Source organism: Bos grunniens, chromosome 13, assembly GCF_055505025.1.
Source record: "Bos grunniens cultivar Pamir isolate PY7600 chromosome 13, Bosgru_T2T1.0, whole genome shotgun sequence".
Lineage (NCBI taxonomy): Eukaryota > Metazoa > Chordata > Mammalia > Artiodactyla > Bovidae > Bos > Bos grunniens.
The window spans coordinates 42,259,427-42,331,515 of NC_141177.1; the positions used below are offsets into that span (position 1 = coordinate 42,259,427).

Here is a 72,089-nt window from a genome sequence, read left to right on the forward strand (position 1 = left end):
CAAATTTCCCTCATTTATACAACAGCAAATAAATATCTGTCTGGCCGAGAAGGTGACTGTATATACAGGTGTCTACTTGGCCATCCCTTATTTTATTTGCGCACATGAAGGGGAGACTGTGTAGAAACACAGATGTGCCTCTGGGCCCCCTGGGCCACGCTCGGCATGAAAGATGTAAGACAGTAAGGGGCAGGGAGGGAGAGAGGTCTCCCTGGACCCCAGGGGTTTCTGCCACAGGCCCACAGATGGGCCCCCTAAGGATGGGTTTCTAGGCTTAGGGCACGTGGGTTGGGCTCATCTTTCTGAACCCAGTGCCTGTGAGAAATTCTGGAGTCAGTCACAGCAGAACTGTCATTTCCATTGTTTAGTCACTAAGTCGTGTCTCACTCTTTGTGACCTTATGGACTGTAGACCACCAGGTTCTTCTGTCCATGGGATTTCCCAGGCAAGTCCTGAAGTGGGTAGTCATTTCCTTCTCCAGGGCATCTTACCAACCCAGGGATCGAACCCAGGTCTCCTGAATTGACAGGGGCATTCTTTACCACTGAGCCACCAGGTGTTTCACTTTCATTTCCATAATATCCTCCAAAGTTCCCTGGGGAACTCGACTTGGGCCTACACAGAGGACAGAGGGCTCTGAGGTCAAACTCACCTGAGTGCCATCCTTCCCCTCAACCTGCTAACTGCACATAATCAGGAAAGATATGTAACTTCACCAAGCCTCTATTTCTTAATCTTTAAAATGAAGGTTACATGATCCAAGCGATTTACTATGAGGATTAAATGGGATGGTCTTTGTATGCCAGAACTTGTCACATAGTGGTTACTTGACTATGAGCAGGGCTCCTAGGATCACATTCTTACTGGGAGTCTGACAGTAGGAACTGACCAAATATGCAATCTGAAGGTTCTCCAACCCCATCCAGAATGTTTGAGAGCCCTTTGTATCAGATAGAAGAGGTCTGACTCTAGTTTACACAGACTGAAGGCCCTGCTCTGTTGTCCCATCTCAGCAGCTGGAGACTTAGGAAATGTAGTAAGTGGAGGGCCCATTGAGACTGAGATCAAATGCCCTCAAAATGCTGTAGAGGTGCCTCAGGAGGTCCCCAGTGTCTCGGGGGGAAGTCCATAGGCATGGAAGTTTTAGGATAACCAGTTTCAAATCCCTGACTTCGTGTGAACTGTTAGCTCAAAATAGATGCACCCAGGGGTATATGCTTGCAGGTAAAATAGCATATGGGTCTCCATTCCCATGTTCTTTTTCATGGCTTCCCTCTTCCACCTCATTCATTCACTCATTCATTCACTCACTCACTCATTCATTTATTCTCTCATTCAGTATTCACCGATAAGGACACCTTATGTCCCAAGCCCCGTTCTACCAACTCAGGATACAACAGCTGAACAAACAGACAAAAACCTCTGCATTTGTAACAGGACAGACAATAAACAAAGTGAAGCCGGTAGAATTGATAGCATTTCCAATGGTGACACTTGCTAAGGAGAGAAGTAAAGCAGAAAGGGGGATTGGAGGAGGTGGGGGAAGTTGTTATTTTAGGGGAAACATTTAGGAAAGAAGGTGACATTTGGGTAAAGATCCAAAAGAAATGAGGGAGCCAATCTGCACGTTTCTGGGGAAAAGATGCCCCGGAAAAGGGACAGATTCCTGTGTATTGAGGCTGAGAGAGATCTTGAGTGAGAAGCTCATGGGGATGAGGGGAACGACGGTGGGGAAGCAGCATCCGCCCTCATACAGCATCTTTTTACATTGAGATCTTGTCCGATGCAACCAGTTGGAGGGACCCCTGTGTGTTGCCCAGAGACTGCTGATGTCAGATACAGCACAGTCGGGAGTCTGTACAGCAAGTCTCCTCAGACCATGGACACTAGTTAAAGGCCATCTGGCCCTTTGCAGCTGTTTTCTCTCAACACTGAGACTTCTGAAGATACAGAGAAGCAGGTCAGGACTCATGGAGATTCCTTTGGCAATGGGCTGCTTCCTGCTCCTGGAACCTTGGCTGGGAGCAGAAAGAAAATTTTTGCAGGATGGGTGGGTGCATCTGCAGTCCTGAATAGGTGGAGGACCGTGATGTCTGCTGGACAAGTAAAGGTTCTGAGCACATGAGAGCAGGCACAACCTTTGAATGACCAAAGGCACAACCCATGACTCAGAAATGATGGTATCAAGAGGACGGACGACCTGGAGGAAAGAGAATTATTTGAATTTTATTTTGTTTCAGTGTGAACCTCAGCAAGGGGAGCAGACACCAAAATGCCTGTTGCAGGCAGAATTCTGGAATAGATTACACATTCTGCTTCCCTTGCAAAGGGAATCTGATCACAAGAAGCTAGCATGAGTTCACTGAGAAATAGCAATTTCACAGTAAACCTTCTTTCTTTTTTTTTTTTTTTTAAGGAATTCTGGATTAAACTATATGGTGGGCATGAAGTTTTAGGGAAACGTTTGGCCAAAGATCAGAGAAGAATCTTCTTTTCTTGCCAAAATCTGATTTAATCAAGAGACTCTATTTATGATGCAGTGAAAGGAAAAAGAAATACAATTCTGATAAGAAATAGATGGTAATTAAAAACTTTTTCAACAAAAGCTAAAGATAGCCTCCATAGACACTCAGTCCTCTGGTACAGAGATTTTCCTGTTTGAAGAGTCTCAAAGATGTGGGCAGAACTGAAGATCAACTTCTCGTCTCGTCCTTAGTCCTTTCCATCTTAAGAGAGGCAGAGGGACTTTGATGGCTGTCCAATGGTTAGGGCTCTGTGCCTCCACTGAAGGGGACACAAGTTTGATCTCTGGTTGGGGAGCTAAGATATTACATGCCAAGTGGTGCAGCCAAAAGAAAAAGAAAGAGTAGCGGAAAGAGACAGTGGTTCTCCAAGTGTGACCTCCAGACATGAAGCAACAGCACCACCTGGAAATGTGTGAAAAATACTAATTCCCAGGCTCTGCCCCAGGCCTGCTGAGTCAGAAACTCTGGGGCTGGAACCTTGCAATCTGTGTTAACACACAAGCCCTCAGGATTTCTTTTGCCCTGAGTTGGAGAACTCCACCTCCACAGGACAGAAAACAGACCTCTTGTGGTGTTTGTGTAAGTTACCTTGTGCAGTGAAAGGACCTGATCCTTCTGGACTCTGCACACATGGTGATGGCCCAACAATCCCCTTGGTCCACTGAAAAGGTGCCACTGTCACCTGGCAAGTGGCCAAGGGGCCCTTGTGAGCTGCTGGACTACTGTCAGATATTGGTAGGGAGTTTCATGATTCACTTTGGAAAATAAGGGGAAATGTAGAGAGACTCTTCTGACAATTTTGGAGGTCAGTAACTAGTTGCAAGGCTGCACCCCCAATATTTCCATGATGGAACAGCATCAGCCCAGAGGGAGGACCCCAGCCCTGCGACACATGACTCTGAGCTCTGTCCTACTGATGCACACATTTTATGAGTAACTTTGATGAAAATTCTCAGTGTGTCTTTTGGGTTATCTAACAATACACTAGGTTATTGATGACATTGTATAATATAAATAAGGTTCAAAATCACTAAATTTCTTCAAAAAATTGTCTAGGACAAATGACTTTTTTTTAGATATGGGACTCAAATGTCAATGCTGCTAAGTAAGTAAGTTGTAAAGAAATGATCCCGAAATGACATTTATGGAGACCTCTTGATGGTACTGTTGCCATAAGATCTTTAAAAGGAATCAAGAGACGCAGCAGCCACACATTTGGCTTCACTATTTGGTGGCCTTAAATTGACCATTGGGTCTTGAAGGAAGAAAGTCATAGATCTGTTCCACACTGTCCTGGTCAGATCACCTGCGGAATTAGCTCAGCCTTGGGTGCCATGTATAATCAGAACTGACAATGAAAGGGAAGATGCTAAAGCTGTGTCTTGGTAAGTATTGAGGAAGTCTGTGGGTATGACACTTGGAAAAGGGAAAACTCAGGACCTCGCCAGGCTTCTTGTCCTTGAAACACTGCACTGGAGCAGACCGGGTTGTTTTGGTGTGGCTGCCAGGGACAGAACCTGAGCAAGAAAGGACAAACTACAGGCACAGGTTACCACGCAATATACAAAAGATTTTCCCAAGAAACATAAAGGTTTCCCCAGGTTGCAGTAAACTCTGTTGCTCAGGTACTAAAATCTGAAAGACCACTTAGAGGGTGAGATTGAAGGGATTCAAGCAGGGTAAAAATAAACTATCCTTAAAGTCTATTTAATCTCCCTCCACTTATACATAGCAGTAAGTGTCCTGGTGGCTTTTTTTTTTTTTTTTGATGTTCACATCACAAAAATAGTTAAATCTTGCAGTTCACTTACTGTGCTAGGCGCTTCTCTGAGCATTTTTCATGTATCCACTCATTTAATCATCTTGACTGCCCTATAAAAGATGCACAATTTTTATCCCCATTTTACAGAAGAGAAATCAAGGCACAGAGGAAATGAGCTGTTTACCCGAGACTGTAAAGCGATGCTCTGCAGAGCTAGGATTCCAAACAGGCCACCTGACTCCCGGGTCACATATGCCCTCCAGCTCTCCATCACGGGGATGATCCACAATAGCACGTGTGTCAAATCACTTCAGGTGTGGCCAACTCTTCACCACCCTGTGGTATGTAGCCTGCCAGGCTCCTCTGTCCATGGGATTCTCCAGGCAAGAATACTGGAGTGGATAGCCACTCCCTTCTCCAGGAGCCTGATCCAGGGATCGAACCCTTGTCTCTTGAGTCTCCTACACTGGAGGCGGGTTCTTTACCACCAGTGCCACCAGGCAAGATCATGTAGTTAAAGGTATGGATGAATGAATGAGTGAGTTCTGAAAGTTCCAGATGATTAAAATTATTGCCTTCCCATCAGGCTCCTTGTGCGGTCTGCACAGTCACATTGTGGACTGAATGCCAAGAGTCCTTGGGCTTTGACCTTGGAACCTCCTGCCAGGTATGGATATGAGCTTTTGCTCCACACATGTTGTCGCCTGGCTTCCTGTACTTGGGGGTACACGACTGTGACAAGCTCCCTTCCCAGCTTTCCAGATCTTTCCTGGCTTCACCTTTTTCCCATCTGTCCTTCCCGCTTTTGTTGACTTGCTTTTCCGACCTCACTCCTGCCCCTGGCCCCACGAGCCGTATGCAGAAATCACTTTTTTTTTTCTCTGCTGGAGTTACTTGCCATGGATGTGTCCCCAAGGCTGCATTGTGGGGACATCTGGCACACAGCTGCTGGGCAAGGGTCTACCTCATTGGCGCTCTCCACAGGGCCCCTCAGCTCCCATCTTTAATCTGTATCACCCTCCATGTTTCTACCTGGGACACTGCTGTTGCCTAGGTCAGGAGGTATGTAAGAGTTTGGAAACGGGGCTGGTCTGTGAAGATAGCCATGTTTCTTTCAGTCTCAAACCTCTGATTTGACCTTCCTTGTGGACACGTAGGTTGGACCCCTGCCCTGACAAATTTCACCCCTCACACCTCCTCTGCAAACACCCACGGACACACTTCCATTGCTGAGGAGGTTATTGACAGCCTTGAAAATAGCAAATAACTTTGCAAATAATTTTCTTGATGTCAAAATGCTTCAGAAGGCTTCTCCATACTCTCTCCATTCTGTTTGATTTCAGAGGCAAGTGTGAGTCAAGAGCATAGATGCACGTACAGCTCTTCCACGCTGGTTTTCCTGTACTCATATCTCTATGGAAGCCTGTCATTGCTTCCCAGGGGTGCACTCACCTTTGCATCTATTTTCAGAAATGACTAGCAAAAGAGATCCTTCTAGACCCCAGCTTGGCTGGCTAGAGAGATAATACAGTGTTAGCACACTTGATTACTCTCTGTTAGTTGCTCATTCGTAGAAATGATCCTTCTCAAGTTGAAGTCTGTTTCATTGTTGGCTCACCAACAGACAACCTTCTCCAGCCTGGGATTGATACAACTAGGTGACCAAAACCATCCAGCTGGCTGTCTGGACTCGTCCACGTTCACCCAGGCTATTCCCTGGACCCTGCTGAACACATGCATAATTTCTCAAACTTGCACTCTTATGCCTTTGTTGATTAAATTTGGGAAGAGTCATAATTACTGTGACATAAATGTGTTCAACTGTGGAAATCCTGTCCTTAGAAGAATCTGGCCCAGGCTCCTGCAGTCAATCAAGGGCTTCAAAGCAAACAACCAGGGGCATCTAAAGTGACAACAGTTGCCTGACAAATTGCCATTTCGAATCTCTTTGAACTAGAAGAGTGAACTTAATAGCTTTCAGCCACTGATTGTTTTCTTTAAACTGACTTTTCTTCTTGTCTTTTGGATCATCCGCTGAGCCCCGGCTTCTGTAGCTTTGGAGGCTGTTGTTGCCCTCTGTTTAGGTTAAAATTAAGATATTTCATACCATTTAGTGGCTGCCATTTGAATTTTGTTTTCAACTGACCAAGTCAATCACGGGGCTGGAAGAGAGCCAGCCAGGAAAGTCATTGCTATCAGTGGGGATGGCTGGTCACAGCCACACTGAAATCAAACACATTTCTGTTCAAGAGCCAATTTTAAATTAGCATTGGATACAGAGACCATCAATTTTGCCACCCCACGCTGGATTGATTATGGCAAAGCAGCCTCCCAGTGCAGCTGTGGCGAGGCGCAGGTGGCCTTCTCCATGGACACCTTCGTGTGCATCCTGCAGCCGGAGCACGGGCAGGACCAGGCAGTGGCGAACCAAGCAGAGCCTCGGCTCTGGGCTGCAGGAGCTGAGCGCCTGGCGGGAGGTGCACTCACTCTGGGGAACCCGGATCGCCTGCAACGCCCAGGAGCCGCGCCAGACCCTGCCGAGGATGCCAGGTCCATCTGCTCCAGATCACCACCCAACTGGCAGATGTGTTTCTCGTCGTCGTCCTCGGAAAAGGGGTACTCCAGAGCTGACTGTCCGACCCGGGCAAAGAGGAGCCTCTCCAAAGACTCAGATCTGAGACGCAGCCCCGCCCTGCAGAGGGAACCTGGATGGAACAACCCAGCCCGTGGGCTCCAACGTCTTGCTAAGGCCTCTGAGTAGACTGCTCTTAGGAGAAGGCTTTATACCCCACTGCTCTTGGGTGTGGACGATCCTCGAGACTGCTCAACACTTACATTTCAGAGCTTTGGGTATTAGCAGGTCATTATTTGGAGGAGGAAATGGCAACCCACTCCAGTGTTCTTGCCTGGAGAATCCCAGGGGCAGGGAAGTCTGGTGGGCTGCCGTCTATGAGGTCGCACAGAGTCGGACATGACTGAAGCGACTTAGCAGCAGCACAGAGACCTGACTGATGAACCCAGGATATCACCACAGGGTGGCATGGATGGAGCACTGTTGCTTCACTTAATCCCCAGAACTATGTTTTTAATAAAGCAAGACTGTCCACTGTGGCAGCCATGGGTCACCTGTGGACATTTAAGTTTAAACTGAAATGAAATGAAAATTCAATTTCTCCACATCAGTAGACAGGTATGACATGCTCAGTGGCCACAGATGGCCAGTGACCACTGTCCTGGACAGCACAGATACAGGACATTTCCATCATTCCAGAGGTTCCTATTGGGCAGTGCTACTTTATTTTTTGTTGTTGTTGTTGGCAAAGTAATGTCTCTGCTTTTTATTTTATTTTATTTTTTTTAAATTTTCTATAGCTTTTTTTTTTTTCTTTAATATAAAATTATTTAATTAGTATACATGTGTTCCCCATCCTGAACCCTCCTCCCTCCTCCCTCCCCACACCATCCCTCTGGGTCGTCCCAGTGCACCAGCCCCAAGCATCCAGCATCGTGCATTGAACCTTGACTGGCACCTCGTTTCATACATGACGTTTCACATGTTTCAATGCCATTCTCCCAAATCTTCCCACCCTCTCCCTCTCCCACAGAGTCCATAAGACTGTTCTATACATCAGTGTCTCTTTTGCTGTCTCGTACACAGGGTTATTGTTACCATCTTTCTAAATTCCATATATATGCGTTAGTATACTGTATTGGTGTTTTTCCTTCTGGCTTACTTCACTCTGTATAATAGGCTCCAGTTTCATCCACCTCATTAGAACTGATTCAAATGTATTCTTTTTAATGGCTGAGTAATACTCCATTGTGTATATGTACCACAGCTTTCTTATCCATTCATCTGCTGATGGACATCTAGGTTGCTTCCATGTCCTGGCTATTATAAACAGTGCTGCAATGAACATTGGGGTACACGTGTCTCTTTCCCTTCTGGTTCCCTCAGTGTGTATGCCCAGCAGTGGGATTGCTGGATCATAAGGCAGTTCTATTTCCAGTTTTTTAAGGAATCTCCACACTGTTCTCCATAGTGGCTGTACTAGTTTGCATTCCCACCAACAGTGTAAGAGGGTTCCCTTTTTTCCACACCCTCTCCAGCATTTATTATTTGTAGACTTTTGGATCGCAGCCATTCTGACTGGTGTGAAATGGTATCTCATAGTGGTTTTGATTTGCATTTCTCTGATAATGAGTGATGTTGAGCATCTTTTCATGTGTTTGTTAGCCATCTGTATGTCTTCTTTGGAGAAATGTCTATTTAGATCTTTGGCCCATTTTTTGATTGGGTCATTTATTTTTCTGGAGTTGAGCTGTAGGAGTTGCTTGTATATTTTTGAGATTAGTTGTTTGTCGGTTGCTTCATTTGCTATTATTTTCTCCCATTCTGAAGGCTGTCTTTTCACCTTGCCAATAGTTTCCTTTGATGTGCAGAAGCTTTTAAGTTTAATTAGGTCCCATTTGTTTATTTTTACTTTTGATTATAGTAAAGTTACTATATATAGTATATATATATACTATATATATAGTATACTATATATAGTATAGTAAAGTATACTTTTGATTATACTTTTGATTACAATGATTATAGTAAAGTTGCAGGATATAAAATCAACACACAGAAATCCCTTGCATTCCTATACACTAATAATGAGAAAACAGAAAGAGAAATTAAGGAAACAATTCCATTCACCATTGCAACGAAAAGAATAAAATACTTAGGAATATATCTACCTAAAGAAACTAAAGACCTATATATAGAAAACTATAAAACACTGGTGAAAGAAATCAAAGAGGACACTAATAGATGGAGAAATATACCATGTTCATGGATTGGAAGAATCAATATAGTGAAAATGAGTATACTACCCAGAGCAATTTATAGATTCAATGCAATCCCTATCAAGCTACCAACAGTATTCTTCACAGAGCTAGAACAAATAATTTCACAATTTGTATGGAAATACAAAGAACCTCGAATAGCCAAAGCGATCTTGAGAAAGAAAAATGGAACTGGAGGAATCAACCTACCTGACTTCAGACTCTACTACAAAGCCACAGTTATCAAGACAGTATGGTACTGGCACAAAGACAGAAAGATAGATCAATGGAACAAAATAGAAAGCCCAGAGATAAATCCACACACGTATGGACACCTTATCTTTGACAAAGGAGGCAAGAATATACAATGGATTAAAGACAATCTCTTTAACAAGTGGTGCTGGGAAATCTGGTCAACCACTTGTAAAAGAATGAAACTAGAACACTTTCTAACACCATATACAAAAATAAACTCAAAATGGATTAAAGATCTCAACGTAAGACCAGAAACTATAAAACTCCTAGAGGAGAACATAGGCAAAACACTCTCTGACATACATCACAGCAGGATCCTCTATGATCCACCTCCCAGAATATTGGGCAGTGCTACTTTAATATAAAGTAGACATTGTTCTTTTCATTGTTCAGATGTAAACAGTGAGCTGCAGGTAAGCTAAGCCACTTGGCCAGGGTCACAGTACAAATGCATGCCCCTTTAGGACTCTGAGTCAAAACTCCCACAGTCGTGGGATCTCACTTGGTTCCCTCCATGTTCCTCCTGCTGTGGGTCTCTCTCCCCATGACCTTTCCTCCTAAGATGTCCAACATCCCCTCCCCATACCTTTCACCAATTTAACTCCCAGGCAGCCCTTGGTGCTCAGGCCAGCACTACTTCCTTCAACCATGATGCTTCACGAGGCTCAGGGCTTGTCACATCACTCTCTGTCCTCCTACTCAGCCTGTACTTATCCATTTCCTTATAATAATTTGGGGAACTCTTATGGCTTCTTGGTTAAACTTCTGCATGGAGATTTTATAATGGGCTTGTTACTGTACTACATGCACACATAAAGAAACACACAAGCGAGTGCATGTTTAAGGTTTTTTGATGTGGGCTATTGTTTTTAAATCTTTACTGAATTTTGTACAACACTGCCTCTGCTTGATGTTTCATTCCTTTGCCCTGCAACACGTGGAATCTTAGCTCCCCGACCAGGGATCAAACCCACACCCACGTCAGCGGAAAGCAAAGTCTCCACCACTGGGCCACCAGGGAAAACCCACAAATGCACTTTTGTTCTTCTATGCTGTAAAGAATCAAGCTAACTAGATGTGAAGAGATGTCCTGTAGTCAGATCTAAGTAAGATCTTTGGTGCGGGATCGAGACTTTACCCCCTCTTGTTGGTAACTCCACAGCTAACTCCATGCACCACATTGAGAAAAGGTCAATATTTACACTCAAAAATGTTGTTTTGGTGTCAGTCATTATTACATGCTTCATTTCTCAGCCAACAACACCTGTAGCAGATTCTGTCGGGGCCCAGCCATTTCCTTCAGGCGGGCTGCCTTAGTGCAGAATTTCAAGCAGCCAATGGCTACATCTCTTCATTGGGTCATTCCCTGAAACCTTGAAAGGTGACTCTGTCTGAGAGCACAGCGGTGGCCCGGGACAGCGCTTAACTTATGACTGATTTGCGGGGAGGCTGATTCCCCAGCCTCTTAGCACCTCAGGCTGGCTGACTTTGAGAGGCATGTTTTATACCTTTATCCAGAGTTTCATAGCATTAAGCTGTAATGACCCACAGTGATAACTCGCTTGGAAACTTGTTCTTAGCCTCACCTCCCCACTCTTCTCAGGCCATCCTGGGATCACCCTGTGCTTGGACACTCTACTCCTGAGTAGCTGGAAATAATGTTGGAATCCATGACACACACACTGTGGGAACAGAAATGATAATGGGTGACATGAGGACAGCAAAGACTCAGGAAGGAAAAATAAGTGTTAAAGTCTACTGGGTCGGCCTCCGAGACAGCATTTCACGTACTCATCCACACAACCCTGTGACATCAGGTCAGGCAAGAGGAAGAAATGGGAGCTGAAAGTCATACAAGGTGCTGTGCAGGTTCTGGACAAGATCCTACAAAGCTGCCCCAGCCTGTGTGTCTCCTCGAAGTAATATTATGAGATAACAGACGTGCAGGACAATTGAAGAAGGAAATGGCTACCCACTCCAGTCTTCTTGCCTGGGAAATCCCATGGACTGAGGAGCCTGGTGGACTATAGTCCATGGGGTCGTAGAGATGGGCATGACTCAGCAACTAAGTACAGCACAGTATAGCTTCCCCGGTGGCTCAAATGGTAAAGAATCTGCCTGCAAGGTGGGAGACCTGGGTTCCATCTCTGGGTCACAAAAAGTTGGACATGACGGGGTGACTAAACAACACCACCAAACGCCAGATAATTGGCTTCCCACGTGTCGCAGTGGTAAAGAATGTGCCTGTCAAAGCAAGAGACTTAGGAGATGCGGGTTCGATCCCTGGGTTGGGAAGATCCCCTGGAGGAAGAAATGGCAACCCAGTCTGGTATTCTTGCTAGGAAATTCTATGTAAGAGGAGCCTGGCAGGCTACAGTCCACAGGGTCGCACAGAGTTGGACACGACTGAGTGACTGAGCACACATGCAGACACACAAGGTAATTACTAGGTGATCAGACAAGAAGGGAGTCACGAGGGGTTAAGATGACCAGACGGTGATCCTTGGAAGACTTGACCTGAGGGACACTTTGGAGAGGAGGGTGGACAGGGCATTCAGGAAGCAAGATCAGACTCAGAGGCCAGAATGCACATTTTTGGCTTCACGTGTTTTCATTTATTTCTGAGCATATTTTGCCTTTGGCTTCTCCGATCTTAAGCATTTAAAAAGAACACACGTCAAAAAACTTATCTTTTCTGCTGTTGTTGCTGGGCATCTGAATGAAGACACATTAAAAGGAGATGGATCCTTGTGAATGTGTGGGCCAGTTTTGAATAAAACATGAAAGGAGAGAGTTATTATCTTTAGAGTCATAGAAAGAAAACAAAGCTAATTGGCATCATCCCTTCATTACTGGTTGGGCATCTTTCAGAAAATACGTGGGAGTGGAAGCCATGTTTCTATGGTAAAAGGAGATAGGCTTCTGTTACAGCTAAGGTGGCCAGTGTGGCTGATTCAACACATAAACATAGTCTCTCTCTCTTTTTTAAGATTGTTTTCATGTGGACCATTTTTAAAGTCTTTGTTGAATTTGTTGAAATATTGCTTCTGTCTTATGTTTTGGTTTCTTGGCATGTAGGATCTTATCTCCCAGACCAGGGATTGAACCTGAACCCTCTGCTTTGGAAGGTGAAGTCTTAACCACTGAACAGCTAGAGAAGTCCCATGGACTATCTCTTAAGTCAACCTCTGGATGGAGAGCAGAGACAGAAGAGGAGAAAGGATGGGGGGATGTCACAGAGGGAAGGGTAGGGATGAAATGTGCTGGGCAAGCGTCCAGGGCACTGTGAGGAAGTTCCTAAAGATTCTGAGGCATGTGGCCATGGGTAACAACTTTGATCCCCATCCCTGGTGAGATGGTAGCATAAGCTGCAACTTGGACTCCTCTGGGTCCCTGAGGGTGACTGGACTGAGGTTCTCTGGAGTTGACTTCGGGCAGAGAGTGGACCACATGGGATGAGAGGTTATTTTTGTTTGTGTGCAGGTATTTATATACACATAAATGTGAGACATGTGTGTGTGTATATGTGCATGCACACACATGTGTATGTAAACATATATGTGTATATTATATCTTATTCAATCTACACCTGACCCAATGGTCTAGACCTTTCACCTTGCAGAAAACTGGGACTTCTTGATACTTTACATCAAACTCTAGGCCTTTCTCATGTTCTTCTGGGTTGCCACCTCTCTCTTAGTTGAGGAGGAAGGTTTACTAACTGGTTTCGTTCAGGTTTTAGTTCAATTAAAACAAGCAGCATGCCCATTATGTACCCTATCTCGGGGACATGGAGGTACACCCAATCCAGTTCTGCTCCTCGAGGGACACAGACAAGTAAGCACCCTAGATGACACTGCCGGCCCCTCAGTCCATGCCAGGCACCCTGGCACATGGTTCCAGGTGTCTCTGACTGAGAACTTGCCCAGAGTTTGAGGGAAGCTGGAGATGCCAGAGAGTTGGTGTTCCTCGAGGAACCCCACAGAAGGAGGGACTGGCAGTGGCCAGTGAACACGTGTGCTTCCTTGCTCTCTGATGCGTCTGCTCTTGGAGGCTGTTCTCACCCTGAACCCATCCCCCACACCTGGGGCCACAACTCACCCTTCAAGGGTTTTCCTCTCCTCTCCACCTCTCACCAGTGGCCCCCAGGGTCACCTCCCAAATCCAGGGTTGGAATCCTGGTCTCTGGGTTTTCCTTCTTGGGGGCAGGGCGCACACTAAGACAGCATCCATGTCCTACAGCACAGGATGCTGAGCACAAGTGCTGCCCAGAACAGGGGAAGGCAACGAGAAACAGCACATCCCAGGGCACAGGGGTGAGGCGAGGGTGGGTGGGAGGAAGACATTTTCTCCAGATGGAGTCCCGATAGCCCTCATGAAGCTGGTGAACTGAGTTCATCAAAATCTGTGGCTATAAGAAGGGGTTCTGGAACACAGAGGAGGGAGGACCCGCAAAGGGAAGACCTGAGGACGCTTGCAGACCTGGGGGACAATGGGATCCTCTGGGGCATCATTCGTTTCATCTGTGCCATGGGGCTATGGGTCTGAATAACCTTATCGAGCCTGCTCATAATCAGTATTCTGCAATTTAACTCTCACTCAGGGGAAGTAACTAGATGCCAGGATTATGGACCACTGATGCTTGACAAGACCCCTTCAGCACAAGGTTGGAGTGAAGAAGAGTGTGAGGGAAGTCAGTGCCCCTCTGGGGGCTGCTTTTATTTAGAGTAGATCTTTTTTAAAAATATTTATTTATTTGTATTTATTTGGCTGTGCCAAGTCTTAGTTGCACCATGTGGGATCTTTAGTTGCAGTATGCGAACTCTTGGGCTTCCCTGGTGGTGCTAGTGGTAAAGAATCCTCCTGCCAATGCAGAAGACGTAAGAGACATGGTCTCAATCCCTGGGTCGGGAAAAAAAAAAAAAAATCCCTGGGTTGGGAAGATCCCCTGGAGGAGGGCATGGCAACCTACTCCAGTATTCTTGCCTGGAGAATCCCATGGACAGAGGAGCCTGGCAGGCTACAGTCCATAGGGGTGCATAGTCAGACATGACTGAAGCCACTTAGCATGCACACATGTGAACTCAGCTGCAGCACGTGGGACCTAGTTCCCTGACTAGGGATGGAACCCAGGCCCCCCGCATCGGAAACTCAGAGTCTTAACTTCTGGACCACCAGGGAAGTTCCCGAGGGCCTGCTTTTAATTCAAGCCACCCTAAGGGATGAGACTTGGTGGACAGGAATGCACAAGGAAGGGTGGGAGGGGTGGGGTTCTGGAGGGGAAACTGAGTCTCGAAGAGGGAGAAAAGGAGAGAAAAAGAGACGACTCATCTGCAGATGGAAAAGTTGGCTTCAAAACATGAGTGAGCCAAATGGAATTACTGGCAGAAGGAGCCTAGATGACGGCTTGGGGCGCAGCCTGGGTGGAGGCGGCGTCACGCTGCTCCTCTTGGCGTGGTCCTCGTGTGAAGGAGACACTGCCCTGCCTGCCGGAGTGCTCACCACAGTGGGTTTCAGAGCCAGGAGTCAAGGCACAGATTTGTTCAACATCTCAAAGGAAACGTCTGGGATTTGTTCAGGTGCACACCAGATGTCGTGCTGGCATTGGCCCTGCGAGCGAGCGGTGACTCTCGGAAATCTACCGCCAGCCCTGGAGCCCGTGGTTAACGCTTAGGAGATCACGGCTGCCAAGCCTGAGACTGTCCATGGTCAAGAGGGGCTGGGGGTCCCAAGTCAAGCACTCAGCCCCACCTGCTCACCGTAGCTGCAGGCACCAGGGGTAGCACGCGAGTCTCTAGATGGTAAAGGATTTCCTTAGGGCACCAGGATCCCATACAGGAGAGACAGTTGGTAACAACCTGCACATTGAAATTCCTTTAACTAATTGCAAGGTCCTCTATCAGGGAAAAAAAAAACAGAATATTAAATGTGCTGTGTGTTCTCAGAGTTTTTGTGGGTGTGGTTGGGAAACGAGCTCCCAGGAGGAAGGAACTGTTCTTACTCCTGTCCTACCTCAATGCCCCAGTGATGCACACAACAGGCATCTCATAGCTGCTGCTGGAGGTCGTTATGGATCTCGGGTCCACTGCATGCTGGCTGCACAACTCTATCATGTGACATCTCTGGGCCTTGGTTTCCTCATTTATAACACGAGAGACTTTACTGAGATGAAATCTCCCCTTTTCTCTCCATAGAAGGCACATTCGATCCAAAGCGATTCTAGGCAGGCAGCAGCCACCAACAGGAAGGGATGGAGACTGAGATGTGAGTTTGTTATTAAGGGCATGTCCCCGGTTAGTCGAAGAGGTTCTTGCAGCATTCTTTTCCATTTTGTTTGAATGTGACCCCCTTTACCACAGAGCAAGGTCCTTTGCTTTGTATACTCAAGAGCTTGACTTCCAAAACTGAGTAGAATAAAGGATTTTCATGTATTTGTTTTTCTTTTAAGCAACCCTTCATCGGTATAAGTTTAATTTTTCCCTTTAAAGCAACTGCATGATAATTGCCAGAAACGTCCAATTTTCTTTTCAGTCCTTAAATCTGCGATTGAGGGAAATTCTGAGGGAAATTCTGTCCAAGACTCTTGTGGAGACTCAACTGGAGATGGGAAGACTCATCAGCAGTAACTGACCCCTCAGCACCACTTGCTGTTTGTCCTACCACGCACCCTCCCATGGGACAGACAGACAGCAGGTTACTCAAGGATGGGAAGGAGGGACAAAGCTCACTCCTTCCCTGCCTCTGTCACCCATCTAACCGGGATTTACTGAGCCCCTCCTATGGGCCAGACCATACCGTGTATTGAGAATTTGGGGATGGGCCAGATAGTCGTGGCCTTTTCCTCCAAGGACTCAAACCAGCGTCTCTCTGGCAGAGATTTGCATAGAGACCGTCAGACATGAAAACAAACCAGAGAGCTCATTTCACTAACAGGTCTCACCCAGACTGAAAGCTGATCAGAAAAGGCAAGGCGAAGGCACATTTGGTGAGCACCAACATCAGCCAGAACCAGAACCATGTGGAATCACTGATGGATGTAGATGTCTATACGGAACTTTTCCAGCATCTTGGCCAGAGGGCTGATTCTACTGGTGAAATCCCTCTACCTGGATTTCAGGGAGACTTTTCCCTGATAAGGACCAATAGTGATTATTGCTGTGATGATTATTTCCTTTTATTCATAGTACCAGCTGACCTTAGGTGATTATATCATACAAAATTCTTAGGGCTTTTTTTGGTGGGAAATGACAGGAGTCTGGACTTCTCCCCCACAACCTGGCTCCTAGGACATGAGGAAAGCCAGTTGCAGATAAAATTCTGACACTCAGGTAGACCTTTCCAGTGAAGTAGTCATTACCAAAGCAGCACAGAAGCAGCTGAGGCCCTGCGAGCCCAGTGAAGCCCCTGCTTGGTCTTTGCAGGCGCCTTGTCCTCAACCTTGCATTGAAGTCCACATGATCCCATACACAGGCTTTGGCTCACAGGGTGGCCCTCTTCAGGCGAGGGAAACCTCTGGATTTCCCACTGTCCGTAGAAGCAGGGAAAGATCCACGCTTGAGTAGGGTCCCCCAGGACACTGAATACTCTGTCCACGCAGGGTCTCCAGGATAGGTTAGCCAACACACCCCTCTTGACTTCCTCAATTTCTCCAAATGAGAACACATTTCCACAGGTAGCAACTTATTAACAAGCCTCAAGCATCACTCCAAATACACATACTCATTAGCCAAGACCTGGTGGTTGCAACATGAATGAGAGAAGCTCCTAGAATCACAGACTCAGGAGAGGGTTGCCTGTCTGATGGGAGGCAGAGATACAGCTGGATGGCCTGGAGTGATGGATCTGTATCGGCGACTGATCTCAGAGTGTCTGGGCTGACGTACTGAAGGTACAGTGCAGATGCCTGTTCTTCATGTTTTTAATAATTTGCTCACACAACCACTGAGAATTTGGAGGAAATGAATTTTTTTTTTTAAGTGGAAGTGAAAAGGTGAAGCATAGCAATAACCAAATCCAAAAAACAAACAAACAAACTTTAAACCTCCTAAAACACACACACGCACAGATAGTAGATCAGGAGAGAGAGTTGACAGATGATGATATATAGATAAACAGACAGCCAAAGGGATAGACAGATGATAAGGAGATGATAGATGATAAAGAGATGATAGAGAAATCAGCTATGGTGAATAAGTTAGGTTCTAGGCAGAGCAGCTTGCAGTGCTCATTTCTGAAATGTGCACAGCATGGACTGTCAGCAAAGGCTTCATCTTCACAGGACTACTGTGGACCACAGTGAAATCTGGACCCAGAGTATCCGCAGGTGCTCCATCGACCGCTCTACAGCAAAACCTGAAAAAGCAGAGACAGAGCAGTGATGTGGTGGGTGCTTGTTCTGCACTAAATGCTTTCCGCCTCCTACTCCCATGAGTCCTCTCCACAAGCCTACGTGGTGAGGACTGTCGTGTCCACACCTGGCATCACAGGAGATGGGCATATACTCAGCCCTCTGGCCAATGTCCTCCAGGTGTGGATGGCTGAGCTAGATGCTAGTCCCGCCTGGATGACTCAAAGCCCACAGTCTTTCCACTCCACTCCATTGAGCTTCTTGTTGCGAGCAAAGGGACAACCAGGTCACCCGGCTCCTCTGAAGTCACGTGTGAACATTTGCCAAGATGCACGTGCTTTGACAACGTGCATTTGATTCTTGATCTTGATCTAGATGTGCCTGCGAGTCTTCACCATGTGAGCTGATTCCAGCTGAATGCTGCTCAGACAAATGGAGGTTTTAACAATAAGATTTATAAATGCTCAGTATTTTGTCAGATCATTAACAAGATCCATTAAAGTCTGCCATGGATCCTATTTTCCCCTCTCCCTGAGTCCCCATTTCTAAGCCTTTTCTCACAGAGGATGATCTCATTACTTCTAGGAAGCTTGGAGTTTTTATTAAGACCTTTTTGGACTTCGCTTATTTCCAGTTCAGATTCTGTCACCATTGATTCCTTCATTCTCTGCCACAGTCAAGGAGTAAAGATGTCTTTCCCTGTCAAAGAGAATACTTTGAACTCAGCTGGCCTTCCTCCTTAAGACCACAACCCATTCTTTATCAGTATTTATTCTTTTTTTCCTTTGAGTCTCCCCCACCAGGAAAAGGTGACACACTCTGATAGAAAGCAAAATTTCTTCTACTCTCATGACTCTTTTCTCCTGCTTTTCCTCCCTTCTAATTTTTCACTCACCTGATTTTTCACTCATTCTGGAGAAGGAAGTGACATGGGCTTTTGGAAGCATTACTACAAACAAAACTGGTGGAGGTGACAGAGTTCCAGGTGAGCTATTTAAAATCCTAAAAGATGATGCTGTTGAAGTGCTGCACTCAATATGTCAGCAGTGGCCACAGGACTGGGAAAAGTCAGTTTTCATTCCAATCCCAAAGAAGGGCAATGCCAAAGAAAATTCAAGCTACAGCACAATTGCATTCATTTCACATGCTAGCAGGGTAATGCTCAAAATTCTTCAAGCTAGACTTCAACAGTATGTGAACTGAGAGCTTCCAGATGTACAAGCTGGATTTAGAAAAGGCAGAGGAACCAGAGACCAAACTGCCAACATAGAAAAAGCAAGGGAATTCCAGAAAAATATCTACTTCTCCTTCTTTGACTACGCTAAAGCCTTTGACTGTGTGGATCATAACAAACTGTGGAAAATTCTTAGAGATGGGAATACCAGACCATCTTCCTGTCTCCTGAGAAACCTGTATGCATGTCAAGAGGAAACAGAACTGGACATGGAACAACGGACTGGTTCAAAATTGAGAAAGGAGTACATCAAGGCTGTATATGGTCATCCTGCTTGTTTAACTTCTATGCAGAGTACATCATGCTAAATGCCAGGCTGGATGAAGCACAAGCTAGAATCAAGATTGCTGGGAGAAATATCAATAACCTCAGATACGCAGATGACACCACCCTTATGGCAGAAAGAGAAGAGGAACCAAACAGCCTCTTGAAGAAGGTGAAAGAGGAGAGTAAAAAAGCTGGCTTAAAACTCAACATTCAAAAAACTAATATCATGGCATCCAGTCCCATCACTTCCTGGCAAATAGATGGGAAAACAATGGGAACCAGTGACAGACTTTATTTCTTGGGCTTCAAAATCAATGTGAATGGTGACTACAGCTGCAAAATTAAAAGATGCTTGTTCCTTGGAAGAAAAGCTATGACAAACCTAGATAACATATTAAAAAGCAGAGACATCACCTTGCAGACAACAGTCTGTACAGTCAAAGCTGTGGTTTTTCTAGTAGTCATGTATGGATGTGAGAGTTGGACCTTATTAAAGAAGGCTGAGCACCGAAGAATTGATGCTTTTGAGCTGTGGTGCAGGAGAAGACTCTTGAATGTCCCTTGGACAGCAAGGAGATCAAGCCAGTCAATCCTAAAGGAAATCAGTCCTGAATATTCATTGGAAGGATTGATGCTGAAGCTCCAATACTTTGCCCACCTGATTTGAAGAGCTGACCCATTAGAAAAGATCCTGATCCTGGGGTTGAAGATTGAAGGCAGAGGATGAGATGATTAGATAGCATCACTGATTCAATGGACATGCATTTTAGCAAACTCTGGGAGATAGTGGAGGACAGAGGGGCCTGGCTTGCTGCAGTCCATGGGGTCTCAAAGAGTTGGACATGACTTAGCAACTGATCAACAAATAGAATAACAGCCACTGTGACTCAGAGGGGCTTCCTTTGTGGCTCAGCTGATAAAGAATCCGCCTGCAATGTGGGAGACCTGAGTTTGATCCCTGGGTTGGGAAGATCAGTTGGAGAAGGGAAAGGCTACCTACTCCAGTATTCTGGCCTGGAGAATACCATGGACTGTATAGTCCATGGGGTTGCAAAGAGTAACCATGAGGAGAAGGAAATGGCATCCCACTTTGGAGAAGGAAATGGCATCCCACTCCAGTGTTCTTGCCTGGAGAATCCCAGGGATGGGGGAGCCTGGTGGGCTGTCGTCTATGGGGTTGCACAGAGTCAGACACAACTGAAGCGACTTAGCAGCAGCAGTGACTCAGAGGCATCTGGCATTTAATAGACACACACACATCACAGAGTGTGAAATCACCATAATAGACTCTGTTTTGCAATCTTGGTAATGTACTAATTAATGTGCTAGTGTACTGGTATTTATGGCAGGCTGTGAGGTACTACCATAATTTCTGGAATATAAATACCCCCTAGGTGACCTCCAAAGCCTCTGAATGTCTTTTCTGCATTCAGGAAAGGTTGTAAAAATGGTTAGAAAAGAGTCTTGCTTCTGGAGGTAAAAAGGTGTGAACCATGTAAACTCTACCCTGGGCAGCAGGTAATACCAACCTCAACACCTATGAAGGTGGCAGTGGTCGTTCCATATTCACATCCCCCTGTACTCCCCCCACTTCTCCACCCCATTCACTCAGTATCTGATGTCCAATTCCTTGGGGGTCTCTCTCCAGTTCTTATTCTACTGACCCACCACAGAGCTAGGGCAATATCTGACACTTCAGAGATTTTTGAGTTGTTGTATTTCGTACATGGATAACCCACCTTCTTGAGCTCTAAATGTTAGAGACCCTTGCCACTTAGTCCTGGGCCGCCTTCTCTCTTTCCGTTTCTCTTTCTAAGTGACTCATCCATGCTTGTGGCTTTAGTTACCAGCTCTGTGACTCTTTCCAATATTCTATGCTAACTGCAAACCTGATAGTTCCACTTTTCTCATCCTGCTTCAATTTAAAATGTTCCTTTATGGGGGCAGCTGCAGATCTTTATGCAGAGAGGTTGTAGTTTGTAACCACAGCGGACATTCTAGGAACATCTCTGAGTGCTCTTGGTCCTAAAGAAGATTAACAGGATCTTGGGGGAAATAGCATGCATGAAAATGCTCGTGGCCTTGGGGGCTCTGATGATGAACCCACCAGCCCAGAGTTAACATTTGTCTTCCAGTCAAGCTGGGTTTGGGAGCTCATGAAAACACCAGGGTATTCCAAGACACTCCCTGCCCAACATCCTCCCCTTCTATTTATCTCTTCACATAATCTAAAGAAACAGCAATAAAAGTGAGAGCATAGAGGCATAAAGAAGAAAAATCTCTGGCCAGCATTCCAGGTACCTTATGTGGAAACAGCTGAATAAGCAGTGATCTTGAGGCATTTTCCCATCTCATTTGGACAGCAGTGAGAGTTTTGAAAGAATTCATCTTTCACACTCAAAGTGGAGCCAGATACAACATAGGGTAAAGAGCAGAGTCTAGTGCAAAGTGGAGATGCACGGTATGTCGCCCAAAGTCCACGCAAGGCCATGTGTCCTCTCAACTCTCTCTTCACCAACATCTCAAGGACCGTTCCAACTTGTCTAATATGAGTGAAAGAGCATCCCTTTGTTCTGGAAACTCCTTTCTTTCCAGATAGTTGACATCGTGGAGACATAAATTTCAGATTCAAATGTCCTGATTTCATTCTACAGTGGAGTTATGATCCATATCATCACATTCATAAATCTTGACAAGCTTGATTTTTCTAGGGTACGTTTTTGAGCGTGGACTCCTTACCCAGAGCTCAGTTCTAAGGGGTCCCGTGTTTTTAGTTAGGAAGTTGTGCAGAAAGACAAAGGTGCTATTTTTCTTTGGTGCCGCCTCGGGAAAGATGCTGGTGGTTCTGGGAAGAGTGAGTGAGGGCTGGCAGGCAGAGCCAGGATGGTATTGGGAAGAATTTTATTTGGAAATGAATTGCAGCCAAGCGACAGGACGCTGAACTATTTGAAGATCTTTTTTTTTTTTTCTTCACCCTCCATGCACATTAAACAAACAACATTTTTTCTGTTCTTGTCTTTTTTTTTATGCTTTTTGTATGCAGAAAAGCTGTGCCTGGTGCCTTCCATCTTAAGTATTTTACCCAAAATAAGAATATGTTCATATTTTCTCTTTCAATGAGTGAGGTGTTTCCATCAGACCCAGAAAACAAGATGTAACTTTGGGACACAAAGGTAGCTAAAGATGTGCTATTCTTTCTTCTCTTTTTCTCAGAAGGGACAGTCCCATCCTGATCCCACTTGGGCCACCTTCTACTCACCAGGCAAAACTTTTCCCAGGAGCCAGACTTTTTTTCTCATGACTCCAGGGCACTCTGGTGACATGTGTCACATGTTTCTCAGAGAGCCAAGAATGGCTCCATCCTTGCATTCAACATTCACTGAAACCTACGAGGCAGGAACCACAAAATCATCACTTTTCAGATGTGTGGACCAAAATCAGAGGCTCCAGAAGCTGTCCCTGGTGTCAAGGCCACGCAATCAGTAAGTGACAAAACTAGGAGGTCAGCTGCTCAGCTCTCTCCAGTCCCCCATCCTCCACGCCACCTCGCTCACTCCTCCTTTCAGGCTTACTCTTTTATCTCCAACTCGACCGTGAAGCCCTCGATGACAGCTCTCATCTTGGGCTTTCTTTACATCCGGATGTTGCGTCACAAAAGGAGATGTGCAGGAATGTACCAGAAACGCCAGCTGACGGAGATGAAAGATAGTGTGGCGACAGAGAAAACCAGAGCCTAAAAACATAGGAAGATCAACTTTGAGGTAAAGGGGGTCATTTTATGTCTTGTTCATACTAGTTTATATTCATGGTCGTGAAAATCATGTGGCTTCCAAGTAAGTTATCAAAATAAGAAAAGAAAACAACTCAGAAACACACATTAGCTTTGATGAATGTACTGGGATCCTTGGTGTGTTTTTGTTGTTGTTGTTGTTGTTTGTTTGTTTGTTTATGACCGCACTGCTATAGGGCATGGGGGAATTAGGGGAGCCATTCAGACACTCCAACTCAGATAGTGTCAAAACCCAGCCTCACCTCCAAGCTGAGTGTCTGCCCTGGATGCCACCCAGCAAGGACCGCACACCCCAGCATCTGAGGATGCAGGGTGCTCTTTTCCTAGAACCCACCTGTCTCTGTGAGGCCCTTGGGTCTCCCACAGGGTCTGTTGGTCTGGACCATCCCAGGACCTGGCCAGCTCCCAGGATAGGCAACGAGGGCTTAAAGATGGGGTGGGAAACTTGGCCACTAATTGTTTATCCAGATGGCCACTGTCCATCTGGGGAACTTCTGGAATGATCTGAAAGAGCCTCTTGGACCCAACGAGTACCCCCTACTCACTCAGGCAAACTGGCCTTAGGTTAGTGTCCTGGATCAACTACGTGTCACAAAGAAAGGACCAGAGAGATGGCACAGAAGGCAAGTGGGCTTTGTCTGGGCCTGGGGCAAGTGAGCAGGCTGGTGCGAAGGAGAGTGGAGTGTGGAGTGGGGGCAGGTGGAGAGAAAAGCTGAGGGCCCAGAGGAGAGCGGAGGCCGCGCCAAAGCACACAGCCCATTCGGACCCCACCCGGGGCCAAGGCGAGCAGGAGCTGCAGGCAGAGGAGTCAGAGCCCGGCTTGTAGGAAGGCCTCCTTGACAGGTAGGGAATGTCAGCTTTCCATAGAGTAACGCTCTGGTCACCACTTGTCCAAATAGTCATAAATCACCGGTGAATTCCTGGTGCTATTGGGAAGGTTTGGACTTCAAAGCCTACAATTCACAAACAGGAACCTTTCATTAACTCTGGAAAAAGAATTTCACTTTATTTCAATTTGTGTATTTTGGTTATTTAGTGGAAGCAGGGATTTGCTGACCAATATGACACACTGTTTTGAATCAAATGCCTTTTATTATATAACCATCAGACACCGAAATGATTTGCTTACATGCTTGACCAGCTTTCATCTATACCAAATGTTTGAAGTTGCTTTTTTGAAAGATGAGAAAACTTTGCTTGTTAGTTTAAAAAAAAAAAAATCGCTGGTTTTATTCACTAGGTACCATGAGACCAAAAAATAAAAACCTCAAAGCTGTAACATTTTGATTTTCCTGGAGTTCAAAGTGCTACCTTTCTCCATTAAATAATCTAAAGCATCCTTCCTGAGAGAACGGAATACAAGCAAGAGAGAGTCTGGAGTTAAGTGCCTGCTGGCGTGTTGTTCTGCTGAGGGAATAAGTCTCCACCATCTCAGCTGTGCTTGGATGTTCAAGTCAGAATCATTTCTTTCATCAGACACATGTAATGGAATACTATTCTCTCCACTGAACATCGCTGCTGCCTGGACCTCTTAAAGTTCAGGTCAAGCACCTCTTTTTGTTTTTATTGAAAAGCACTGCATCACACAAAGAAAATATTAGACATTGATCTTGAGTAAGAGCATTAAAAAGCAAACTGAGATCCAGGCTACTTTCAGCTGGGACAACCATTTCCTTCAGGCTTGACCTGAGTGTCAGATGTTTGACTCTTCCGGGAATCAAGGTGAAGAAGGATAAACATGCAACTTTGGGGGTGGAGAGGGAGGCAATCCAACTTGCATTCTTTGTAAGCTAGCAGCAGGACATTTAACTGCCAGTTGTGGACAGAGTTTGGGAAATTCATCAGGAGTAAAGTAGCTCAAACTCGGTTCAAGCAGGGTGGTCACCAGTAGTAGGAGAGGAGGCAGAGAGAATGAAAGAGAGTCTTTGCACAAAGGCTACCTGTTTTTCCATGTGGCTAAGACAGCAGAATTGTCACCCTTCTGCCGGAAGCTCAGATGAAGATGCAGCAAGGAGGAAGCATCTCATATAAACTAAATAAAACACAGAGGACACTGTCATTGACGCAGGCTGGGTGGCTGGCAGGCACCCTGCATCCTGACTCCTACAACAAACTTGTCGAATTGCATCATATACCATCTCTGCAAAAACTCATGCTCACATGGATTTAACTATCAAGCTGGGGTAAAAGTCCCTTCCACCACTGAAGTCTGTTTTACTATTCAGTCTGGCTGCCCACTGACAGGGAGACGGGGACACTGATAAACAGTACACATGTCAATGAGCTCCCTGATGAAAATAACTCAGTCTACCGTCCTTCAGAAGCACTCACATACAGAGCAGTTTGAGACGTTCGTAAAAATACAAAGTACAGGGACTTCCCTAGTGGTCCAGAGGCTAAGACTCCACGCTCCCAACGGAGAGGCCCAGGTTCCATTCCTGATCAGGGAACTAGATCCCGCATGCCAGAACTAAGACCAGGCACAGCCAAATAATGGAATAAATTAGAATATTAAAAAAAAGAAATAAAAATACATTCTTTAGCTAAGAATTCCTGTTAAGTTAATCACGATAATAGTATTTATATACATCAGATCAGATCAGATCAGATCAGTTGCTCAGTCGTGTCCGACTCTTTGCGACCTCATGAATTGCAGCACTCCAGGCCTCCCTGTCCATCACCAACTCCCGGAGTTCACTCAGAGTCATGTCCATCGAGTCAGTGATGCCATCCAGCCATCTCATCCTCTGTGGTCCCCTTATCCTCCTTCCCCCAATCCCTCCCAGCATCAGAGTCTTTTCCAATGAGTCAACTCTTCCCATGAGGTGGCCAAAGTACTGGAGTTTCAGCTTTAGCATCATTCCTTCCAAACAAATCCCAGGGCTGATCTCCTTCAGAATGGAATGGTTGGATCTCCTTGCAGTCCAAGGGACTCTCAAGAGTCTTCTCCAACACCACAGTTCAAAAGCATCAATTCTTCAGCCCTCAGCCTTCTTCACAGTCCAACTCTCACATCCATACATGACCACAGGAAAAACCATAGCCTTGACTAGACGGACCTTTTTTGGTAAAGTAATGTCTCTGCTTATACATCAGGACTCTCTCTCTCTCTTTTTTTTTTTTTTTAGCCTACATTGCTTCCAAATACTTTGCTGTTTGTTTGGTTATTTTATTAGTGAGATGTTGTTTACCTTCCTGGGGAGAAGGCCGGATGGCCCTGGTAAGGCCTGCAGCCTCAGCGTGGCCTTAGTTTCTGACTTGCACACATAAGGTGGCCACTGTATGGCAGGCATGTCAGAAGCCCACTCTATGATGGAGTGAAAGCGTCCAAAATAAAGTTTGAAAGTCACATCCCCCCCAGTGAACATTTTCATTTGTACTGGAAAAAATAAAAAGACTACTATTTTTTGCTTTTGATTTTTGGGGGGCTGCTGCAAGGGCCATTTTTTAATGAAGTTCTCTGCTGCCTTTACCCCTTGGACCAAAAATCAAGGATTTCCTGATGAGCCCCATGCTTATAATGTTTTTGTGCCTGTTTTAAAAAACAGATTCATATGCTTGGCTGGGTCAGGTCTCAGTCGCGTAGTGCAGGAGCTTCACTGCTTGGCAGCATGAGCGTGTGTGGGCCCAGTAGCTGCAGTGCTCGGCTTTAGCTGCCCGGCAGTACATGGGATCTCTGCTCTCCTACTAGAGATTGACCCCAGGTACCCCACTTTGGAAGCAAAGTCTTAATCCCTGGATGACCAGGGAAGTCCCTCTGTTCACTCTTTAATAAGTCTGTGGTTTGGTAACCCAGCCCTCACCTCTCACTGGACCTAATGAAGCAGCCCTGGGTCCTGCCTCTCCACTTCGAGAGAGCAGGGTAACACGCAGCTTCAGGCCAAGGGCAGTGTGTCGTCCTTACACTGTGATGTCGTCCGTGATCAGCACTGGGAAGGCGCAAGACAGATTCCCTGGTGGTGCTTCTCCTGTTTCCTTTGTCTGCAAAAGCACAATATCCAACTTGAAAAGTGGCAATAGCCTGCATTTTTAGATGCTCTACAGTAACATCAGAAAAGCTACCTTGGTTGCCTTATACAATTGCTTAAAGGAGTGAATTAAATAATCCACATTAACCTTTAGCCCAGTGAAAATATTAAGTGATAGCTACTGTTAAGCAGTGTTACCTCATTATTTTGGTTGTTATAAACAGTTCTTGTTCCTGTATCTGGATGTGCCTAATTCCAAATGTACTGAAAAATCATATCTACAGGCAAACTTCTTTGGAGGGTGCTATAAGTTAGGGATTCTTTGGAAGGAAAAAAACATTAAGCCAAAATACCTTGCTTCTTGTCTTGTGGAAATTTTTATGCACCATAAAAATATGAATGAAAACCAATTATAAGTTTTCCTCAACACATCCTCTACCAAAATAATAAAATTACTCATTAAACACTTTGATAATCTTTAAATGGAGTGAGACTGATATTCTCATCAAGAAAAGCACTGTGTGTCACAGACGAAAGCACCCTGCTTAAAAACCAGAAGAACTGAGTGCAAGTCTTTTTTTCTTTGCCCTAAACTAGCTGAGTGATCCAAGGCAAATTAATTCTCCATTATTTTCCTTTATCTGTAAAATAAGGGAAAAGATGCTCTTATCTTGGAATTGCTGTGTGGGCTGAGATAAGAGTTGCACAATTACCCTTCCCATGAGATGGAGAAAAGGAATTGTTGAAATTGAAGACAATTTCAGATAGTTCATTCCAAAAGTACTTGTGTGGTGGCCTCATCTTTCAGTGAAAAACGCTGCCCTGGGCCATAACACAGAATGGACGTCAGGGTGGCTAGACTGGAGCTGAGATGCTTCTAGGGAAACCTCTCCTGATACTATTACTTTCGCAGCTTCTGCTCCTCAAATCCCAGGCCAGCTGTGAGTAATCATTAAACCTTACACTCTCTTTTTATCTTTTGGATTTCAAAAATACAAATATTTAATACTGTGATTTGTAGTCAAAGCTCTTTGGGTTACAAAACAGCAGAAGATTTAGTGGCAGGGGATGGGAGTGGAGGCTTTGGGGATTAAAAGGAAAAGGGATGGGTTATCAAGAGGCAGGGGCTCTTGGAACCTGTGAACACAGATGCCCTGGGTCTCTGGACTGTAATAAACCATAGTTCAGAGCTTTCACAAGACCCCAGGACATTCTCTGTGTGTCTCTCAGTCAAGCTTCCCTCTCTGGGGCTGCTCACTCTTATTTCTGGTGCAGTTCAGCCTTTGATTTTCCACTTCCCAATGAACAAAGCAGTTCCTAGCAACTTCTGGACTACACAGGCCAGCAGTCAAGACTGAGCCAGTTCAAGGATGTGTTCTCCTCCAGATTTTGTGACTTTCATAGGGAAGAGGCTCATTGGCCCAGCTTGGGTCATGTGCTTCTGCCTGGTCCAATCAGAGAGGCTAGAAAGGAGAGAGTCTCATTTGATAAACAGGCTGCTCTCCTTATAACCATGGTGGATGAGGATCTGGGATTTGGAGTTCAGTATTTAACCATCCCCACTTGGAGTAGAAATGTATCATGCACACTGTGGCTGTGAAAGTCCCAGAATAAACAAAAATCAAAACCCTCCTGTGATTCTTACATTTTGTCATTTCAGAGTGAAACCCCGTATTCAGCACAGAGATGGAAAAGTTTAGGTTTTAGTATTATTCCTCCCCTCTCCTCCCCCTCTTCCATCCCATCCCCTTTCTACACCCCATCGCTCTCCACTCCTGCTCCCGCTCCTTCACTCCTCCCCTTCCCCTCAAAGGTGCTGACTCCAAGGAGGCTCCACCAACATGCTACACACTAGGTCCCATCTCTGCTCTGCTCCTGGAACCCTGTCTTTGCCACGGGTCTTCATAATCCTTACCTGGCAAATAAAGACTAACAGCACCCTCCTTTCATGCTGGGAGGATGTCTGAGTTGTGGAAAGGCCCCTGACCTTATTGGGCTCCTCCCTTTCACCCAGGCTTTCCTCACAACCTCAGGCCCTCTCGGCTTCAGGACCAGCGGGGATGCAAGACATTGTCTGGGAGCAGACAGACACAGAGGCCTTGCCCACTTTCCTAAGGCCTGTCATATTGATCAGATTTGAAATGTTTTTTTTTTTTTTTGTAAAGCACTTGTAGTCTTATTCAAAGTACCTTAGGAAAGTCATTCATCACCTTTGAACTCAAACATCTTCATCTGTTGACTGAGGACCAGGGATGCCCTTTTAGCCTTTGCTTATTCAGTTATCAGAATTATTAATAAATTGTAAAATGTATAAGTAAACAAAGGAAATCTTACTAGATGTCCATTACAGCCTTATTTTCAGTAATAAAGCAATAAAACTACCTTAAGTGTTAGCCGCTGAGTCATGTCCAACTCTTTGCAACACCATGGACTGTAGCTCACCAGGCTCCTCTGTCCACGGGATTCTCCAGGCAAGAATATTGGAGTGGGTTGCCATTCCCTTCTCCAGGGGATCTTCCCAACACAGGGATCGAACCCAGGTCTGCTGCACTGCAGGCAGATTATTTACCACGTGAGCCACCAGGGAAGCCTCCCAAATAGCTTAAACACTAGGGCAATTGTGGTAGACTCATGATGGAATATTATATATCCCTTCAAGTCACATTTCATAAGAATACATAGTAAGCATTTCTATCATTTTTAACCAAAATAAACCAATTTTGCAAAACACTGTGAATGACTTGACTCCCAACTCTGTAGATACAGATATGGATAAAGAACCAGAGATGGTGAAATAAATATAAATAAAATTTTTAAAGAGTTCTAAGAACACACAATAGAATACTGGATGTTACTCTTGCTGTGTAGTAGAACCCAGTGGCTCAATTATTCCTCCCTATTTTTTATGTATTCCCTAAATTTTCTACAGTGAATATATATGCCAGCACACATATAGGTCATTTAAAAATATGGCAGTCCTAGACCATGAAGGATTTATCTTATGTATTTTCAAACATTGGCCTTAATTTTTTGTTACATCACAGCCAGGCCCTCCTTTTCCAAGGGCAGGAAAAGATGCTGTGGGGTTAAGGTAACTCATTGAAGTTGGAGAAAGAGATCGTGTCAGCCTCAGCATCTCAGCCACAGAAAGTGGAGCTTATTAAATGTCATCCTCTGGAGGCCAAATGAGACACATAGGGCTGAAAAAGTGAAACCCACCCAGTGTTCCCCCTGCTGATGATTAAAAAAAAAAAAAAAACCATGCAGGAACTCAGAATACTAATTCAGGTGGTCTCACTCTGAAGTTTTGGAGCAGAAAACATAAGTGAATTCACACATCACTAAAATGTCATCACATTTTATGAAAATGTACCATTGTTGGCCTGCTTTTCCCACCTACACAGTTTCTCTTGGCTGCATTTCAGGACAGCATCGTCTTGTTTCTCCACCTTCCTTTGGTTCCTCAGCCCCCCTCCCCCTTTCACTGAGGACCCCCGCAGTTCCAAGCTTTGCCCACCTCCTCTGGCCCAGCATCTCCAGACAAGTGTCCGAGTCCCGACTCCACAAATGGCCCACATCATCCTTGGTGTAAGATAAACACAATCCAAAGACAAACATTTGGTTGCTTTCTGGACTCACTCTTTTCCTACAAAAGTAGTCAGCAAAGGACTTTACAGCTAGGCTGAAGCCAGTAAGGTAATGACTTTAGAGTCATTTAGCATCGTGAGCTCCTTGTTGTTGGCTTCTTTGCAAGTGGATGGCCTCCACCCAATCAGGATGAGAGTTTCTTGGGCTTTTGAGCCTGGAAAAGGGCAGCCAGGATGCCCAGCTTCAGGTATCAGTTGACTAGGAGCTATCAGTTGACTAGGAGCTAAAGCTCTCCTGGGCTGGGGCCTACCCAACCAGGATGAAAATGAGTCCAGCAATAATGAGAGATCACAGGCAGTTATGGACTGAAGCCAGGAACACCTAGAAAACAGAGGGAGCATTAGCGACACAGGGGGAGCATGATGCCTGATATACAACTAGAGAGTGCGCTCGCGTGAACTTCCAGTGCTGTGTATCATGGTGCTACAAACATTACAGATCTAAGAAAATGGTCAGCATTGGCTCCAGCCAAAAGTCCGCACTGCAGTTTGAGGCGTGACTCCCTGGATCTAGGCCATCCACTCTGTTAAGTTTCCTCTAATCATGAGAAAATTGGCACCTTTTCCGAGACCCCAGGGTTTCACAACTTCCGTTGGATCAACCACAAATAACACAAGTTTCTGGGTTTCCAAGTTCTTTTTGGTGTAATACCTGGAGTTTCCATTAGAGGTCAGCAGTAGCCAATTCCCCGAGACGTGGTGCCCACTGACGGACTTCAAAGTCTAGAACATTCTTCAGGAAAGCGTTTCTCTGGCTTTCGTGTCTTCACCAACAGCACTAGTATCAGTAACTTGAGCTTTCCTGCTATTTACATTCCAGGTTTGCTTCTAAAATAATATGTACAGCAACTCAACAATCTATTAAGATGCTAGGTTTTCATTAAGACACAAATAGATGCTGATAAGCATGGGCTATAAACAGGGGACCTATGCCCCAGGAGGTGGAGTATCCAACAGGTCAGGAGCAGAGCCTAACCATAAAACCCATAATACAATACTGACCAGAAACAAGGATGTGGGCCATAGGCACCACCTGTAACATACACAACCTTACGGCCAGGAAAACAATTCTAAAAAGAGGTCATCAGTGTATGGACATGAGAAGGTGCCCAAGTCATATTGCTGAGTGGAAGAACCAGTTTAATGAAAAAAGCCTGTGAAGTATGACTTCACTCTGTACATTCATACGTACATAATTTTTAATATGCAATTTCAGAGTCCAGAACCTAATAGTAGCTATGTCAGGAGTGTGAGGCAGTGATGGGTTTCTAAGATTGTTCTGTGCTTCTCTGTGACTTAGATAACTGTGTGTTCCTTTCATAGCTAAAGAAGTTTTCCCTTGAAATAACAGAGAAAATGTCATCTTCCTGGTGATTTTCTTGTGGCCTCCAGGAGGTCCTGGCTTCTACCCTATCTCCTTCGTCTTCAGTTTTGTCTCTCCAGCTGGAATGCAAGGAACCCAAGGCTGGGACTGAGTCCCATCCCAGACTGTGGTCCCAGCACCTGGCGCAATTGGCCACCCAGGAGGGAGTTCTCAGTGTTGCTGAGTGGAAGAGAGGAAGAGGGGTGTGTAACATCAACCTGCTTGAGCCCCAAGTGGAGTGTGAGCTGTCACTCCCAGTACTCCTGGGGGTGGGGCAGCTCTCCTCCCCAACGTGGCGTCTTCCCAAGCCTTCCCCATGGAGATTCATTTGCAGACACCTGGAGAACTGTGGGAGTGGCCAGCTAGGACCATCTCTGGGCAGGGCAGGTGGGGAGGCTGCAGGACCACCCAGGTGGGCAGGGCAGGGTCCAGGTCAAGGTAGGGCACTGGTTGAGCTGGCTCCACAGCTGTTACTTGGCACTCTCATCTCAGTACCTCCAGCTGCTTCTACGTATAGCAATGACCCCATCATCCAGCAATCCCACTTCCAGCAATTTGTCCAAAGAAAACACTATTTAATGTCACACATGCTTTGATACATGTAGCATCATGAAGAAAAATGAACTTGCCCAAGTGTCTACCAGCAGGGCACTAAGTAACCCAGACTCTAGGGTAGTATGTATAACGTGACAAAGGTGATGGCTGTCAACGTGAAGTGCAGACAACAACTGTGCCAGAAGTCTTGTTAAGAACAGATTCTTCCTTCCATAACCTGCAAGATTTGGATTCAGTAGAACAAAAGGCCTAGAGATCCGCATTTGCACATGCACCTCAGGTAATTCACTGCACACCTGGTGGAGGCCCATCTTTGAGAAACACTAAAGCAGCTGTGTGTTAATTGGACTGAAAAGCAGGCATGCAAAAGCAGAGATCCACAGAATACCAACACATGGAAAATCGTCTGAAGGATTTCCGACCCAAAAGTCTTTGTGCTGAGGTATTAGTGGAGAATTTTTATGATGACTCCATTGGAAGTTTTTCTTGGTTTACCTGTATTTTCCAAATTTCTCACAAGATGTTTAGGTGACTTGTATAAAAAGGAAATGACAAAATCTAAGAAGTTGGACCATAAAGAAAACTGAGTGCTGAAGAATTGATGCTTTTGAACTGTGGTATTGGAGAAGACTCTTGAGAGTCCCTTGGACTGCAAGGAAACCCAACCAGTCCATCCTAAAGGAAATCAGTCCTGAATATTCATGGAAGGACTGATGCTGAAGCTAAACCTCCAATACTTTGGCCATCTGATGAGAAGAACTGACTCATTTGAAAAGACCCTGATGCTGGGAAAGATTAAAGGCAGGAGGGGAAGGGGCTGACAGAAGATGAGATGGTTGGATGGCATTACTGACTCGGTGGACATGAGTTTGAGCAAGCTCCGGGATTTGGTGATGGGAACCTGGGGTGGTGTCTGGTCCTGAGGGGGAGCTCCGTCACCATCCACTCCTTGTGAAGTCCATGGGGTCACAAAGAGTCGGACATGAATGAGTGACTAAACTGAACTGAAAACCAAACCAGTGTCTTGCTTCTCTGGTGGGCATTTGTAGCTTCAGGAGACCTGATGGGTGCCACGGGGAGGAGCAGGGCCGCTGGGATTCTCTGCTCCCTCTTTCTGAGAACTGCAGTCCACAGGCTGGACATGGAGCTATTTCATCCTTCAGTTTTAGAGGTGATCTTTTTTTCCTGGGTCACAGGACAATCAAATGAATCAATTTTTCTCACTTCACGCTCTTCTGTTTGTTTCCTGTAAATTTTCAAAACTCATTGAACACTTGCTAAATAGCATCTAGGTTAGGTGGACGGCATCTGATGTGATCTGGATGTATGCTTAGCTATTCTAGGGTTGACCTACCACAATTTCCAAGAGATCCACACAGTAGGAAAGAAGTAGATATACCTGAACAGTTTGAGAGGCACAGTAGGATTACAGACTTTGGAAGCCAAAAACGAACGTCAGTTTCAATCTCCATTTGTCTGGGAAATGTGGGGGCAGAGTGAATGTAACCTTTCTGAGCATCCCTTGGTATCCAAGGACAATGATGAATGAAAAGGGTGTTTATTAGCTTAGAATGGAATGATGGGAACCTGGGGTGGTGTCTGGTCCTGAGGGGGAGCTCCGTCACCATCCACTCCTTGTTGTCCTGGTCAAGTCCTCCCCCCACAAGGACAAGACTCTGCTGCACTAAAGCCTGCCTCAGCCACACATGTGCACCGGCCCCATGCTCTGCTCACCCATGTCATGGCCACACTCTTCTCCAGCCAGAGTACGCATCTTCATTATCATCCTTACCTGCTTTGTTTTCACTCCACTTCTTCCTGCTTATCCAGCCTGGATGAGCTTCCACTGCAAAGATGTAGCTCTCCACACCACCTCTCTTGAAGACTCAGAATGTTATTTATTGAACAGGGAAAGGAAAGAAGACGTCTCCATGTGGGTCTCTCTGGGGTCCTTAAGGCTAGGTGGAGGAAAGGTTCTGGGAGGAAAATCCAGCTTTCCTTGTTTCCCCAGAGAATTGGCCTGCCTGGACCTGGTGTCCCCAGCTCCATGTCCTGGACTGGGAGGCTGTGGGCCTCCTCTCGGTGGACATGAGGGTGGGCTAAGAGATGCCAGTGCACAATGGTGGAAAATGCAGGACAGACTCTGACTTACACTGGTTACCAAGGAAGTTTTTCTCTTCATATCAAGGAACCTTCAGTTGCCAGAGAATGTCAGCAAAGAAAGGAGTCGTGATCCCTGCTCTCGTGGGATCTCAAAACATTTGAATGTCGTTGTCCACAAAGCTGGCAGAGAAAGAAGGCAAGGACCTCAGAGCCAGCACAATTTCAAAGAAGAGGTCTGGCTGGAGAAGGTTCAGAAATGGGGCTGGATCATGAGGTTGGACAAGAACAGAGAGTCAGCAGATGTGAGGCAGCTCCACAGACACCAAGGAGGGAGTTTGCCTCAATGTGGAAGGTTACGGAGAGCTGGTAAAGGCTGCAGCAAAGCAGGAACATATGGACATTGGTAGAAAACATGGAAGCAAGGCTACTCGACCTTGAGATTCCCCTGCATTCAGTTCAGTTCAGTTTAGTTGGCTCAATTGTGCCTGACTCTTTGTGACCCCATGGACTGCAGGACACCAGGCTTCCCTGTTCATCACCAACTCCTGGAGCTTGCTCAAACTCATGTCCATCATATCAGTGATGCCATCCAACCATCTCATCCTCTGTTGTCCCCTTCTCCTCCTGTCTTCAATCTTTCCCAGCATCAGGGTCTTTTCCAGACCTGAGTCAGTTATTTGCATCAGGTGGCCAAAGTATTGGAGTTTCCGCTTCAGCATCAGTACTTCCAATGAATATTTAGGACTAATTTCCTGTAAGTTGGACTGGTTGGATCTCCTTGTAGTCCAAGGGACTCTCAAGAGTCTTCTCCAACACCACAGTTCAAAAGCATCAATTCTTCAGCACTCAACTTCCTTTATAGTCCAACTCTCACATCCATACATGACTACTGGAAAAACCATAGCTTTGATTAGACAGACCTTTGTTGGTAAAGTAATGTCTCTGCTTTTTAATATGCTGTCTAGGTTGGTCATAGCTTTCCTTCCAAGGTGAAATCAGCCTTATGAAAGTAGATGACAACAGTGATAACGACAACGAGGGGCCTTGTCAATGGTACTCAGGGGAAGGAGCAAGACCCTGTCCTTCATGTCCCATCCTGGGCTCAGCTCACATCTCCCTCCAAATATCCACATCATTTTATTTCAATACTAATTCCTTCCTCACATTGTCTCAAACATGAAACACTGTTTGTGTGTGTGTGTGTGTTAGTCGCTCAGTCATGTCCGACTCTGCAACCCCGTGGACTGTGGCTGCTGAAACACTGTTCAAGTCTCTTCTAATGTACAAGTCCCTTTCCCACCCCCTTTTTTTTTTTTTTTAACTTTTTGTTCTGTATTTCGGTATAGCTGATTAACAATGTTGTGATAGTTTCAGGTGAACATCGAAGGGACTCAACCATACATGTACATGTATCCATTCTCCCACATGGGGCTTCCCTGGTGGCTCAGACAGTAAAGAATCTGTTTGACAATGCAGGAAACCAGAGTTTGATCCCTGGGTGGGGAAGACACCCTGGAGAAGGGAATGGAAACCCACTCCAGTATTCTTGTTGGAGAATCCCATGGACAGAGGAGCCTGGCGGGCTACAGTCTATGGGGTGCAGAGTTGGACACGACTGAGTGACTAACACATATACACGTTCTTCCCAATACTCTTCTTTTCTTGTTATTTCAATTTATCCATCAAATACCCAGGATTGGAATCCCATAGTTTCCAAGGTCTGACTTTTACAGGCTGCCCCCTCCTTCCACATTCAATGCCTTCCTCCGATTTCCTGGAAATCGGTCACTGATCAGTCTTGTGATAGGTCCCTTGGCAAGATTCGTGATGTTGTTGTAAGGAAAAGTTTCCAAAAATTATTACCAAGACTCTACTCTGACTCATCAAATAATAATTGTGTGGCTATAGGAATCCATGAGAGATTTTGGTACACGTTCATGGTAGAGAGCCACCATCAAGATGCTCCAAAAGCTTGTTTCTCTCCTTCTTAAAGAACATCCAAAATGGAGGTGATGAGGCAGAAAAAGCCCCCTCTCCTCCCACTTCCTTTCCCTTTGGGATTCTGCTGCTGCTGCTAAGTAACTTCAGTCGTGTCCAACTCTGTGCGACCCCATAGACGGCAGCCCACCAGGCTACCCCATCCCTGGGATTCTCCAGGCAAGAACACTGGAGTGGGTCGTCATTTCCTTCTCCAATGCATGAAAGTGAAAAGTGAAAGTGAGGTCGCTCAGTTGTGTCCGACCCTTAGCATGGACTGCAGCCTACCAGGCTCCTCTGTCCATGGAATTTTCCAGGCAAGAGTACTGGAGTGGGGTGCCATTGCCTTCTCCGTTTGGGATTCTACAGCACAAGAAAGAATTTTACCATTGCCAAAATTTTCCTCCTAATATTTCCCCCTCAAGATAGTTTATGACTCTCATATTTCATACTGGGGCTTTTGAATCAAATTAAAAATTAGTGTAATAAAACATGGCTCTATAAAAGAACTCTATAAACCAGCAGTCAGCACACAAGACCTGAACTCTCTGAGATGCATCTGCCATCCGTCTCCCAAAAGGAGACGTGGGCTGTTGGGGGAAAACATGGGTCCAGGGCCCAGCGGAGACCTGCGTTCAAATCCAGCTTTGCCATTTCACGCTCTGACTCTCTTTTCCTTTTTAGTGGACTATGGAGGCTAAAAGCTCCTACTTCTGAATTCTCTTCCACTTCAAACATTCTATAAATCCAGAGTTCTGTTTCTTTTTAACATGAGGTAGTTAATACAGTGCCAGCAGGGGCTCGGTCCATAAACTGAGCGGGATAGAAACTCAGCAGGCCCACCGAGATCCCCTTACCCCAGCGCTGTGTCTGTCACCCTCTAAGTTCAACAAAAGATGACTGAATGAACTGATTCCCTCATCTGCACTCAGTTATACAGATACACTTGGTTTCGTGGCTGGAAATCACAAGATGATTTTTGATTGTTTTGGTTCAGTTTAGACATCAAAATTTTCCTGGTGGCTCAGTGGTAAGAAACGACCTGCCAATGCAGGACACGCAGGTTCGATCCCTGAGTCGGGAAGATCCCCTGGAGAAGGAAATGGCAAGCCACTCCAGTATTCTTGCCCGGGAAATCCCATGGACAGAGGAGCCTGGTGGGCCACAGTCCGTGGGGCCACAAGAGTCAGACACAACTGAGCGACTGACACTTCCTCCTCATCACAGTGTCAAGTTTCTGTTTTCTAAGCCCTCTTTCCCTCATCTTTTCTCCTTCCTGACATATTCTCACCTTCTTGTCTTCCTCTCCCGCATTCACAGTGAAAACCCTACCCACCCTTCGCTGTGGTTCCCTGAAAGAACTTCCCTCTGGGGATGAGCATCGCTCAGAGGAATCATATTTTCCTCAGATCTGTTCAGTTCTTCTTTGGTGCAACAATAATTCTATGCTCGTGGCTTAACAGCAAGTATTCTAGGTCATCAACTACTGTGTACACTCTTCATTTAAGTCTCCCTAAAAGCAGGATCCTAAAGGGATATGGAGGCAGGTGGTCCACGTGGAGGGGATGCCAGTAGGTGGGGGAGGGAGTGAGGAGATGAAGCAGGACAGGGAGAAAACCTGACAAGGTGGCAGTGGGCATTACCACCTGGGTGCCTGGAGCTCAGTCGCATACAGGACCCTCTGAGGAAGCACAGAGCCCAGCTGGGAATCCCCTGCTGGAGAAGAGGGAGCCTGGGGCTCTGACCAGCGAAGCCCGTTGGCCTCGAGGGTTGACCCTGCTGCTCCTGGGAGCGTTGACTCCCCTGATTCCCAGGTTGCAGGTGCCTGTGAAGGAGCAAATCAGGGGACACCTTCAGGAAGATGCTTCAAGCAAGAAGATGTAGGTGCTGGGACTGTGGTCACTCCACTCTCCACCTAGATGATAACCAGTGAATTGTTCACACCGATAAATGGAATATGTTAGTCGCTCAGTCGTGTCTGAGTCTTTGCAACCTCATGAGCCTGCTGGGCTCCTCTGTCCATGGAATTCTCCAGGCAAGAATACTGGAGTGGGTTGCCATTCCCTTCTCTAGGGGATCTTCCTCACCCAGGGACTGAACTCAGGTCTCCTTCATTGAAGACAGATTCTTTACGGTCTGAGCCACCACCACAGCCTGATAAATGGAATATTTCCTGCCATATCAGTAAATAAAGGCAATCACGTTCATCAGCAATTAGAGCCACCAGCTTGTGAGCCCTGAGGGAACTCAGGAAGGAAAAGAATACCTGCCATCTAGCAGCCATCAGATAGCAGCCACTTCCCACGTTGAGCCCCAAGGATGTGAAAACACAGAATATAGGGCCCCAGATAGGTGAGGTGCATATCAAAGGAACTATTTCAGGGAGTCCAGACTCTTGCATCTTCCCATACATAGAAAAGTGCTAAATTCCTTAACTTGAGATGTCTGGTTTTCTTTGATTAGCAGTGATCTCAGACTACTTGCCCATTTGTTGCAAAACTCTTATATATTCTGGTTCCCCTCTCACCTCTTTGGGGCAGTTCTCTCAGAGTTACTTGAGATGATGTCTGCTGGATTGAAGTCCCAAACATTCCCACCAAATAAAATACAACTCTCAACTTTCAGATTGTGAATGATTTTTAGTCGACCATTCTAGGTTCCCCACAGCCCTTGATGTTATACCTCAAGGGCACTTGGCCAGTACACCCTGATGTTGCATAGGGTCTGGGAAAGGCACTCATGTTTTCTTTACATGTTCACGTAGGACATGTCCACCACCAGGGGACGACAGGTGGAGCAGTAAGCTTCAAATCATGACTTGGTCTTCTTGGCAATCAGCCCCCATGCTAAAGCTCTCCAGGAGCCCATGAAGAGATTCCTCATTAAAACAAAAGATGCTCCTATTACACAGGAAATTCTGAGGGATTTAGGAGCTCTGAGTCAAAAACCAAGGTCAAAGGCCAAATATAAAACAAAACATGCTCCCAGAAGCCCTTATCACTTGGGAAATTATAAAAGCGTTTTAGGAACTGTGTGCCAGAACCAGAGGCAGAGACCAGTATGTAGATTCTCTGTAATTTCAGACAGACACCTGAAGGATGGAGTAGGACTCAACTCAGCCATCTCCTAACTGACTGTGACCTTGGTCCTGCCTCAGTTTCCCCCCATTCCCTTGGCTCTGCTGACTTACCTCCCAACTCTCTAGCCAAACTTAAACTTGTCCATTGCAAGCTTTTATTCCTCTTCTGACCATTGCTGTTGTTTGGTCACTAAGTCCTGTCTGTCTCTTTGCAACCTCATGAACTGTGGCACACCAGGGTTCCTTGTCCTTCACTATCTCCCAGAGTTTGCTCAAACTCATGTCTATCGAGTTGGTGATGCCCTCCAACCATCTCATCCTCTGTCATCCCCTTCTCTTGTCTTCAGTCTTCCCCAGCATCAGGGTCTTTTCCAATGAGTCAGGCTCTTCACATCAGGTGGCCAAAGTATTGGAGCTTCACCTTCAGTATCAGTCCTTCCAATGAATATTCAGGGTTGATTTCCCTTGGGACTGACTGTTGTGATCTCCTTGCAATCTAGGGAACTCTCAAGAGTCTTCTCCAGCACCACAATTTGAAAGCATCTGTTCTTTGGTGCTCAGCCTTCTTTGCAGTTCAACTCTCACATCCTAAGAGTTGAAAACCATATTGGAAAAACCATAGCTTTGACTATATGGACGTTTGCCAGCAATATGATGTCTCTGCTTTTTAATATGTTGTCTAGGTTTGTCAGAGCTTTTCTTCTAAGGAGCAAGTGTCTTTTAATTTCATGGCTGCAGTCACCATCCTCAGTGATTTTGGAGCCCAAGAAAATTTCCAGCCAGACACACTGACATCCCTAAATTTATCCCAGCCTCTTTCTTTCCTCTAAATATGGCCAGCAGTTGACTAATAATAATTCAACCATTAAACTGGCTCTTGTCAAATTTAGGCCTTATTCCAGAGATGGGAATGTGGCATCCCCAGGGTTTATCTTCTGTTTTTAACAAATCAACACACAGAAATACAGTACACTGTAAGTGACTAAAAAGAAAACAGATTAAGAAAAAAATTTTTAAATAGAGGCCTAAGGTCATCATTGATCAGGTTGCTGGGTCAGGGGTCTCCAAGGGAATAATATGTGATTGGAGACCTGTCTCCACTATCAGTTGAGAAAAGTGAGGTTTAAGGAGTGACTCGTCCAAGGTCATATTTCTAGGAACTGTGATCATTGGACCTTGCTTCTAGGCTTTCACCAAAGCCCCAAGTTTTAAAAGTTGGGATGGAGGTGGGCTTGGACGTGGACAGATCTACAGAGGTTCAAGTTATCATTTATGATGAAGGGAAAGGAAACATTTCTCCTCCCTTTGTCTTCAGAAAATAATCTCTCTTAATAATTTACTGTGCTATGCTGTGCTGTGCTCAGTTGCTTCAGTCGTGTCCGACTCTTTGAAACCCTATGGACTGTAGCCCACCAGGCTCCTCTGTCCATGGGATTCTCCAGGCAAGAATCCTGGGGTGGGCTGCTATGCCCTCCTCCAGAGGATCTTCCCATCCTAGGAACTGAACCCTTGGTTCCTGCATCTCCTGCATTGCTGATTCTTTACTGCTGAGCCACTGGGGGAAGCCCCATATTAATTAACTACTCATGTTTAAACAGGATAGAGATGCATTAACCCATTCCAAATGATAAAAGAACTAGCCATTTCTCATGGAGTCTGAAGTGAAGTCACTCAGTCCTATTCAACTCTTTGCGACCCTGTGGACTGTAGAAAAAGAGTCCTGGAGTGGGTTGCCATTCCCTTTTCCAGGGGATCTTCCTGACCCCGGGATCGAACCTGGGTTTCCCTCATTGCAGGCATATGCTTTTCTGTCTGAGCCACCAGGGAAGCCCACCTGCCATTAAAAAATAAGGACACAAATGAGAAGGAGTAGGGCAGGAGTTGTCCACGTCTGGGAAGTCAGGCTCCTGGAAGAAGCCCAGGTTACCTCATCCACTTGGATGAGGTAACCTGGGCTGAGTACAAGATCTGACTTCCTCTGCATGTGCCCTGTCCTGGCTTTGGCAGTCCTGAGCAGCACACATGAGATTTCCCTTCAATTTCCAAGCTTCCTGGAATATGATATTGATTAGATCTCTTCTATATTATGCCCTGTAACTTTATTTTCAGGCTCATAAACTCTATAGGACCAAACACAGGCTATTTTGAACATAATGAGACTTTTCAAAACCTTAAACATGCTTCTGGTTTTCTTCAGCTTCATTTTACAATAACAAGACCATCTTATATTTAGATCCTTTTTAGGGTGCTTGGGTTGGGCGATTTCTCCAGAGGGGACACAGAGTGTGTGTTTACAGCTGCAATTCAGGCATCCCATCCTGGTCACCCACTGCGGATCAGGCCAGGTTTTAGTTGACAAAGATGAAGTTGTGTGCAGTGGTGAGTCTAACTCATGAACAGGTGTGTTGAGTTTTGTCTTAACGTCACAGCAGTCGGCTGTGTCATTTAACTGTCCCCACCAGGTAGCACCTAAAAGAGGTGAGGGAGGAGAAGGGAAGGGGACTCAGGCTCTGGAGGTCAGCTTCGCCCACAGATCACAGGCCCCACCCACAGATTGCAGGCCCCGCCCACAGATCACAGGCCCCACCCACAGGTCACAGGCCCCACCCACAGGTCACAGACTCCACCCACAGGTCACAGGCTCTGCCCTTCAGTGAGGCATTTACCAACACTGGGGTTTTTGTTTGTTTGTTTTTCATTTAAATTTTATTTTATTTATTTTTAATTGAAGGATAATCCCTTTACAGGATTGCACTGGTTTCCACCAAACATCAACATGAATCAGCCACAGTTTACCCATGTCCCCTCCCACTTGAACCTCCCTCCAACCTCTCTCCCCATCCCACCCTTCTAGGTTGTTACTGAGACCATTTTGAGTTCCCTGAGTCACACAGTAAATTCCCACTGGCTATCTATTTTACATATGGTAATACCTATTTCCACATTTTTATCCAAGCCCTTGTAAGTAGGAAAATCCCCTGGAGAAGGGAAAGGCTGCCCACTTCAGTATTCTGGCCTGGAGAATTCCATGGACTCTATAGTCCATGGGGTCGTAAAGAGTCGGACAGGAGTGAGCCACTTTCACTTCACTTTCACTTGTAAGTAGGAACCTGCAGGTAGGCTGACAGGGAGAATTAGTTTAGGAGAGGCTGCTGCCCCAGGAGGAACGGAAGTTACCTGTTTCCTGCCTGTGCTTTTGTCTGTTGTCAGCCCCTGTGTCCACACTGCTCAGGGCTAATAGCTCAGCTTCTCCCAGCTTGGCTGTCAGCAGGGACCGGCCATGCACCCAGAGGGGAAGGGGATGACAAGCCTGGGCCTGACGGCTGGGTCTCTGAATAGGACCAGAGGCAGAGATCTGCGCTGAAGTTTTGCTTCCCACAGTCGAGGAGGCCCTCATCTTTAAATTTCCACAAATCAAGGAGGTTCCAACCTCGGGGGAAGGCGGTAGAGGCAGCTGCTGGCGGGCACAGGGAGCCTCCTCGGGCTCCTCGTGACATACGAGCTGCTGACAGTCCTGCCAACATCTGAATTAAAGTTTATGTACTGACTCACGGGGCGAGGAGAGAAGTTTAGAGTCAGGATGTGAACGTTCTTTTTCTTTCCACGCTGGAGGTCAGTACGGGCGAGCCCTGTACCCGCCCTGGCTGGGCCAGCCTGCAGAGCAGGGCTGTTGATTGCTACTCAGGTGAGTTTCCTGCCGATGGCCCTCGGTTTTATCCTGAATGGCATAACGTTAAATCAATTAGCCCACAGACCACAAATTGCTCCTGCGACTCCTTCTGAGGGTCTAGCAGGGTCCTGACTGACCCATCCTTCAACTCCTCCGGGTCCATGCTGGCCCCAGGGTGACATCACCCTTGAACTGGCTTCCCCACATGGTTGACTTCTCTCAGTCCTCCCCTCATCTCGGGACTGGATACTGTGGATGCCTCCTGCCCACTCTGCCTGTGCTCAGTGCACTGCCCCTGCCCACCTGCCCACTTCCCTGCTCACCGTACCCCAGAGAACACTGGCCATGCCAGCCCCAGGTCCCTGTACCCACCTCTGCTCCAGCTCAAGCCTTCTCCAACTCAGTTAAACCTCAGAGCACCTGGGAAGGTTAAAAATAGAGATGCCCAGGTACTCCTCAGTGTCTCAGATATAATGTGTCTTGAGGGCAGCCCAGGCAGCAATCTGGTTTCAAAGGTCCCAAGGAGTGTGTAGCCAGGGCCAAGAACCACAGGCCCTGTTGGCATCCAAGTCAGGAGCCAAGCCTTAGGGTCTTGTTCAATGTCACTTCCTCCAGGAAGCCTTCCAAGTTTGCCAAATCAAATCTGTTTCTTAGTCTCTCAGTGCACATGAGGAAGACAATAGCTTTCCTTTTGAAATCAACATATAGAAGAATAAGCCATTTTGGAGAATATGTTTCTATGAGTGCTAACACGACTATAGATATCTGTGACTCCAGGACACAACTGGGATGGCGCATCACTGCTTCTCAACCCTTCCTCCATCTCTGTCTCAGGAAGACATTGCTTATTTTTCCTCCTCATTTATTTCACCATATCAGGAAAAGAGCTAACTAGCCTAAGACATCTGTGTTTGTCCTGGTGTTATCACCTGAGAGCCAGAAGTTGATATGTAAGTCATAAAAATCCACTTAGAAAATAAGGAGGGAAGGAAATGCATTACTTACACATGCAGAAGTTTGGGGGTTTGAGAGACAAGGCTGAACCCTTGGGAATGCTGTCCTCTCCGCCGTGTCTGACCTCAGAATCATGTGCAGGGGGTGGTCCAGGGTGAAATTCAGGGAGGAGAGCCATTGCATCCGGGGTGCTGGGAGTTTGAATTCAGAGCCAGACTGCTTATCAAGTCTGGGTGCTCTGTGTACCAGCCTCGGTTTCGGAGGAAGCCAGGAAAGCTGAGGACACAATGTCCTGCAGAATCAGGCCCAGCTGCTGACAATAACTGCTTCACCAGAGCCTCTCATGCAAGACCAGGTTTTTATGTAACTTGAAAAGCATGACATTAACCGAAAGGATCATTCATCTTGCAAGTTATGGTTGGCTGTAAAATAGAATGGAGAATTCTTTCCCTATGAAAGACAAAATGTTTGTCTTCTACTTCCTTGGTATTCTTTCTTTGGCTCTTTTAAATTTGAATCCCCATCTTTACCTTGGCCTTATCTTTAAATTTTTAATTTAAAAGAAGAAAGCTGTAGTTTTCTCTTTTAATTGTGTTTGGCTAAAATGGGCATTGAGCCTCACTCCTTCAGGCTGTGCTTTGCTGTGCTAAGTTGCTTCAGCCATGTCTGACCCTTTTCGACCCCATGGACTGTAGCCGTCCAGGCTCCTGTGTCCGTGGGGATTCTCCAAGCAAGAACACTGGAGTGGGTTGCCATTCCCTCCTCCAGGGGATCTTCCCGATCCAGAGATGGAGCCCATGTCTCTTATGTCTCTCGCATTGGTGGGTGGGTTCTTTACCACTAGCGCCACCTCAGGCTGTGATATTAAACAAACATTTCAGGTAGCCAAAGGTCATTTGTGGTTACTCCATGACTTGGAGGGAATATCTGCAAAGTATACTGAGGAAGCTTTGGATCAAAAGGCAGAGGACTATGCTCAACCCAGATTTACCATCAAATTCTTTCTCCATCCTCAGGAGAGTCTGCGTCAAAATTTTGCTTCCTTTGTTTGCAGAATAAGGGGTTTGGGCTAGATGATCTGTTCAGGTCTTTTCAGTCTAAACACGCATAATGCTGTGTGCTTCTCAACCACCACGCTTCCTCCCTCTCTACTTGGAAAACAAGCCTTACGTGGAGGATCTCATTTGATCCTCAAGCTTAGTTGGCAAATGATGTATTGTTTTCCCCAGGTCCAAAGGGGGAAACTGAGGCCCCTGCAAATTATGTCTTGAGCTCTACATCATCAAGGGCATGAAAACGGAAAGGGTGAATGGAATTGAAGCTGGGGAGTGTTCACACTCACTCTGCTTTCTTGACACCACTTGCCTTTCAAAAACAAATATCAGAAAGGAAATTACATTCCAAGACTAGCAACCTCAGGATCGTTTATTTTCCTAAGGTGCCTTGGGCAATGAAGATACTTTAGGGATTAGAATGAATTCTCTGATAGTAGCCCCCACCTGTGGGAATTCTTCCAGCGAGTTCAGTGTCTCCCCAACCCACCCGGTGCAAACCTCATGTCCACAACCCCTTCCCAATGGAGCATCTCTGACCACTATAAAGCCAGTGGAGTGGCTGGTAGTGGGGGCTTAAGTCTGGGATGTGGGCAAAGGGAAAGCAGACCTAGCATCATTTCACAGATCGAAAGCACTCAGCCAGGGAGAATATTCGTTCCCCAGGACACCCTATTAGGGGCTAACAGATAATGCAGCTGGGCCCTGCAACCCTTCTGTTGGTTTGCCCCTGACTTGCTGACTGGCACCATAGGAGACAGGTTTGCAGTAACTCTCAGCAGAGAAATGAAGAATAAGAGTGTGTAGTATCCTGGAGGGCTGCACCTTCTGGTGAATGAATTTAGCCAGAAACATTTTGCTGTTGTTTTAACACCTGCTGTTCATTTGACTCGATTCAAAAAGTATTTGTTCAGCATAAAAAGAAAAAAAGCATGTTATAAGAAACGTAATTCCACTTTTTCCAAACAAGAATGTATATGTGTCTTATTTTATTGACTATAAAATGTCATCAATTATTAAAAGCTTTAAAATCTTACAAGTCATCAAATAAAACACGTTACCAATTAAATTTGACACAATTATTTCTTATCTTTCAGAATTTAATTTTATAATTAATGAGCTTTTTAAGACATGAATGTAGATTTTTATCGTATATCACCCTTTAATGGATGAAAAGGGACAGTATAAGTACACAAATGGGTTCACATTTTTTCCTAAAATCTGTTCATGTTCTGATTTTGCCTCTTTGGGGTCACTTTTCTTTCTTTCCTTTAAAATTTTTCTTGGAATATAGTTGATTTACAATGTTGTGTTGTTTTCTGCTGTACAGCAAAGTGAATCAGCCACACATATACATATATCCCCTCCTTTTTTGGATTTCCTTCCCATTTAGGTCACCACAGAGCATTGAGTGGAGTTCTCTGTGCTTTATAGAAGGTTCTCACTAGTTATCTATTTTATGCATTTTTTATACATAGTAGTGTATACATAGGGGCTTACCTGGTGGCTCAGAACATAAAGCATCTGCCTGCAATGCAGGAGACCCAGGTTCCATCTCTGAGTTGGGAAGATCCCCTGGAGGAGGAAATGGCAACCCACTCCAGTATTCTTGCCTGAAAAACTCCATAGACAGAGGAGCCTGGCAGGCTACTGTCCATGGGGTCACAAAGAGTCGAACACAACTGAGCAACTGATGTGTCCACTTCCAGGGGATATGTGGGGACTTCCCAAGTTGCACTACCGCTAAAGAACCCATCTGCCAATGCAGGAGACACAAGAGGTGTGAGTTTGATCCCTGAGTTGGGAAGATGCCCTGGAGGAGGGCGTGTCAACCCACTCCAGTGTTCTTGCCTGGAGAATCCCCATGGACAGCAGAGCCTGGCGGGCTACAGTCCATGGGGTCACAAAGAGTTGGACACGACTGAAGTGACTTAGTACAGCACAGTGTATATTTGTCAATCCCAGTCTCCCAATCTCCCATTTTGTCCCACCTCTGTTTCCTCCCTTGGTGTCTATACATTTGTTTTCCACATCTGTGTCTCTATTTCTGGTTTGCAAATAGGTTCATCTATCCTATTTTTCTAGATTCTCCATATGTACATTAATATATGATATGTTTTTCTTTCTGTCTTGCGTCACTCTGTGTGACAGGGTCTAGGTCCACCCACGTCTCTGCAAATGGCACAGTCTCATTTCAGCCCAGAGACACTGATGTTCCTGCGGGGTTGCTGTGTGTTTGTTTTACCACCACACAGGGCCATCCTCTAGGCCACTGAGAACTTTGAGGCTATAGCACATCTTAAAAGGATGTTCTGCTATTGTCTTCAATATTTTCCTCCAGGCTCATAAAATTCATTCTACAGATTTTGAGAAATTTGTGCAGGGAGTAACAGTTAGATCATTACTATTGCCTGGCCAACCCGAGTTGTAAAATGCATTCCAAATTTCAATGTGGAAAATGGAGGGAGAAAAAAGAAAAGGAAAGAAGGAGTGGGGGAGGGCACTCACCCAGCAGATGGGAGTGTAAATTAATTGGCAGAACTTTTCTGAATGACAGTCTAGCACCATTAAATGCCCTAAACATGTCCAGAGCCCCTGCTGGCCCTTGACCTCACCACTCATACGTTAAACATAATCACCCTGATCTATCCACTGTTCCCTTCAGCCATCTTTTTCTTGCCTTCGGACGTCTGCACACGCCATCGCTTGCTAGGCTAGAATCCTTCTCTCCCTCCGAGTTCCCAGTGCTCACTTGTCACTCATCTTGTCATCTTCCCCAAGACCTAGTGTAAGCGTTGCCCGTCGTACTGGCGCCCCCCACCCCCACCACGGTGTAGTTGGCTAAGGATTTGTCAACATCCACCAGTGTGGGCTCTGTGGGAGAAGGTCTCCTAAATTATTCACCATCACACACAAATGGGTGCTTCATATGTGGCAGCCTCTAAAATACATTTATTGATGACTTTTAAAAGTCTCTGATGATTTTTTAAACTATTTGTTTTAAAAATATAGTATAAGTAAATATACAAAATAATATAATACATAAATATAAGGATAAGAAACAAAATATATATATTATTTACATATGCATAATGCTTTTTACATACATTATATATACTAAAAATATTATAAAACATAAATATAAGGATAACACATTATATTATATAATGTATTATATATATGTATGACCTTCTATATATATATGCATTAAGTAAAATTTATCCTAAAATCAAATCCAAATGGTTTTTCTTTTTCTTCATTCCATTTGTTGTTTAATCATGGCAGTTTTTTCTTCGCTTTCTATCTGGAGTATGACTTTTTTATTTCACTTTTGTTTATTTTCCCTGGAGTATTTCATTGCTTTTCTTTTTTCTTGTTGAATAGAGAATAATGTGTCTCCCTCATATTTTCAAGTTGCTCTACCTTCTCATCTCAGTCAGAGGGCCCAATCCATGGCATTTTGTTCTCAAATAATTTTTTAACCAAGATGCTCCCCCCCATCAGAGCTTCTGTCCTTCACATCCAACCTGGAACGTCTCCCTGGATCACAACCCAGTTGTCATCTCTGGACTTCTCTTCCCTTCTCACAGCTGGAGTCCACGTTCTTCCCATTGTTCCATACACCATTTACTACATTCTGGAGAAAAGTTATTTCTAAGATAAGCTTCACAGATTCTCACGGCTCATTATTTTGAGTTTGCCTGTCTCCTTGCCTGGGAGTTTTCTGAATGTAGATTCCACACCCAGAATGACTTTTCTTCGCAGTATGGAGGGCATCAATCCACTGTCATCTCACAGTCAGATCCACAAATGAGGAGTCTTTTTGGTGTTATTTTCATTCCGTTCCTCTGTCTTTATTCTTGGTGTTCTGTAACATCCTGAGGTAGTATCTTGTATTTAGGAAGGTTCTCAAAGGGTATTTACATCAGCATAGACACCTGCCCTTTTGTAAGGTCCCAATTCGGAGAATATGAGCCAAGTACAACAAAAATTGTTTTGAATGATTTACTTGACCACCTTGGCAGACATATTTCGGATTGTTTTGCCCTGGTTTGCAACATCTTAGTTCTGGTTTCTTTTTTCTCCCCCCTTTACCTATTTTGCTGAGGTGTAAACTTTACACTGAAAAAAACCTGCAGTACCTCAAAATGTGACTGTATTTTGAGACAGTGGCTTAAAAGAGGTAATTAAGGTAAAATAAAGTCATTGGGATTTTGAACATTTGAACAGTGGTGTTGGAGAAGACTCTTGAGAGTCCCCTGGACAGCAAGGAGATCAAATTAGTCAATTCTAAAGGAAAGCAACCCTGAATATTCATTGAAAGGACTGATGCTGAGGCTGAAGCTCCAATAATTTGGCCACCTGATACGAAAAGCCAACTCACTGGAAAAGAACCTGATGCTGAGAAAGATTGAGGGCAGGAGAAGGGGACAACAGAGGATAAGATGGTTGGATGGCATTACTGACTCAATGGACATGAGTCTGAGCAAACTCTGGGAGATAGTGAAGGACAGGGAAGCCTGGTATGCTGCAGACCATGGGGTTGCAGAGTCAGACACAACTGAGCGACTGAACAACAATGGCAAGGTCATTGGGATAGGCTCTAGTCCAATATGATTGACCTCTTTATAAGAAGAGGAGATTAAGACACAGACACATGTGAAGACACAGGGAAGAGACGGCCAAGGAGAGAGGACTCAGAAGAAATCAACCCTGACAACACTTGGATCTTGGACTTCTCATCTCCAGAATTATGATAAAATAAATATTGTTGAAGTGACCCAGATGATGGTACTTTGTTATGGCATCCAAAGCAAACTCCTGCAGAACTATCATAAATAGTGCTACTGTGAGCATTTTGCATGTGTCTTTTAGTGAACCTCTGTACAGACATCTGCTAGAAATGTACCAGTTGTGGAATTGTTGAGTCCTGAAGCTGCGTATAAGTAGATACCATCAGAGGTTTCCAAAGTGGATGCACTGATTCACATTCTCTCCACAACATGTGAAGGTTCTCACAGGTCCTTCAGCCAGTTTAGCCTCTGGCCTCCCTCTCATCTTGGCCTAGAACCTGTCCTTTGTTAAGACTCCCTCCTCCCCTGTCGCTCACTGCCGGGTTCTCTTGCAGCCTCTTCTGCATTGTCATATCTTACACAGGCTTGTTCTGTTTTCAGAAGTCCAGACTTTTCTCCTTTGATTCACTGATTGTCTTCCTTCTAGACTTTTCCCCCTTGCATCAAAGCTTAGCCATCCTAATGTTGCCTGGGTGATAGTGGATAATTAAAAATCAGGCAAAATATTCAGGTGTTTATGGTCATATCCTTTGCTAATGGTCACATTCTGTTAAGGTTTAGAAATACTGGGCAGTCCAACAGGGGCCCTCACACACCAGACACTGTGTTTCTCAAAATCATGGTCAATAGCAGCTGATTGTCCTCTGCATGAGGTCACTTCTGGGTGTGGAAGGTAAGCTCATGGATTTTTTTTTACTTCTCCCAGCTCTGAATTTTCTATTCACATAGATGGATACATTTGTTTTACTATGCTTCATAGTAAAAAGTGTTTATTCAGATGTCCAAGAACCTTAAGATAGAGTGTAAAGCCACGAACATCCCCTCAAATAAACCTAGTTTCAGTAGGGCAACATGGCTCATATTCCCTACAAATCAAGGTCATTTTGATCGCAAGTGTGTGAGAGTTGATCCCTGGGATGAAGAAGGGAAGCGTTCAGGGGAAGAGACAGCTCCCCTTAAAAGCCCGCTGCCTCTGGGAGCAGTTTACTTGATGGATGACTCAAAAGCTACAGAACAACAGTCTACTGTGTTCAAGAAGCCCAGATAACACAGCCGGAAGAGCTGGTTGATGTGTGGAGCAGGAGACCGGAAGCCAGCATTGGGGCTGGCCCCACGTGTTAAGTGCAGGGTGCCGTGTTTTACAGGTAGATTTCTCTCAGCCCTCACACAGAGCTCTACACAGGCACTCTCCCTTTACTAAGGAAGAAAACCAGCACTCAGAAAAGTTAAATAACTTGCCCATCATTACACTTCCCTGAACTGCAGACGGGGGTTTGAACCTAGGTTTGTCTTGCTCTGGTGTCCATGTTCTTCTCACTCTAAACATTCACTGATATTTGGAAGATTTGAACAAAGGAGCACTGAAATAAAAGTGATACTATTCAAAGGAAATGAATGTAAAATCCTACAGTTTGGTTTTAAAATACACAATTGCATAAGCGCAGGGGAATATTTGAAACAGCTGGCATTCTTAGTATAAGCCTGCAAGGTATCACAACTGCCAAGAAAAATTAGTCTTGCCTTCCTGGCCACTTTTGTGAAGTGTATTAATAAATGGTACCCTCCCTTGAGGGGCATAGAAAAGTGGGTTAGCCTGGAAGATCTGGTGTCAAAACACTTGGTCCAACGCTTATTAGTTAGGTGAGCTTGGGTGAATACTTTTCCTTTCTGAGCCTCAGTTTATAAATCTATAGAATGGGAACAATCATAGTTCCTAATGTACTGTATTGTTGTGAGGACTACAGAGTTCCAGAATGCATGATACAATCAGTGTGAGCTGGCTGGTGCTGTAACCCCATCTGGGGTTTCTCTCCTACTTTCAAAGTCCACAAGTTAAGAATGGGCCCTCCAGAAGAAGGTTAGTGGAGGTTGTCTCCTGGATTCCATCTCAGTGGCACTATGGAGCAACACAGAGACAGGTTTTAAGGTAAAGGACAAGAAAGAAGAAAGATTATTTCTTTTATTTCTCCTTTCATTTAACAAATCTCTCTTGAGCAGTCAATACACACAAGGCATGTTCAAGAAACTGTAGATGAAACAGGGAACATCTTTGTCCCTGTCCTCAGGGGACTTCCATTCTAATGGAGGAGACAGGCTTGGAGCATACGTGGGTGTGTGGGTGCTAAGTCACTTCAGCTGTATCTGACTCTTTGTGACACTATGGATAGTAGCCTGCCAGGCTTCTCTGTCCATGGGATTCTCTAGGCTAGAATACTGGAGTGGGTTGCCTTGCCCTCCTCCAGGGGATCTTCCCGACCCAGGGATTGAACCCACGTCTCTTATGTGTCCTACATTGGCAGGTGGGTTCTTTATCACCAGCACCACCTGGGAAGTCTAGGACTTCCATTTGAAATGGAGGAGACAGGCTTGAAACAGGAGCTAAACAGACAAAATGCAATGGAAGGTTGCAAACTTGAAATGTTATAAAGGAGCGAAAAAACAGGCTGAGACAGAGGGTGTTAAAAACTGCAAGAGGCAGAAAGCACACCCAGGGGAAGCAGCAGCTTGGGGAGAGTCTCCCAGTGAGAAAGAAGTGCGAGAACACACAATGGGTGAGGTCAGAGAGCACAGTCCATGTGTTTGAGAGGACTCAGTGGTGCCTGGAGCCCGGTGAGGAGTCCAGATTTTGTTTTCAGTGCCGTGAAAAGGCATGAAGGGCTTTAAATGGACATCAATGGAAGGCGGTGACACAGCTCATGTGGAGACCAGGTTTGGAGGGAGATGTAGAAGATGCTTGTATACTTTGCTCTGGAGACCACAGTTGCCTGGGTAGGTGGTGGCAGCAGTGGAAATGGGGTGGGGAGAATGTATATATTTCAGGCATGTTTTGGAAAGGAAATTGACAGAGAAGATCATGTTGTCCAACCATGAACAGGTCCAGCTAAAATCCAGAGCTCTCTGCTTATTTCAAAGATGGATAGCCATCTGAGAAGACTGTTGTTCAATCAGAAGTAACATGTAGAGAGGTCCTCAGAATTTTTCTAGCATCAGTCCAGGTTTATTTACTCACTGAAATTTTACATTAATTGCTCATTTGGGACAAAAGTTCATTTAGAATATTGATGATAATAGAATCACATATTAAATCATCACACAGAGAAATTTTAGGTTGAATTAATCAGGCATCTCAAGCTATCTTCAGATATTGTGAAGTTCTGGGGAGTAGACAAATGTTCAGTTCAGTTCAGTTCAGTTCAGTCGCTCAGTCCAACTCTTTGTGACCCCATGAATCACAGCATGCCAGGCCTCCCTGTCCATCACCAACTCCTGGAGTTCACCCAAACTCCCGTCCATCGAGTCAGTGATGCCATCCAGCCATCTCATCCTCTGTCGTTCCCTTCTCCTCCTGCCCCCAATCCCTCCCAGCATCAGAGTCTTTTCCAATGAGTCAACTCTTCCCATGAGGTGGCCAAAGTACTGGAGTTTCAGCTTTAGCATCATTCCTTCCAAAGAAATCCCAGGGCTGATTTCCTTCTGAATGGACTGGTTGGATCTCCTTGCAGTCCAAGGGACTCTCAAGTGTTACTTATTTTCAAAACGTCTATGAAAGGTCACTTTTTCACCATTCTCTAATCTTTGAGTCAGAATTAGCACTGGTACTTGGGTCAGAGGTTTGTGACCTGAACTGCATATTAGCAGTTGGGGATTCTCTAAGGAAAATGAACAAAAAAACCATGTTCCAACAGCACTTGGGGAGGACTTTTTTATATTTTTAAAGGTTTCTCAGATGATTCTAATGCAGTTAAGGTCAAGAAAAGTACTGCAAACCTTTTGAGACTATCTCATGCTATTGTTTTATAAGAACTTTCTCTTCCCCATAAGGCAGATATTCACTTGGAAAAAAAAAAAAAAAAAAACACATACATTAAGGACAAGAGAAGTGTCACAAAATGAACGAAGTAGGTGAAAGGAGAGGGCTGGGCCGTGGAAGGGGAGGTGGTAAGGATCCACGCCAGCTGGTGGCTGCAACTTTCTGTCTCCTGATGAGCCTGGAGTAACTGCCCAGCAGCTGGACTCGGCCAGCCAGGTCGTGGACAGACGCCCCATTCACTGTACTTCTGGCTGGCTCTGGCCTGGCTTTGCAGTCCAGCTTTTATTTATCATCTTAAAAATTTCCATTTCAACTTTTGGTCAATGGATCCTTCAACTTCAACTCTTCTCAGCTTAGGACGGTGATGAAGAAGAAAAATACCTACCTGACCTTCACAGATGTTTTCGGCAAACATACACACACACACACACACGCACACACACACACGTGGTGTGTACAGTCTGGGGTGCACAGCTTAGCGTTCGTCAATACAAGGCTTCATTCCAACTGTGCATGTCTTGGCCCCTGGTCAAGATGGCTTCATCTTATTAGAAATCTCCAAGGCTCACAGAGTCAAAACTTGGACGTTTACTGTACACATTAACAGAACTTATTCCACAGGCTCATAATAAATCTTTATAACCGCATATGGGCTGAGTTATAAATATCAGCTGGGAAGAGCAGTAAAAGCATAGCATACCGAAAGGCATCTGCCCAGCTTGGAAGCACTTTAGATTTTATTAATTTACTTATTTTATCGAACTGTAACATTTCAGATGCTGGAGTGGACTTAAATCACTAGTAATGTGAAGTAGAAAAACTAATAAAACACTAAAATCGCTGCAAGAAAAATAACTCAGCAATTAGTTCACTAGTACTTTCATGGGGTGGGGACTCAGTCCTTCAGACAAAACAAAACAAAATGAAACACAGAAAATGACCCAGGAATTATTGCTTCATGCCAGGCAGGTGGAGGAGGCGGGCTCTTTCTGTTTGCTGTGATTTTGACACCTCCCTCTTGAAATGAGTGAGAGGCTGAATTGAGTCTTCACCCACTTGTAGAAAACGTAATAAAAAAAGAGAAAGAATGGACATGTCCCCAACTTCCCCCAGACATCTCGCATATCCCGTCTCTGTTTTCCTGTGTCAACAACTAATTGGCACTTGCCAAGAGCGTTCACCAGCCACTGAACAACAACAACAAGGGCATTTGCCATCTGCCTGTGCCACTGCAGCTGCTGACCTTCAACACTCCCTGAAGCGAATTCAGGGTGGAGAGTGAGGCACTCTGTGCTCCAGGGAAACTGATGGAACAGGTCTTTCAGTCAGTTCAGTCACTCAGTCATGTTTGACTCCTTGCGACCTGATGGACTGCAGCACACCAGGCTTCCCTGTCCAACTCCTGGAGCTTGATCAAACTCGTGTCCATCGTGTCGGTGATGCCATCTAATCATCTCATCCTCTGTCATCCCCTTCTCCTCCAGCCTTCAGTCTTTTCCAGCATCAGGGTCTTTTCCAATAAGTCAGTTCTTCACATCAAGTGGCCAAAGTATTGGAGCTTCAGTTTCAGTATCAGTCCTTCCAGTGAATATTCAGGACTGATTTCCTTTAGGATTGACTGGTTGGATCTCCTCCAAGGGACTCTCAAGAGTCTTCTGCAACATCACAGTTCAAAACCATCAATTCTTTGGCACTCAGCTTGCTTTATGGTCCAACTCTCACATCCATACATGACTACTAGAAAAACTATAGCTTTGACTAGATGGACCTTTTTTGGTTAAGTGTCTCTGCTTTTCAATATGCTGTCTAGGTTTGTCATAGCTTTTCTTCCAAGGAGCAAGTGTCTTTTAATTTCATGGCTGCAGTCACCATCTGCAGTGATTTTGGAGCCCAAGAATATAAAGAAACAGGTCATTAGATAGTTAGATATTTTCAGGAACTGATATCATGATCCCAGTCTTTGTATTTCCTCATCTAGAAAAGCACTAAATCCCCTGGTGGTGACATCAGCTCCTCATGACTATCAGAAAACCTTTTGTAAAGTAAGCACTGATTGCATTGAACTCCTCCTTCATGGAAATCTTGTATATTGACCTTCCACCACTGCCTCTCTGGAGCAGTCTCTCTGAGCTCTCTGAGGTGCTGTCTCCCAGGCTGCAGTCCTCATTTTGCCCCAGATAGAATTTAACTTGCAACTCTCATGTCGTGTATCTTTTTAGTCGACACCTGTAACCTGTGTCCCTGAGCCATGCTGGGATGCTGTGGTGGTCCAGGTCCCATGGGTGAGTCTGCTCATCTATTTACACATGAGAAACTGAAGACTGGGCAAGGTAGCCCGGATGTACACACAGTCCTGAACTCAAAAGGCCCCTTTCAATTTTAAAATACTGTTTTGAAACACTATCATTGCTAAAGTGGTAGGACTAACTGTTGCACTCTTTGGAGACGAAATGGCTGCATTTTGTATTTACCTCTTTCTACAGCCTTAACTCTCTCTCCCACACATTCCCAAACTACAGGGTTTGGCATCTGCAAGACTGGAATAGATTTTGAGTCAGGCATCTTTTAGAGACACAGAAGGAAAGAATGCTTAGACATCAAGAGATCAAAATTTAAATCAAGCCTGTTAGAATTCAGAATCAATGTTCTACTTTCACTTTCTACCACCTTTTAACTAGAGAAACACATACGTGAATGTTTCTCTGATGTGATTATTTTCAAGATGACTAAATGCTTTAAAGAACTTTACTTTGCCTTTTTCATTTTCAGTCTCAGACTTCCAGGGTCTTGTTTCCTTGGGCATGTTTGAAGCCAGAAGTTGAAGGTAGGACTTGGGATTTGGGAAAGGGCAGAACTTAAAACATGATGAAGTGAAGTGAGGTCGCTCAGTCGTGTCCGACTCTTTGTGACCCCATGGACTGTAGCCTGCCAGGCTCCTCTGTCCATGGGATTTTCCAGACAAGAATACTGGAGTGGGTTACCATTTCCTTCTCCAGGGGATCTTCCCGACCAGGGATCGAACCCGGGTCTCCCGCATTGGAGGCAGATGCTTTAACCTCTGAGCCACCAGGGGTCAAATCCACAGAGTTGCTTGGTTACAAAAACTACATTCATTCTAGATATTTTATATCTTTTTTTTCTATTTACACTGAAAATCCATTTATTAATAAGATAAAATTCAAAAGTATTTTCCATGTAGTATGCATGAGTTTCCCAAAATTACATTGCCTATAAATTGAGCTCAGAACCATAAAAAAAAATAGAAATATAATATATATTTAGGCTTAGAGTATTTTGGTAGCACATAAATGTTTATATTGCTTTAAAAATCTAGAAGGAAATGGCTTCTCAAAAATGTAAATGACTACAGAAAACTTTAAAGAGTTTAAGGAAAAGATTTCTTTGGTTTTTTCCCTCAGACAAGTAAAAAAATTAGTTTCTTTGTAAGCTGTGAATGTTATGGTATTTTTAACTATCTCTGAGTAGTTAAAAAATAATAAATGAATATGTAATATGTGTTCTGTTTTGGCACGGGGCGGGGGGGTGGTGTTTTACCAGTGTTAGGTATATGCTTGCATACTGCCTGTTTCTTATGTACAAAAGAGGGACTCTTGATGTGGAAATAATGAAGTTTGCAGAGAAATAGAATCATTTAGATTAGCATTAAACTGATTACCCAAATACTGTCCTGCAAGTCCTCTTTTGTTGCAGTGGTTCTGTTACCATGATGTCTTGCCAAGAAAATTGACTCATGTTTTTCCCCCCTACGGTATAGCTAACATTTCAGGAAATACAAACAGTACTAAAACAACAGTAAAATACAATACCACATATTATTTTTAATTATGGCTTATAAAAATTGATACAAGCATGCATTAAAAAAAATCCTCATGCCTAAACTTTGAGATAGACAGACTATTATTAGGAAAATAAAAATTATTACTACTAGATAATTACATAAGACAAAATTATTAAAGGCACTTTTACTATCTTTGAACTTCCTTCACTTGTGGACACTTGTTATATATGGTCTGTGCACACACTTATTCAAAGGGCCCTCCATAGTGGATCAGACAAGCACCAAGAGTTCTAGAGTTTTCCATGTCAGATTGGCAGAGATTACAATTATCATGAACTGTAATGACTCATATTATAAACTATATAAATTTGCATATGTGTATATATATATAGAGAGAGAGAAAATCAAAAGCTCAACACTGATCATCTAATCTTCAAGTTATATCACTATTTTTTAAGTGACCTAATTACAGTTCCAATTGGTAGATTTTCTTACAAGTTAAATGTCGCTCACTTCCCACCTCATCACATTTCAGGACACTCCTCACTACTTTGACCCCAAACTTGGAGTTTCCTAGATAGACTGCTTCAAATCAGGGACCAAGATCTGTGATAACATAAAGGAGTTTTACGCTAGATGACTTTTCCTCATTAGGGAAGACGAGATGGAATTAAACCCAAGCCTTTGCTGACTGGACTCTCCTTTTGGCGTCAGAGAGCTGGTGTCATTTCGTTTGTCTCTGCTGTCAGGGAGGTCAGGTCATAAATGAGATTCAGGGATTTCTGGCACAGCCATTCCTTCAAAGCTATTGTCAGGCAAATCTTGGACCATCCTGCAGTTCTTCAGAGCAAATCTGGATTGAGTCCTTTTGGAAATTCTCCCTCAAATAAGAATCCTTCTGTTGTCAAAGAAAGCACCTGCAGAATTGTGACAAAGTTCTGTTAAAAAAGACAAGGTCTGCATTCTGCAGGGGGAGAAGGGGCTCTGTGATGCCCTATGAGGGAACCACAGCTTCTGCATGTGGTGTACCAATCTAGGCAGCAATTTCGTAGTTTTGTTTTTTTTTTTTTGGCTCTGGAGAAATAAAACCTAAGTACACAGTACCAGGCTTATATGAAGGGCACAGAAGTAGTTGCTGGCTGAATGATTTAGGGCAAAAGTTTGAACATGTTTTCCATCCAATCTCAAAATTAATTGGAAGGCAATTCTGTGAGTTTAGGTATTGAAACAGCCAGTTTTATAGACAATCTGAGACCAGGCTTTCGTCTTTCGTGTTGGTTCATTTTGGGGGGCAAGGAATGTTTATATTAAATTCTATTCCTCTCTGAGTAAGTACTCCCCTCTCAAAGGACAGCCCAGTTGGAGAGGCTTCTGAAGGGAACCCTATGTAAAACTTGTGCTAAAATAAACAACCTTTCAGCGCCCACTGGCAAGACATGGCCCATCCTTACCACACTTCACTTCTCTGTATCCGCAGTCTTCATCAGAGAAGCAAGTCAGAGGCAAAGAGAGTGGGCATGAGAAAAACTGAAGAAAGAATAGGGACTTAGCAGAGTTGTTACAGGACAGACGAGGACCCTGACCATGGAGGGATCCTTGGGGAAACTATAGGGCTCCATCCATTGGCAGAGCCTCTCTCTTGGTTAGAATTATAGCCTCAAAGCCTACTCTAGGCTATAATCTTCCTGCATTTTCCAAGAAAAGCCAAACAGCTTATACTTTCTGTCACTTTTTCAGGGATGCAGAAAGGATTTAGGAAGGATGAAAGTGTTTAAAACACTTTGTATATTGGGGTTAATATGTTGTCATTCAGTCACGTCCAACTCTGAGACCCTATGGACTATAACCTGCCAGGCTCCTCTGTCCATGGGATTCTTCAGGCAAGAATATTGGAGTGGGTTTCCATACCTTTCTCCAGGGAGCTTCCCGACCCAGGGATCGAACCAAGTGTCCTGCATTGCAAGCAGATTCTTTACTGTCTGCAGTTAATAGTCTGCCTATGTAATTTGCTGTTTAATCCTTTATCTCCCAGACTGGCTGCTGGGCCTCAGGTTCTAATCAGCTCTCCTGACCACTCTTCAAGTCGTTTATAAAAGAAGATGCAACTGTCGTGTAAGTGGGTCTTAAAATGTAAATCCATAGCTTGGAATTGCCAGCCAACTCACTCTAGAAAACACAACTGAACATTTGTTTTTTCCACCAGCCAGCAGATCCCCATGAACTGCCCCTTCCCCATGGGGTTCAAGAGGCACAGAACCTCGGCTAGACTTCTGAGCTGGGGATCCCCACCATGTGGCAGCTGAGGTCTGGAGGGACAGCTGCCAGCAACACCACTGTGTAGACAGAATAGAGATTTGTTCAATGGAAGATTACATTTGGAAAGACTGCTGTGGTTTGGCTGTCAGGCCTCTGGACACGGCTCAGTCAATCCTGGGTGCAGAGGAACCACCTCCTGGAACACAGATGATGTCTGACCACCTGGCCCGCTCGGGCGAAGGAGGTACCAGGCATTCAGTGGTGGAAGTGATGCTAGCTCTGCATCATTAGCCCCTACAACTGGCGCTGAAAGATCCTGTCTTGAGTGGTGTCGACACCACCTCCACTCTCCTTACAGTGTTGGAGGCACAATTCCATGGCCACCTACTGAACCTGAGGTTTGACAGCCACACAGCAGGATAGAAAAAGGCACGTAAGGCATGAATTAATGTGGTATGAAAAGCAAAGTCAGGAAAAGTCCAGGGAGTGAGGAGGCAGGGAGACGCATCCTGTAGGGAAGGAGTGTGACCTGCTGATAGACGGGTGCTGGGCAGATTGACACCCCCATTTTTTCCTGGACTCTGCCGTTTACAGAAGCCCACAGGCAGTCAGTTCCCACTGGCAGGCTTCAGCTGAGAGGAAGGGAACTTGCAGCTGTTAGAAGCAGCAAGTGTTCAAATACAAACATCAGGGTTAAATTTTTCAGCAAATCCCATCACAGTGATGGTCAAGTCCATCTCACCTTTAGACCTGGATGCTGCCAGCAACACGTAACAGAAATCCTAGTTGTAGGACATGGAAACATGGTACCATTCTCCATCTGGGAGTTCTCCTGGGGTCACGGTTTCCAGAGTTTGGCTCTAAACATTCTTCTGGTGACGTCCATCTGAGCCAGAGCATTCCTACAGCTCTGCCGGCCACGGCCTGTCTCTGTTTCCCTTGAGCAATCAACCTTCAACCACACCTGCGGGATGTGGTGGAGACATCCATCACAAAACATAGACGCATAGACAAGGAGCCCCTCCTCCTAAGGCTGCACCCACCTCCTCCTGGAAATTTAGACAAGACACAAACAGGAGTGGGATGGCACCTGTGGAATTTAAGCCGGAGATGCAAGTTGATGAAATGGTTTGTCCCCACATGCAGTTTGAACAAATTCCAGGAGATAGTGGTGAACAGAGGGGCCCGGTTTGCTGCAGTCTGTGGGGCTACAAAGAGTCGGACACCGCTTAGCAACTGAACAACAGCAACCACATGCAGTAAAAACACTTAGAATTTTGCCTGCAGGGAGCAGAAAGCAGATTCCTTGAGATCTATCTTTATATAAAAATAAAAAATGGTTTATTTTTTTCTTATTAGAAAAAGGAGATAAAATAGTTTATATTTTGAAAAGTATAAAAATCAGTAAAAAGGAAATGGAAAAGTTCCTGTAACACATTCCCTCAGATCATTACCATGATTTTTTTTTTTTTTTTTTTGGATGTATTTACTTCTATGTACGCTGGACTGGAAGAAACACAAGCTGGAATCAAGATTGCCAGGAGAAATATCAATAACCTCAGATATGCAGATGACACCACCCTTATGGCAGAAAGTGAAGAGGAACTAAAAAGCCTCTTGATGAAAGTGAAAGTGGAGAGTGAAAAAGTTGGCTTAAAGCTCAACATTCAGAAAATGAAGATCATGGCATCTGGTCCCGTCACTTCATGGGAAATAGATGGGGAAACAGTGGAAACAGTGTCAGACTTTATTTTTCTGGGCTCCAAAATCACTGCAGATGGTGACTGCAGCCATGAAATTAAAAGACGCTTACTCCTTGGAAGGAAAGTTATGACCAACCTAGATAGCATATTCAAAAGCAGAGACATTACTTTGCCAACAAAGGTCCGTCTGGTCAAAGCTATGGTTTTTCCTGTGGTCATGTATGGATGTGAGAGATGGCCTATGAAGAAGGCTGAGTGCTGAAGAATTGATGCTTTTGAACTGTGGTGTTGGAGAAGACTCTTGAGAGTCCCTTGGACTGCAAGGAGACCCAACCAGTCTATTCTGAAGGAGATCAGCCCTGGGATTTCTTTGGAAGGAATGATGCTAAAGCTGAAACTCCAGTACTTTGGCCACCTCATGGGAAGAGTTGATTCATTGGAAAAGACTCTGATGCTGGGAGGGATTTGGGGCAAGAGGAGAAGGGGACGACAGAGGATGAGATGGCTGGATGGCATCACTGACTCGATAGACGTGAATCTGAGTGAACTCCAGGAGTTGGTGATGGACAGGGAGGCCTGGTGTGCTGTGATTCATGGGGTCGCAAAGAGTCGGACATGACTGAGCGACTGATCTGAGCTGATCTGATGGATAGATAAGTGAAAATTATGATCATGGAATCATGTTTGATATGTAATCTTAAACCAGGCTTTTCCGTTTAGTATTTTCACCTCTTCTCATGCTAAACATGGTTTGTTTTCACTATACAAAATAAAATATTGCAGAAATTTAAAAACAAGTAAAATAAAAAACAAAGTAAGGATCTCTAGCCCACTGTCTCTCATCACCACCTTTGGATGTTTAATGCATAATCTGATGATTATTTTTCTCTTTTCTAGGTATAGACATAGTTTCTAAGTTTTGTCCTCACATCTTCCCATTTCACTGTGTTATTCATAGAGATGGACAAGAATTAGTTAACTCCTTCTCCTATTGAATGTGTTCCTTTCTTTAGATTATATTGTAGCTTTTGCTAGAACAAAGTTTGTTTCTGGGAGGATCCTTTCAGCTTTGGCTTCGTTGTTGATGGTTTTCCTTAGCATAAAGTCTTTGAACTAGAATTAGGAAACTATAGAACAGGATCTTTTTATCAGCTCAAGATATATTCTAAGCTCCCTTCACAAAATATTATGAGCTCTTTCTATACTAGTATAGACATTTCATAGCAATTTTAACCAGTTTAAGATGTTCTGATTTAGTTCTGATATTTTTGACATTTTAGGTAGTTAAATCTTTCTATTTCATTTCCCTTTTGTTTTCTTTCATATATATTAATAGAAAGCCCTTCTCCAACATTAGGACATCTGGACTTACACGTATTTTTCCATATTGTAAAAAAATAATAATTTTTACTTTTTCCATTCAGTTCCTTACTCCAAGTAGAATTTACTTTAGTAAGTCCTGTAATGTGAGATTTTTTTTTTTCTGTTTCCAAAGCAGATAAGTAAGTGTTCAGCACCAATTTTTGAAGAATATTGTATTCCATGATAAGTGATGTTTCTTCCATCACATAGTCAATCCAAGGCACACATTTCTTTTCCATTGGCCCATTGTTGACTTCACACCATTGCTACCTCTGACTTTTTGTAGCTCAGAGCACAGCAGGTAAGCAGGTGGATGCTAAAAAAACAAACAAACAAACAAACAAAAAAAAACACTGCATGGTGCTATGCAAATACCTGCTGCTGATTGTGTGACTTTGTGAATAGGCACTAAAAGCCTTCTGACTTCTACTGCAAGGGGATATCATGGTTCTTTTTACATGAAGTTTTTGAAGCAGGGAACTAAGACAGCTCAAGAAAGATAACATAGGGTGTTTATAGGGGTTCATTTCAAGGGCTAGTTGTGTGTGTATGTTTAGTTGCTAAGTTGTCTCCAACTCTGCAACCCCATGGACTGTAACCCTTTAGGCTCCTCTGTCCATGGGATTTCCCAGGCAAGAATACTGGAGTGGATTGCCATTTCCTTCTCCAGGGGATCTTCTCGACCCAGGGATCAAACCAAAGTCTCCTACATTGCAGGCAGATTCTTTACCACTGAGCTACCAGGGAAGCCCAAGGACTGGTTAAAAGAGTTAGTTACAAGGGCTAGTTACAAGTCATTGCTACTATAATAGTCTCCACTCTAGCTGGTAGCAGGCGCAATGCTTAGTGGTTCTCGTCTTCTGCTTTTGTAAAAATCTTGGCTATTTTTGCATGGTTATCTTTCCAGAAAAATCTCCCTGATCTTCCAAGAAAATTCCATCAAAATTTTGATGAAGAGTATGAAGCTGACGCAATCATTTGGGGAAAACTGACTTTGTGCCATGACCCATCACTTTCTGTACCACATGGTATATTTTTCCAGCCTAAGATTTTATTTATAATATTTATAAATAAATAAACATTATAATATTTATATTCAAGCAATTCTAAAGGTGCATATGAGATGTTTTTGAACATTTATTCCTAATGTCATTTCTATGGGTTTTTTGGGGGAAGTGGGGAATTGGCTTTTTTTTTTATTTTTGCTCACATGACTCATTTTTCTCATGTTTTCAAATAACATGGCTTATAGTCAGAAAGATATAATTGAGGTGTATATGTTTTTATATTTGAACAGCATTGCCTGATTTGGGTATTAGTACTAAAATTTTGACTGCTTTTTCAGGCTTTCTAAAAATTCAGATCAGTTCAGTCACTCAGTCATGTCCCACTCTTTGCAACCCCGTGGCCTGCAGCACACCAGCCTCCCCTGTCCATTACCAACTCCCAGAGCTTGCTCAAACTCATATCCACCATGTCAGTGATGCCATGCAACCATCTCATCCTCTGTCATTCCCTTATCTTCCTGCCTTCAATCTTTCCCAGCATCAGAGTATTTTCCAGTGAGTCAGTTCTTTGCATGAGGTGGTGCCAGGGTCCAGCCCCGGTGGATCCAGGGAATTCGAAGTGGGGACGGCGTCGGGGAGGACCAGGAAACAACTGCTTAATTAAATGTTAATTAAGGATGTAAAGAGTAATAGAATAAGGATAACTCAGTGAGGAAATTCAGTGTAGAAAAGAGGCTGAATAATTCAGCCAGAAGGTGAGAAAAAGAACGACATGGGGAGACCAAGTTTCAGTGAACAAGGCCCACACTTTATTTTCCAAAGTAGTTTTTATACCTTAAGTTATGCATAGAGGATAATGGGGGAAGGGGTAGAGTCATGCAGTAAGCCAGGCTTTCTTCCTGCAAACTTATCATATGCAAAAGTTTAGGTGATTTTCATCATCTTCTGGCCCGGAGGCCTGTTAACATTTTAAGACCCTTTCTTCAGAAAACTTATTTTTCTCTAAAGGTGATTAGTCGGGCGCCACCCTCCAAAAGCATTAAAGTTGCATTCCTATAGGGCAAAGGTGTGGTGGGCTGTAACAAGAAAAAGAATTAACTCAGGGTCCAAGGTTACAAACATTAAACTACTACTTATACCAATTATATTAATCAATACACTGCCAGGGACACAGCAGGTAAGGGATATGGAGACTTAGCAGCAAACATTGGCCCAACAAGTGAAAAACCCTTCACCAATACAATTTTTAATCAATCTTTTAACTGCTCAAAGGAATCTGTATTTAGACAGTTTAGAATATCTCATGCCTCTCACAGTTGGGAGGCTCTGAGCAATCACACGTGGCCGGAAAAACCTATTCAGGCAGGCTAGAGGATTTCCAAAGGAGTTTGTAGGTTGAAACACTATCACACCCAGGAACTTTATTAACTGGAGCTGTTAAGTTAACTCTGTTTTTCAGAGAGAGGTAGTGGGGGACAGCCCCCTGTAAAGTCAGAGGTGTAGGTGAGAGCACAAAGCAGAAAGTAGGCAGACTCTGGTTTTGGGGGTAGATGCTCGAGAATTTCCAGGGGGACTCCTGAGGCTCGATCCTGCCTTTGCATATGTCGAGCCTCCTTCTTCATGACCTTTGCCACGGGTGGAGTTCCTCACGCTGGCTCCCGGCAATGATAGAATTCCAGTTGAGCTATTCCAGATCCTGAAACATGATGCTGTGGAAAGTGCTGCACTCAATATGCAATATGCACTCAATATGCAATATGCCGGCTCCCGGCAAGGTGGCCAAAGTATTGGAGTTTCAGCTTCAGCATCAATCCTTCCAATGAATATTCAGGACTGATATCCCTTAGGACTGACTGGTTGGACCTCCTTGCAGTCCAAGGGACTCAAGAGTCTTCTCCAACATCACAGTTCAAAAGCATCAATTCTTCCACACTCAGCCTTCTTTATAGTCCAAATCTCACATGCATACATGACTACTGGAAAAACCATAGTTTTGACTAGATGGACCTTTGTCAGCAAAGTCATATCTCTGCTTTTTAATATGCTGTCTAGATTGGTCATAGCTTTTCTTCGAAGGAGCAAGCGCCTTTTAATTTCATGGCTGCAGTTACCACCTGCAGTGATTTTGGAGCCCAAGAAAATAAAGTCTCTCACTATTTCCATTGCTTCCCCATTTATTTGGCATGAAGTGATGAGACTGGATGCCATGATCTTAGTTTTTTGAATGTTGAGTTTTAATCCAACTTTCTCACTCTCCTCTTTCACTTTCAGCAAGAAGCTCTTTAGGTCCTCTTCACTTTCTGCCATAGGGGTGGTATCATCTGCGTATCTGAGGTTATTGATATTTCTCCTGGGAATCTTGATTCCAGCTTGTGTTTCATCCAGCCTGGCATTTCACATAATGTACTCTGCATATAAGTTTATAAGCAGGGTGACAATATACAGCCTTGACCTACTCCTTTCCCAATTTGGAACCAGTCCATTGTTCCATGTCCAGTTCTAACTGTTGCTTCCTGACCTGCATACAGATTTCTTAAGAGGCAGGTCAGGTGGTCTGACACAGTTTGTGGTGATCCACACAGTCAAAGGCTTTGGCATAATCAATAAAGCAGATGTAGATTTTTTCTGGAATTCTCTTGCTTTTTCGATGATCCCATGGATGTTGGCAATTTGATCTCTGGTTCCTCTGCCTTTTCTAAAACCAGCTTGAACATCTGAAAGTTCATGGTTCACATATTGTTGAAGCCTGGCTTGGAGAATTTTGAGTGTTACTTTGCTACCGTGTGAGATGAGTGCAGTTGTGTGGTAGTTTAAACATTCTTTGGCACTGCCTTTCTTTGGGATTGGAATGAAACTGACCTTTTCCAGTCTTGTGGCCATTGCTAAGTTTTCCAAATTTGCTGACATATTGAGTGCAGCACTTTCACAGCATCATTTTTCAGGATTTGAAATAGCTCAACTGGAATTCCATCACCTCCACTAGCTTTGTTCATTTGATACTTCTTAAGGACCACTTGACTTCACATTCCAGGATGTCTGACTCTAGGTGAGTAATCACACCATCGTGGTTATCTGGGTCATGGAGATCTTTTTTGTATAGTTCTGTGTATTCTTGTCACCTCTTCTTAATATCTTCTGCTTCTGTTAGGTCCATATCATTTCTGTCCTTTATTGTGCCCATCTTTGCATGAAACATTCTCTTGGTATCTCTAATTTTCTTGAAGAGATCTCTAGTCTTTCCCATTCTATTGTTTCCCTCTATTTCTTTGCATTAATCACTAAGGAAGGCTTTCTTATCTCTCCTTGCTATTCTTTGGAGCTTTGCATTCAAATGGGTATATCTTTCCTTTTCTCCTTTGCCTTTCCCTTCCCTTCTTTTCTCAGCTATTTGTAAGACCTCCTCAGAAAATCATTTTGCCTTTTTGCATTTCTTTTTCTTGGGGGTGGTTTTGATCACTGCCTCCTGTGCAATGTCACAAACTTCTGTCCATAGTTCTTCAGTCACTCTATCAGATCTAATCCCTTGAATCTATTTGTCACTTGCACTGTATAATTGTAAGGGATTTGATTTAGGTCATAATTGAATGGTCTAGTGGCTTTCCCTACTTTCTTCAATTTAAATCTGAATTTGGCAATTAGGTGTTCATGATCTGAGCCACAGTCAGCTCCTGGTCTTGTTTTTGCTGACTGTATAGAGCTTCTCCATCTTTGGCTACAAAGAATATAATCCATCTGATTTCAGTGAATATCTGCTGATGCTAAGCCACTTCAGTCGTGTCCGACTCTGTGTGACCCCATAGATGGCAGCCTACCAGGCTCCCCCGTCCCTGGGATTCTCCAGGCAAGAACACTGGAGTGGGTTGACATTTCCTTCTCCAATGCATGAAAGTGAAAAGTGAAAGGGAAGTCACTCAGTCGTGTCTGACTCTTTGCAATCCCATGGACTGCAACCTACCGGGCTTCTCCATCCATGGGGTTTGCCAGGCAAGAGTACTGGAAATCTGGTGATGGCCATTATGAGGTTGCTATTAACCCCATCATAGAGCTGCCAAGCAGATGACCCACAAACTGCCGAGCAATTATACCAGAGAAATTCTCACACTGTTAAGAAAGTTCTAGGACCCACAAGAGATTTCCCAACCTGGGGATCTGGCAAAGGGACTGAGAACCCCCAGGCAACTTTACTTTGGAGGCAAGTGGGATTTGATTACAGAACTTACACAAGCATGGGGAAACAGACTCTTGAAGGACACAAGCAAAACCTTGTGTGCACCAGATCACAGTAGAAAGGAGAAATGACCCCACAAGAGACTGATCCAGACTTGCCTGTGAGTGTCCAGGAGTCTGCAGCAGAGGTGTGGGTTGGCAGTGGCCTGCTGCAGGGTTGGGGACACTGAGTGCAGCAGTGTATGCATGGGACTTTTTGAAGGAGATTGCCATTATCTTCATTACCTCCACCATTGTTTGGTTTCAGGCCAAACAACAGGGAGGGAACAGAGCCCAGCCCATCAATAGAAGGTTGGATTAAAGATTTACTGAGCATGGCCCCACCCATCAAAACAAGACCAGTTTCCCCCACAGTCAGTCTCTCCCATCAGGGAGCTTCCATAAGCCTCTTATCCTTATCAGACACAGTAAAAACCACAGTCACAGAAAACTAATCAAACTGATCACATGGACCACTCAGTGAAACTGAGTCATACCGTATAGGGCCACCCAAGATGGACAGGTCATGGTGGAGAGTTCTGACAAAACGTGGTCCAGTGGAGAAGGGAACGGCAAACCACTTCAGTATTCTTGCCTTGAGAACCCCATGAACAGTATAAAAAGGCAAAAAGATATGACACTAAAAGATGAACTCCCCAGGTTGGTAGATGCTCAATATGCTACTGGTGATCGGTGGAGAAATAAGTCCAGAAAGAATGAAGAGATGATGTCAAAGAGAAAACAACACCCAGATGTGGATGTAACTGGTGACGGAAGTAAAGTCTGATGCTGTAAAGAGCAATATTGCATAGAAACCTGGAATGTTAGGTCCATGAATCAAGGTAAATTGAAAGTGGTCAAGCAGGAGATGACAAGAGTGAACGTCGACATTTTAGGAATCAGTGAACTAAAATGGACCAGAATGGGTGAATTTAATTCAGATGACTATTATATCTACTACTGTGGGCAAGAATCCCTTAGAAGAAATGGAGTAGCCCTCATAGTCAACAAAAGAGTTCAAAATGCAGTACTTGGGTGCAGTCTCAAAAATAACAGAATGATCTCTGTTCATTTCCAAGACAAACCATTCAATATCACAATAATCCAACTCTATGCCATGACCAGTAATGCTGAAGAAGCTGACTTTGAATGGTTCTATGAAGACCTACAAGACCTTCTAGAACTAACACTCAAAATAGACATCCATCATGGGGGACTGGAATGCAAAAGCAGGAAGTCAGGAGATACCTGGAGTAACAGGCAAATTTGGCCTTGGAGTACAAACCAAAGCAGAGCAAAGGCTCACACAGTTTTGCCAAGAGAACACACTGGTCATAGGAAACACCCCTTTCCAAAAACACAAGAGAAGACTCTACACATGGACATCACCAGATGGTCAATACCAAAAAATTCGGATGTCATCTTCAAACAAATAATATCTGTGTGCTTCCCTGTCTGTAGTCTAAGCCCCTCCTCTCTGTTATCATCTGAGAGAATCAGCTAATATACTCAGAATGGCACTGAAAACAGTAGTGTGGATAGTCGTTCTGAATATAAGGTGTCACAAGAGCCCTTTCTTTACCTCTGTCCCTGCCACCTGCCAAATGATCGTGTGTCCCTGATACCCTGTGCCAGTTTTTTCATTATGACCAACCTAGATAGCATATTCAAAAGCAGAGGCATTACTTTGTCAACAAATGTCCATCTAGTCAAGACTATGGTTTTTCCAGTGGTCATGTATGGATGTGAGAGTTGGACTGTGAAGAAAGCTGAGTGCTGAAGAATTGATGCTTTTGAACTGTGGTGTTGGAGAAGACTCTTGAGAGTCCCTTGGACTGCAAGGAGATCCAACCAATCCATTCTGAAGGAGATCAGCCCTGGGTGTTCTTTGGAAGGAATGATGCTAAAGCTGAAACTCCAGTACTTTGGCCACCTCATGCAAAGAGTTGACTCATTGGAAAAGACTCTGATGCTGAGAGGGATTGGGGGCAGGAGGAGAAGGGGATGACAGAGGATGAGATGGCTGGATGGCATCACCGACTTGATGGACATGAGTTTGAGTGAACTCCAGGAGTTGGTGATGGACGAGGAGGCCTGGCATGCTACAATTCATGGGGTTGCAAAGAGTTGGACACGACTGAGCGACTGAACTGAACTGAAGGTAAATATTAGTAGCACTTGCCTTGGAGGTAAGTCTTTGTCCAGTGGCTGATTAGTCATCCTGCAATTCATTGCCCCATCCGTCTACACCTGCTCTCCTTCCTTCCCACCTATACCCACTGGACCTTTTCTTTCCACCTAGACTCCTCCCTGTCTTTTTTTTTTTTTTTAAATAATAGAACTATTTTATTAAACATATGAACGTACTTATTTTGTATAACACGCATTTCTTTCTTTCCTCTGCCCCAGGAAGCCAGTGCTCTAGAACCCCATGTTTATAAAAACACACTGTGGCAGCTATTATGACAAGGTGAAAAAAGTGAAATTCTGAAAGTAACAACACATAACCAAAGTGGGGAACAAAAAAAGGCAGAGGTGAGTGGGCCCAGTGTTGCTCATCTTCTCTCAAGAGGAAACAATTTAAGAATAGAAACTCTTGAGCATTATTTAAGCAGTACTGCCCAACTCTCTTGGTAGCATCTCTCGTTCAATTCCATTTATCTTGATGTTGTAACTAACTAATCTGTTACTTCGTTAAGAAATTCTGCCCTGGTTTATATTGTTTTGAGTGGCCCATATCCCTTTGAGCTTCAAAAACACAGAACTCGCTCAGTCGTGTCCGACTCTTTGCGACCCCATGGATTGTAGCCTACCAGGCTCCTCAGTCCATGAGATTTTCCAGGCATGAATACTGGAATGGGTTGCCATTTCCTTCTCCTCTTCCCTGTCTTTTTTACAGCTAGGTCTCTCAGGGGAGGCCCTTATTTCTGGAGCCAGTTTTTATCTTTCCAAAACTCTTCACTTTTTCCCTCTCTCAACAAAGGACAGATGTTGCATGTCCACATGGCTGAGCTGGGAGCCTGCCCTGAGGTTCAACTTGCAGTTGAGGGTTGAGAGGAAGAATTGAAATGCTTCTGTGGTCTGGGAAATTCAGAATGGTGAAATCTTATAAAGATCTTCAGTACTGGAAATTCTGGGAAAACGTGGCCTGACTTTGGACCCAGTGATTTTAGGGAATCTTAAATATAAACCATGATTAATTAGCAGAGGATTTTTGGTCATATTATTGCCACATACTAATATTCCAGATCCTGACCAAAAGCTGGGATGATTGTATTAGCCACAAATGTTTCTTCTCTTTGCCTCTTTTTACTTAACTTCTATCTAAAAACTAGGTAAGTTGAAATTCAGTTGAGCACTTTGGTCTTGGTCTGCTGCCACATCTGGTCATCTTCATGGTTTATCTTTGTGATTCTCAGCCCACAGGAAACAAAAGGTATATAGCCCTCGAATGCAAGATTAATTTGACCCTGATCTCAGTTCCCTTCGATTTAGCAGTTCCTTGATGATGTGTCAGTCCATCAATCAGGACTATGAGCAAGAGAGATGACAGTAAGTTGGATGAAGCTGAGAGATGGATCTAATAATATGTATCTTACCATGTTTTCTCTTTGAGCCTAAAACTGTATTCTTAGATAAAAGACTCAAAAGCCAGAGTAATTCCTCCTGATGACTTGCTTTAAAGTTGGGGTTGGGTGGCAGGTGTTGAGACTGGGAGGGAGGTGGACCTGGAGCCCTCAGGGCCAAGCAAATCCCAAGGCTGCCTGCAGCTGC

At 44.6% G+C, this 72,089-nt stretch overlaps 1 long non-coding RNA gene across 3 annotated transcripts; it reads right to left on the reverse strand.

Moving 5' to 3' along the window:
- Positions 1-17,320: 17,320 nt before the first annotated feature.
- Positions 17,321-44,609, reverse strand: LOC147360858 (uncharacterized). 3 transcript variants are annotated; one of them, XR_015138764.1, is made up of 3 exons: positions 44,378-44,609; positions 30,496-30,947; positions 24,034-26,991 (listed from the first exon to the last, which is right to left on the reverse strand). It is a non-coding gene; the product is annotated as an uncharacterized LOC147360858 (long non-coding RNA). The 3 variants fall into 3 exon arrangements; XR_015138765.1 differs by lacking the exon at positions 44,378-44,609 and adding an exon at positions 34,336-37,322; XR_015138766.1 differs by lacking the exons at positions 24,034-26,991; positions 30,496-30,947 and adding an exon at positions 17,321-17,724.
- Between the last annotated feature and the right edge of the window lie 27,480 nt (positions 44,610-72,089).